General features: G+C 32.5%; 2 protein-coding genes across 2 annotated transcripts; both read left to right on the top strand.

Annotated features, from left to right (window-relative positions):
* Positions 1-28,495: 28,495 nt before the first annotated feature.
* LOC134715316 (vacuolar protein sorting-associated protein 33B-like) lies at positions 28,496-54,531 on the top strand. The gene is made up of 14 exons (XM_063577426.1): positions 28,496-28,588; positions 35,431-35,511; positions 36,259-36,323; positions 37,830-37,947; positions 38,338-38,478; positions 43,553-43,657; positions 44,098-44,194; positions 47,032-47,109; positions 48,243-48,316; positions 49,426-49,512; positions 50,563-50,656; positions 51,771-51,845; positions 53,993-54,052; positions 54,401-54,531. Exons 1-13 carry the CDS (start codon positions 28,505-28,507, stop codon positions 54,025-54,027), a joined length of 1,134 nt encoding a protein of 377 aa, XP_063433496.1. The 5' UTR covers positions 28,496-28,504; the 3' UTR covers positions 54,028-54,052; positions 54,401-54,531.
* A 2,170-nt stretch (positions 54,532-56,701) lies between these two features.
* Positions 56,702-62,277, top strand: LOC134716618 (uncharacterized). Its single transcript, XM_063579628.1, has 4 exons — positions 56,702-56,782; positions 60,747-60,904; positions 61,275-61,414; positions 62,069-62,277. The coding sequence occupies exons 1-4, from the start codon at positions 56,702-56,704 to the stop codon at positions 62,275-62,277; spliced, it is 588 nt and encodes a 195-aa protein (XP_063435698.1).
* Positions 62,278-72,089: the final 9,812 nt, after the last annotated feature.

Genomic DNA, 72,089 nt, shown 5'->3' with positions numbered 1-72,089 from the left:
AAGTATGAAGCATCCAGGTCTTCCACCTTCTAAAATATAAAGCTTTTAAGAAGTGAGCTAATACCGCCGCTGCCGCCGCCGGATCACTATCCCTATGTCTAGCTTTGAAAATGAACGAAAAACAAATATGTAACACATAAACAAACGACAACCACTGAATTACAGGCTCCTGACTTGGGTCAGGCACATACATAAATAATGTGGCGGGGTTAAACATGTTAGGGGGATCTCAACCCTCCCCCTAACCTGGGACAGTGGTATAACAGTACAACATAAAGAACGAACTATAAAAATCAGTTGAAAAAGGCTTAACTCATCAGAGAGACAAAATATACAAGTGGATGTGGCCAGGTACTATAGATCCCGACGCAAAAAGACACATATGAACAGACTAATGAGACCATTACCCCCAAAATCAATCTAAACCTTCTATCTGTGTTATCAAATATTGTGGTACAATTTCAGAGCAATTGAAATACTTATACACAAGATGATATCCTGAAAGTAGAAAAAAATGCTTTTTTGGGCCCCTTTGGGACCCCTTTCTCCAAAACACTTGGGACATTATCCTCCCCAAAATCAATCCCAACCTTCTTTTTGTGGTATTGAACCTTTTAAAAGATTTCATAGAGATTGATTCACTTAAGGGCATATCCAACAGTTTCAGGGGAGGTAATAACAAACGTAAACGTCGTCTATTGTTTCCCGTAATTTAACGTTGTTTCAACAACGTCATAAGGGAATCACCATTGGAATTGCTATGGGCCTCTGGAAAGGGAGGGTGCTTTCATCAAAGAAAAGAGCACGGCGGGAATCGGCCAAAAACTCATACAAAATATTAACAGAAATTAGGACTCAAATCTTTATAGATAAGTTTGTCCTATTGATCTATCATAAAAGAAATGCAGTTATCTTGATCATTATAGACCATACTCACTTAGTTCCCGTTTGATTGAAATTATCGTCAATACATGCAGGAAGGAACAACGAGAACAACTGCATAATGATTTATTACTGCATTAGAATGCAAATTGAAATTAAGTCTTTACCAAACTTTTCCAAGATTTTGTCATTCAGAATAGAAAACTGGTTTAACTTGAGAAAGATGAAAAAAAAGGTTTCTTGAGAAAAATTAAATACGGCGTAAAAAATACGGCGTAAACTAACATTCATCAAGCTTTGAGTTGAAGTGCTATTAATGTACAGTAGCTTATCTCAAGATTTTGATCTTATTCAACTTTATTCTAGTACGACATTCGATTACTGCTAGCAAACTCTTTATCATAATAATGTATCAATGATTTACTTTAGATCCACTTTCGCCTCGTCGTAAATATGTGTGATATATTTGCCACTGGATCACGGGAGCAATCAACTTATCAGTTTTATATAGTAATGCATAATCATTAGTTCGCAACTGATAATTGTCTCAAACAGTTTTTCAGTTTTGGTATTTTGTTTTTATTTATATTTTGTTATTAGACAAAAATTTTAGAATTTCTTTCCGCATTTTTTCTTTTAATTTCATTTGCTTGAATATAATCAATAATAAAATAGAAGCCAACATCAGTAGTAACATTGTATGCAGCCAAACTAAGTGGAGGGCAGTAGAACAGAAAACAATCTCCATTGTGTATATGCAGTAACTCATATATTGAAGCGTAAAACAACGACAGTCATGCTCGATTTTCAGCCCTTTCGTTTATTCTCAATTTATTGTTTTACTGATCTCTTTTGTTAAATAAAGTTTTTTTTCATCTATAACTGCAAAAAGCACAGCATATGTGTTAAAATCAGCATTGTGACTTATTTGAAGATTCATGTAACCTTCGTTGTTGTTAAGAGATTTTATTCGAAGTTCGTATATCCTAAAACCAACCATTCATTTAGATGTTTGTTTAACGTATAGATAAGTGAAACTCTCACTGCACTATGCATCGGATATACGGCATTTTTATTTCGCCTAAACAAGGCTGCAAATTAATACATCCGAGCAGCTTAACGGCCGCACCCAATTTTAGCAAAGATATACTGTCGGACAGGAGAAGTACAGAGATGTGAATATATACATAAAAAGATGTGGTATGATTGCCAATGAGACAACTACCCACAAAAAGACCAAAATGACACAAACATTAACAACTAAAGGTCACCGTACAGCCTTCAACAATGAGCAAAGCCCATACCGCGTAGTCAGCTATAAAAGGCCCATGCCGAAATCAATCCTTTTGATTTGAAAAAAGATTTAAAAGTATACATTAATATGACAGCAACCCAACGACCCATATAACTCAAAACACTAAGAGTCAACATACAGAATTTTGTTATAGCTAGAAGCCTATAAAGAACAAACAGCCCGAAACTGCAAAATGAATAAATAATACGGAGTCAGTGAGTTTTAAGACAAGTGTTTGGTTGCAAAATTGCACGTGCTCTGTGTTAATTTCAATATACGCAAAACGCTTCATTGTAAAGTAAGGGTAAAATAAATAATTATTATGGATGACGGATGTCAAGTGGCATACTATATGAATATTCAGAACAATAAAATCAAATGGGTATATAATATGAAAATTAACCCTCCTTAATGTACTATAGATCGAGACACAGAAACGAATTTCTAACGTGTAATACTTTTGTTTTTAAAAGAGGGATGAAAGATACCAGAGGGACTATTTAAATAGTCTGTAATTCCACGGTTTGTATGTTTCACAACCGGGTTTCACAATTTTGACAACCACAATAGTTAAACTAACTGAATTGTTATCTCGTCCAGATACTGGTTCATTATAAATAAGAAGATGCGATATGAGTGCCATATAGACATATAGACAACTAACCCAACAAAGTCACAGTGTAAATACATTTGTCTGCCACACCGTACGTCGCACTGCCTTTAGAAAATTAGCGGGGAAATATAACGTTATTTTCGGAAAACGTCTTAATTTTTGGCGCAATTTGTGAGGCTCACGGAAGGGATAGAGTAAACAATATCATATTTCTCAATTTTCCTCAAAAACAAGTATGGTGACAAATATATATACATAAAAAGATGTGGTATGATTGCCAATGAGACAACTACCCACAAAAAGACCAAAATGACACAAACATTAACAACTAAAGGTCACCGTACAGCCTTCAACAATGAGCAAAGCCCATACCGCGTAGTCAGCTATAAAAGGCCCATGCCGAAATCAATCCTTTTGTTTTGAAAAAAGATTTAAAAGTATACATTAATATGACAGCAACCCAACGACCCATATAACTCAAAACACTAAGAGTCAACATACAGAATTTTGTTATAGCTAGAAGCCTATAAAGAACAAAAAGCCCGAAACTGCAAAATGAATAAATAATACGGAGTCAGTGAGTTTTAAGACAAGTGTTTGGTTGCAAAATTGCACGTGCTCTGTGTTAATTTCAATATACGCAAAACGCTTCATTGTAAAGTAAGGGTAAAATAAATAATTATTATGGATGACGGACGTCAAGTGGCATACTATATGAATATTGAGAACAATAAAATCAAATGGATATATAATATGAAAATTAACCCTCCTTAATGTACTATAGATCGAGACACAGAAACGAATTTCTAACGTGTAGTACTTTTGTTTTTAAAAGAGGGATGAAAGATACCAGAGGGACTATTTAAATAGTCTGTAATTTCACGGTTTGTATGTTTCACAACTGGGTTTCACAATTTTGACAAACACAATATTTAAACTAACTGAATTGTTATCTCGTCCAGATACTGGTTCATTATAAATAAGAAGATGCGATATGAGTGCCATATAGACAACTAACCCAACAAAGTCACAGTGTAAATACATTTGTCTGCCACACCGTACATCGCACTGCCTTTAGAAAATTAGCGGGGAAATATAACGTTATTTTCGGAAAACCTCTTAATTTTTGGCGCAATTTGTGAGGCTCACGGAAGGGATAGAGTAAACAATATCATATATATTTCTCAATTTTCCTCAAAAACGAGTATGGTGACAAAAATTTTTCAAAACGTTATGACATTTCATTTTTTTCAAAGAATAACATATCTTACTTTGGCCAAATTGACACCGTTAGAAATATTTAAAAAAAATCAAAAATGTGCATTTCAAATGTTCACTTCTTGCAGTTGTTTTAGTTCATCATGACGTTTTTGGCTTTATTTGAGTAAGAATTAATGCTTTAAATTGTAAAGTTAGATTTTTTTTACCATCTTAAATTTTTTAGCTTCAATTTGTGCCCAATTACATAAGTTTATGTTGATAAAAAAATCATAATTAATTTTTTAAAATAAAAACGTTTTTTACTCCAAAATTGCAAAAATGTTCAATTTTCAGCAGCATTTTTTGCAAAAATGAAATCAACAACATATATTTTTTTTGGCAAAATTTGATTCTCTGTCAATTGAAGAATAAAATATCTTAAAGGGAAAAAATCTCACAGTCAGAAATAAACTATTGGATATGCCCTTAAAACTAAAGTTATCATTCGGATAACAAATGTGTCATCCAGATGACAACAACATCATATATGTACGGTACCATTTATATACAAACACAAAAAAATTTGTGGTCTTTTAAAAACATGTCATTCATATTGTATTGGTATAGTTTTGGAACTTTCTTCTGCATATGTTTAAAAAGCGACAGAAAGTTTGATCATCAAATTGAAATTGAGAATGTCTACATCTTTATTGACTTTAAATTAACAAAACCAAGTATACACCCTTTTAGAAAATTTAAATTTATGCAATGGTGGATCGAGAAGGGAGCATAGAGGGCATATATGCCCCCGCCCTCCCCCTTTTGTTTTGTTTTTTCAATTAAAACTTTAAAATGACTAATCAGACCATCTGTGTACAAGTTTCATGACATTTTGTTTAGAAATTTAATGTTAAAGAACAGAAGCCAACTTTGGGATGTACAGACAGACTTCCATACGTACAGAAAGACAGAGGTAAAACTCAAAGCCCAGAGGTGGATTAGGGGGGAGAGGGGGGCAGGGGCCCGGGCAACCCCTTTTAAGAAAATAATTTGTTTGCATATAATTATAGGGATTCATTGAAGTGTTAAGCAATCAGGCCCCCTATCAGGCAGCCAGTGGGCCCCACTTATGAATATTTCTGGACCTGCCACTGATGCCCCCAATCTTTTTTATAATAGTGTCACATATTACTCAGGTTGGGAACATGAACCCCTGTATGGCGATTATACATGTATAGAGGGCTAATCCTTCTTTAAAGGGATAAAATTGTCCCTCTGTAGTGGGGTATTTTTGTTTACAATGGGTTTAAAGCAAATTAGGGCAGAATGGCACTTTCTAGTTATATTGACTATAATCTCTAGCATTATACATGTATGTGCAACATATGCTCTTCAGGAAGCTACCATTTGATTTTTAGGGAGGGGGGGGGGGCTAGGATGAAATTTGAAACTAGAGGCTCTAAAGAGCCTGTGTCGCTCACCTTGGTCTATGTGCATATTAAACAAAGGACACAAATGGATTCATGACAAAATTGTATTTTGGTGATGGTGATGTGTTTGAAGTTCTTACTTTACTGAACGATTTTGCTTCTTACAATTATATCTATCATGAACTTTGCCCATTAGTATTAACAGAGAACTATATTTGGTAAAAATTTACCAAATTAATGAAAATTGTTAAAAATTGACTATAAAGGGCAATAACTCCTTAAGGGGTCAATTGACCATTTAGGTCATGTTGACTTATTTGTAGATCTTACTTTGCTGAACATTATTGCTGTTTACAGTTTATCGCTATCTATAATAGTATTCAAGATAACCAAAAACGGCAAAACTTCTTTAAAAATTACCAATTGGAGGGCAGCAACCCAACAACCAGTTGTCCAATTCATCTGAAAAATTCAGGGCAGATAGATATTGACTTGATTAACAATTTAACTTCTTGTCAGATTTGCTCTAGATGCTTTGGTTTCATAGTTATAAGCCAAAAACTGCATTTTACCCCTATGTTCTATTTTTAGCCGTGGCGGCCATCTTGGTTGAATGGCCAGGTCATCGGACACATTTTTCAAACTAGATACCCCAAAGATGATTGTGGCCTAGTAGTTTCAGTGGAGATTTTGTAAAAGATTACTTAGATTTATGAAAAATGGTTAAAGATTGACTATAAAGGGCAATAACTCCTAAAGGGGTCAACTGACCATTTTGGTCATGTTGACTTATTTGTAGATCTTACTTTGCTGAACATTATTGCTGTTTACAATTTATCTCTATCTATAATAATATTCAAGATAATAACCAAAAACAGCAAAATTTCCTCAAAATTACCAATTCAGGGGCAGCAACCCAACAACCGATTGACCGATTCATCTGAAAATTTCAGGGCAGATAGATCTTGACCTGATAAACATTTTTATCCCATGTCAGATTTCCTCAAAATGCTTTGGTTTTTGAGTTATAAGCCAAAAACTGCATTTTACCCCTATGTTCTATTTTTAGCGGTGGCGGCCATCTTGGTTGGTTGACCAGGTCACGCCACACATTTTTTAAACTAGATACCCCAAAGATGATTGTGGCCAAGTTTGAATTAATTTGGCCCAGTAGTTTCAGAGGAGAAGATTTTTGTAAAAGATTACTTTAATTTACGAAAAATGGTTAAAAATTGACTATAAAGGGCAATAACTCCTAAACGGGTCAACTGACCATTTTGGTCATGTTGACTTATTTGTAGATCTTACTTTGCTGAACATTATTGCTGTTTACAGTTTATCTCTATCTATAATAATATTCAAGATAATAACCAAAAACAGCAAAATTTCCTCAAAATTACCAATTCAGGGGCAGCAACCCAACAACCGATTGACTGATTCATCTGAAAATTTCAGGGCAGATAGATCTTGACCTGATAAACATTTTTACCCCATGTCAGATTTGCTCTAAATGCTTTGGTTTCTGAGTTATAAGCCAAAAACTGCATTTTACCCCTATGTTCTATTTTTAGCCGTGGCGGCCATCTTGGTTGGTTGACCGGGTCACGCCACACATTTTTTAAACTAGATACCCCAATGATGATTGTGGCCAAGTTTGGTTTGATTTGGCCCAGTAGTTTCAGAGGAGAAGATTTTTGTAAAAGTTAACGACGACGGACGACGACGACGACGACGGACGCCGGACGCAAAGTGATGGGAATAGCTCACTTGGCCCTTCGGGCCAGGTGAGCTAAAAAAAGGCAGGACAGGATTTTGAGTAAAAAAAAAGGCAGGACAACATTTGTTGTAAAAAAAAGGCAGGACCGAATAGACTGAAAAATAAAAAGGCAGGACAGAGATTACAACTAAAACAAAAGGCAGGACAAAATTTTTCATCCTAGCCCCCCCCCCCCCCCCCCTAAAAATCAAATGGTAGCTCCCTTACTAAAAATTGGAATGACCAGTTTTCTGTTGAAGTGACAAAACATGCAATCTATTGTAGACCTATCATCAACAACAAAAGGAATAGTTGATCTTTAAATTTCATGTTAAAGCTAACAATAGAAATTCTGTTCAGTGAGGCATAAGTGAGTGGAATTCACCTGATCATAACAGCTTTCAATCATGGTGAACAATAGATTGTATATTTAGTCAGATAAGCAACAAACTGGTCATGTGCATATTAAATTAAGGCCACACCAATTTAATATCTTGTTCTACGGATTTTTGGACTCCAAAAAATGGGGCGAGCGAGCGATTTGAAAATTTTAATAAAAAAATATTTAATTTGCAAATTTTTGAGGCGAAGCTTAAAAAGTAAAGGCGAGCGATTATAATTTTTTTTTGTAAACATAAAATAGTAGGTTTTGACTATATTAAAACTTGATTTATCACTTGTACCTTGACATTCTTTAATTTATGAAGTATTTTTTCCCTGTTCAACAAGAAATAATTGAATAATTAAATCTGGTCTGTGTATGTGTGACGGACTATGAGACAATTCTCCATCCAAGTCATAATCAGGTTCAGAACAACCCCTTAATGTTAAACCAAGCACTTTAACAGTTTAATATTATTCAAAATAAGTGGACTCATCCCTCTTTTAGAAAAGTTTTTAAAAATATAATGTATTTCTCCTCTTTTTGAGTAAAAAATTCTAAGTTGTCAAAGGTTTTGTATAGTAGCACTGTACAAATCCTTAGTATTTCTATTTTCTTTTCTACAACAGACTGAACAGTAAACATGGTAAAATGACCCCTTCAAGGCCCTTGTCTAAGGAAGGGTTGGTCCCAACCTGATAATAACAAACATAGGTCAAAGTACGGCCTTTTACACAGTGCTGATATCAGTGCTTTGATCAAGACCAACCAGCAAGCTATAAGGGACCACAACTTAGTATTGTACACAATTCGAACAGGAAAACCAACGATCTAAATTATATTTCCAAACGGGAAAATACCAATGAACCACATCAACAAACGATAAAAGCTGAACGACAGGTCTCTGAATCAACCAGGACAGGTGCACAAACCTGCAGCGGGTATGGCCGTCACCATACATTACAATTGCAGTTGAAGGCAAATCCTTCAGAAGTTCTTTGAACTTTATTTTAACAACGAACATTTTTTGTATAGGGAATATAAGTTAGGGGGAAAGAAACCAACGTTTTGTTCTGTACTGGTATTTCTATTTATATCAGAGCACTCCCGCTTGGAATTAATTGGTTTCATGCTGAAACAAATATTCTCGAAGATATTTACAGTGTTGTGGGGGTGCTGATAGGTTTAAAATCGTCATATAAAGGCTAGACTGTGATTTAAACAAAACAAATGTTGAGATCTTTATATAATATTTACAAAAAAACGGTGCGGGAAATGGACATGATTTCATTTCCGGATGCGGGAAGCGGGAATATAATAAAAATTAAAAACATCTGTTTTGAAAAAAATAGGTGCGGGCGGGTCCGTCGAACAAGGAATCAAATTGGTGTGGCCTAAGTACATCAATTTGTGTATCAACTGTTGCAAGTTACTGCCATCAATTAGTAAAAAATGTCATTCTGCCCTATTTTGATATGAATCCAGTCTAAACAAAAATACCACTCTATAGAGTACAGAGGGATAATGTTATCTCTCTATAGAAGGATTGTCCCTCTATACAGGTATAATCACCATATAGAGGGTTTGTTCCCAACCTGTTGCTTGGCATACATAGATTAAAACCTAATAGACATGCGGTTTACCATCCACACAATCATTAATTTTTGGTAAAGGTGCCACCATGTGGAAAGTAAGCCACACATCAGGGGCGGATCCAGACATTTTAAAAAGGGGGTGGGGGGGGGGGGGTGTTCTTACCCAGGACAAAGGGGGTTCTAACTATATGTCCCCATTCAAATGCATTGATTGTCCATAAAAAAGGGGGATCCAACCCCCGGAACTCCCCCATTAAAATGGAAATTAATTTACAAATCACTTTAGATTTATTTAATTTTTCAGAACTAATAACTGATTATAACTGTATGCAGGGCTACATTATTTTTAATATAAAATAAAATAAAATTTCAAAATAAAATAAAATAAAATAAAATAAAATAATATAAAATAAAATTAAATTAAAAAATAAAATAAAATAAAATAAAATAAAATAAAATAAAATAAAATAACATAACATAAAACTATTACATTCTCAACAGAGTGGGTGCAAATTCTGTGTTCTTCAATTGTTTTTTTACACAAATTATCGATTTACATTTTAAATAACAGCAGTCATATCGGTGTACTCGATCATAAATTTATGTTTATTTTTTGACAGGATTTTTGACTAACATAAATATCGTGGACTTGTAACAGTAAAAGACAGTAATCTAGCCATAAACAAGAGGGATATGTTTATTCTGCCGAACAAAATACATAGACGTAAATAATTTGAACAAAAGGCCCAGCAACAGGCGAACAAAATCCGTCCGTGAAAACTGAAATTTCCCTCAAATGAAAAACAAATTGTCGTACCATAAATATATTTTAAAGGGATCTTACCATACATAATCTAGTTCTTCTAGAGTTTTAAACTCGTCCTTGGCATTAAAGTTAAACATTCATAATGTGTTTATACAGTTAAAAGTTACTTACCCCGGCAGACAGTAGAACGATCGCCATTTGTGTTGTCAATAAGGGAGCTTCCATTTGATTCTTAGGGGGGTAGTTGAAATTTAAAACAAGACAAAACACGAGTTTCGGGTCATAAAAAGGCGATAACATTTTCAGGGGTATAAAAAAGTCGAGATCGAAAAAATGAACAATAAAAAGGCATGACAGAGACTACAAGTAAAAAAAAATGCAGGACATATTTATTTTCATCCTAGCCTCCCTAAGTATCAAATGGTACCGCCTTAAAAAAAGACTGACCTAATGCCACTTTGTGAACGTTATATGTCCTATATGGGGAGGAGGATCCTGATTCCGAAATCCTGGGCTTAAAAACATGAAATCCCGAGGTCCCGGCGTATTTAAATAAATTTACATCCCGAGATTCGAATAAAGAATTACCGGTGATCCCGAAATCCCGTTCCTTCAGTGATTCTCTATATCGGAGACCATATCTGAAAAAGTCTAATTTCCATGTCCCATATTTCAGTATTAACTCGAATATATAATGCACCAACTACAACCAATTAAAAACATTCTTTTTAATGTTTCGTCTAATAAGATATTTATTAAATTTAAATGGTCACCCCCTTCCCAAAAAATCAAGTTGTCCCCTGTTATTTTCTGAACTGAAACTAATCATTCAATCAGGGGCGTAGCTACCCGGGAAGCACGACAGCACGTGCATCCACGTCGTTTTCAAAAAAAAAAAAAGAGAGAGAAGAAAGTGAGATAAGTTGGTCAATCGGGGTTGGACAGTGTGATGCATGTATTATCTAAGACTATTATGATTAGGATATTTGTTTAAAGTTCGGAGACTGTTTGTGTCTTTTCATCTATCCCGGATATTAGTTTACAACCTAGTTACAAGTATTCTAGTCCTGCAGAAAAAGATCGTTGCTACTTATATGCTAACACGCAGTTGCGTGCACATTGATTCGGCATGCAAGAAAGAAATGGCAATTAAAAATTTATAAATTGAATGTTAAAGGAAACACATATGTTGTCACTTTTTTAATTGATGACATTAAATAAGGACATTTGGTTTCAATAATTTTTTTGAGATTATGGCAAAATCGGAAGGTAACTTGTATCTTTTACAAGACTTGAATTTGTAATACCCAGTCTAAGACATGTAGTTTTGGCGGAAGCACATTTTAAATTACAGTGTACAGTTCATCAGTTTGGAATGAGATGTACCAATCGGCATTAGAATTATCAGATCCATTCGATATCGTTAAAAACATGCCGACTGGCAATGTGATCGACAGACAATTGGGGCCAATCAACCTGCAACCACGGTGCTTAAACAGTATTGGAAAGTCTCTTTTTTTTTGCGTTCATAGACCATATGATAAGGGAACTGGTGAGTGGAGAGGCATCAAGTCTTATAAAAAAATCGCTTCTTTGCGCTGTATCTGCTTCATCGTGTTAACTTGTAGAAAATATCCCAAACGAACAAATCTCAATATTGTCTGAAACATACGAAACTGACCTGGCATGTAAATTTGACGAATTCAATTGGGAGGTCGCTCGATGCCGAACACGTACGCTGGTTTATAACATTTCACGAGTGCTACTTTGTCATTATTGAGATCTATCAGTCACAGTTCTACGAATTATATTGGAAACAAATTTAATGTACGATCAACAATGAACAACGACAGTTACATTGAACTGCATATTCATCGGGATTTCAGTGTGAATATTGACAAAGTAATAGAAAAGTTTGTTTCTGTCCAGACCCGAAGAGCAGATTTTGGACAATTTTGAGTAATTATGCATCACAAATATGTGTTGTTTATGTATTACTCTATTCAGATGATTTATAGTTTTACATTCCTTAATTTTTATCTACATATAGCTCCTTTTCAATCGTCCTATCACCGAAAACCGAAAAAAAAAAAATTTTTGCATATTAGGGTCCCAAAAATTTTTCGCCTCGCTCCGCTCGGCGGTATTTGCTTCCACGTCGTTTCTTTCTAGCTACGCCCCTGATTCAATATTGTTTCTTGTGTATCATTGCATGTGAAACGTATTGGATTTAGAAGAGTATCGGATCGGGAATGAAACGCGAAATATATACGAAAATTATCGCAATAAGTAATTTTATAGAAGTTTTATAAATATTTATACATAGATAAGTGACCAATTTTTCTCAGTAAATAAATATTCTTAAAACGGAAGAGAGTGATATACAAGTAGGGAAGATATTTCAATGTTATCATGAATTGGAACAATTTGTTCAAAACTATCAGTCGATATTAATTTTATACAATTGTATTAAAGAAACTTGCAGTCAATTGCAGCTGCAAAGAAAAGAAAAACTTCTAAAAAGTTCTAAACAAGTTCGACAGGAAAACAGGGCCGTAACTACATTGAGGCAAATGAGGCAAATGCCTCATGTTTGAAATTTCAAAAAAAAAATAAAAAAAATAAAAAAAAAAATTGTTCATTTATTGTCCAATACTGTATTACTATAGTCTGGGTGTTAACTTTTATTTGTAAACGTCAGATTTTGAGATGTTGCATGTCCATTGATGTCCAGATATTATGCGATAAAATATTTTAAGACTGTACGATGCTACTGCTGACTGGACACATGATAAAAATGGTCGTTCCTTCATGGGGAATTGAATTTGATTTCAAAGAATTGTTATGATATTGTAATGATTATGTTTATTTATGTTGGTCTAATTTGTGTTGAATGGCCTGATAGTTGTTTACCAAATAATTATATAACTGTGCAGTTTAGGAATCACTGGAACAATCACAGAATGATTGGAACTTTCTAGAATGATCCTTATAAAAGATGCGTAATTTAAACTTCTACGTTATTCCAGAAACTTCCGTTGTAACTTTCCAGGATTTTCCACAATGTTCCATTATAGAGTGTTCTAGAACTTTCCATGACAACACTATATATACAGACACTAAAGTTAAACTCTCATAATTAAACTTGGACATAGACATTGATAGACATTAGTATTCACAGCATTTGGATTGACACTTTTATTCTACAAACAACATCATACTGGATTGTGACATTAGTAGTGAACGTAATATTCAAATTGGATTCCGAAAGATTTCCGGATACAGATAAAGATAACAGATTGGACTCATATTTTGACAGTTAAGTTAACAGTAATATTTGTGTAATACCTTTTGTAAACTTTTGTATATTAAATATTGTTAAATTTTACTATTGATTTGTGTCTTTTGTTGGCTACAATTTAAAGGCGATTTCTGGCCGTAACAGAATACAAAACTGGGGTTTTTTTTGCAGATAAAGACTAGATAGCTGACATGGCTTAAATTAAAGTAAGGCCACCCAATTCCTAGTATCAAATAATTTGAAAAAAACAACAATGTATTGCTATATGACCTTTTACATTGAAGCCCTGTTAAACTTGCATTAAGTCGTGTTCAGACCCTTAAACAGAAAATAAAGAAATATGGAGTAAACGTGCACGGGCCTTATCCCACAGATTATCAATGCATAGAAAAAATACAAATGCTCAATAGTCAAAGTTTTTATTCCTGTTCTTTATCTTGAAAGTTGCTTGAGGGTCTTCAACAATAAGAATCATTAATACCGTAAAACACGGTCAAGATGGTCCCTAGTGTCGATTTAAGCAGTATATTTTAGTATTTAGTACTTAAATGCATGATTTTTTATTAGTTATTAGTGGCTTTGGACTAGCTGTCAGATAACTGCGAGTACTCTCAGATCTGTTCATTGTGTCTTTTTGTGTCGGGATGTATAAGTACCCGGCCACGTCTACTTGTATGTTTGTCCATCTGATGAGTTTGAGCCTTTTTCAACTGATTTTAAAGTTCGTTGTTTATTGTACTGTTATACCACTGTCCCAGGTTAGGGGAGGGTTGGGATCCCGCTAATATGCTTAACCCCGCCACATTATTTATGTATGTGCCTGTCCCAAGTCAGGAGCCTGTAATTCAGTGGTTGTCGTTTGTTTATGCGTTACATATTTGTTTTTTTTCTTTCATTTTGTTACATAAATAAGGCCGTTAGTTTTCTCGTTTGAATTGTTTTACATTGTCTTATCGGGGCCTTTTATAGCTGACTATGCGGTATGGGCTTTGTTCATTGTTGAAGGCCGTACGGTGAACTATAGTTGTTAATGTCTGTGTCATTTTGGTCTTTTGTGGGTAGTTGTCTTATTGGCAATCATACCACATCTTCTTTTTATATTAAAGTATAATACTGCACTGTCACTATATTTTTAATCTAGTCATTTAAAATCCCCAAAGTCTAAGCACAATACAAGACCAGAACAGACAGACAGATCTGGTATTGATGATTATGAGAATTACGATATTTGCTTCATCCTACATATCGGCCTTTTAATGGTGTCCCTAAAACCTAAAAGACTTGAAGTCTTAAATTACAATGAATCTTTGTTTTTGCTTTGAGACCAGAATATTGTCGGAATAAAATAGCTAAAAATTCATTATGTTTCAATGTAAGAAAGAGTCCGAGTCCTTAAGCGGCCCCCAGACCCCTCGCCCAAAATTTTTCGCCTCGCTTCGCTCGGCGTATATATATTGCCTCACAATTACAAGAGGCTAGTTACGGCCCTGGAAAAGGCCTAATACATGATCATACATATTTGTAGATCTTACTTTGCTGAACATTATTGCAGGTAACAGTTTATCTTTATCTATAATAGTTTTCAATATAATAACCAAAAACGGCAAAATTTCCCTAAAAAATACCAATGCCGGGGGGGGGGGGGTGCAGCAACACAACAACCGGTTTTCATATTCATCTGAAAGTTTCAGGGCATAGATATTGTCTTGATAAACAATTTAACACCTTGTCAGATTTGTTCTAAATACTTTGGTTTCAAAGTTATAAACCAAAATCTACATTTTACCCCGATGTTCAATTTATAGCCATGGTGGCCATCTTGGTTATTTTTTTTAAACTAGATACCCTTATAATGATTGTGGCTAAGTTTGGTTAAGTTTTGTCCAGTAGTTTCAGAGGAGAAGATTTTTGTAAAAGATTACTAACGAGAAATTGGTAAAAATACTATAAAGGTGAATAACTCCTTCAGGGGTCAACTGATCATTTGGACATGTTGACTTATTTGTAGATCTTACTTTGCTGAACATTATTGCTGTTTACAGTTTATCTCTTTCTATAATAATTTTCAAGGTAAATAACCAAAAACAGCAAAATTTCCGTAAAATTACCAATTCAGGGGCAGCAACCCAACAACTGGTTGTCCGATTCATTTGAAAATTTCAGGGCAGATAGATTATTACTTGATAAACAATTTTACCCTGTCAGATTTGCTCTAAATGTGTTGGTTTCATCGTTATAAGCCAAAATCTACATTTTACCCCTATTTTCTATTTTTAGCCATGGCGGCCATCTTGGTTGGCTGGCCGGGTCACGCCACACATTTTAAAACAAGATACCCCAATGATGATTGTGGCCAAGTTTGCCCGGTTTAATTTGGCTGAGTAGTTTCAGATGAGAAGATTTTTTTTGAAAGTTAACGACGACGGACGACGACAAGGGACTACGTCGGACGTTAAGTGATTAGAAATGCTCACTTGGCCCTTTGGACCAGGTGAGCTAAAAAGGAAAAATAGCAAAATTAGTAAAAAGAAAACAGAACTATTACAAAATAATGCCTCCGAGTTCATATATATTATAGGACTAGTTTACATGGACTGTAAAGTTTTATTTTGAATCAGTGTGTATTAAATTTGCAATGTTTATTAAGTATTAGGCCGTGTTCACACCAAACGCCGTGTAGAGTAAACGTGTTTACAATTAGTTTAGTGTAGTGTACACTGGTTTCACATTACATTTGTTCACATCTATACACCTTGTTTAGCTACCTGTACATAAGATTTGTTCCCACTTGTAAACTATATGTCATTTAAATGTTCATTACGTAGAACTGAATTCAAAATTTTTGGACAATTTTTCTAGCGGTAAGGAATCAACCATTTGACTTCAAAAGGGGGTAGGATGTGGGAATGGAAATATTTCGATCCCCAATTTGATAAAAAAAAAATTGGTCATACAGATAATAAAACAAATATTCTGAATCAAGAGTTTCCCCATACATTATAGTGTTGAATATTGAAAAAAAGGTATTTGATCACCAGCATCGAAAAAAAGGAAAAAAACGTACGCGCGAAAAAAAAATCTGACTCGGATAAAAAAAAATAACGCTCTCCCTTTTTTTTTTAAAGTTTATAAGTGGTTGCTACTTTATGAAAGCCATTTTATAATTTGCAGTAGTTTGAATATACTAGAGATGTCTCGATTACGCATTAGAAAACTTTAGCTGCAGCAGCGTGCTTACAGCCGAAAAAAAGGATTGAGATATTAGGGATCACTACATTTTTATCTTTTCTGTTTGTTTCAAATTGAATTTCTTTTCCAAGGAGTATTTGGTAAAGGAATAGGGTAACGTTTTTTTTTATTTATTTTAAGTGTTATTTAACGGATCTGATATACTAGACAAACATTTCATTTACCTCACACTTTTTTTAGTCATGCATTTATGCGTGAATCGTTGTTTGAGTAAAGACCAGTGGCGAATATTTCTGTGTACGTCAAATCGATTCGGGAAGACCTTTTCATATGAATTAGGCAGCAACTATTTACTTCATTTTTAAGGGAGGGAGAGGGGGAGCGGGTGGGGGGGGGGGGGTAATTTTTCATGACAAATTTTAGTGACAAGTCGAAATCAATTTGAGTATTACATATAGTGGCAGCTGAGGGTGAAACAAACACATTTTTTTTCAGGGCCCAAAACTGGAAACATTTTTTGTTTCCAAAACAAAATCCATAGCTCACCACTCCCACCCCTTGCCTTTATGTTTTATACTCAACTATAATAGCCCCCCCCCCCCGAAAATCAATTGGTTGCTGCCTTATGGGTTCGGCAATGATGTACGTTAATTTTTTTTAACAAAAAAAAATCTGTAAAATTTAGACAACAAATTCTTTAAAGAACTATACTTATAATTATCACAAATATCAATTTTACTCAAAAATAGTTTCCTCCTTAAATATATACACGGTAAAACTAATATCCTAAATGCCTAGTTTTGTGTACACTTAACCTACACAAGGCCTACATTGACTATCGACTGTGTGTAGATAAAACATGATTTAAACTACATGTAAACATCGAGTTTTATCAATGGGAACGCAATTGTGGTTAGTTTACGTGTGAGTTACACTAACACAACACCGAATTTAGGTCAATGTGAACACGGCCTTATTAACTTATAAATACAATTTGAAACAAATTTTTTTCGGGTGTTGCTAAATGGCGGAAACGGAAAACGGAACGGAAACGGAAACGGATTTTTTTAAATTATTTATTGATTGATTGTTGGTTGCTTTACGCCGCATTAGCACAAAAAGACTTTATCACGGCGAAGAGAAATATTTACAAGGACAAAATATATTAATGGTGAACAATAGAAAGAACTACGAAAGAAATAACGACTGAGTATAAATGTAATCAAACAACAATTAGATATATGTTGACAATAGAATATGATTTAGATAGCAAAGAAAATAGCAAACCGTTTTGGAATACATGACATTGATAGCTAAATAAAAATCAAGATGCTAGAAAGAGCACGTGCCTTTCATCTAGGTTTATGTTCATCTTAAACAATCGAAACTCTCCAACATTATAACCTTGAATAGTAAGTTCATCATAAAAATCTCTCTATCGATCTTTTTCAGTGTTTACCAAATTAAGGTCAATCATTACTTTAAAAATTCTACTTACTTTAACGGAAATATTAACTTGTTTGTCTTGCTGACCATTTTTATTTCAATAGTTATTCAGCTATCGGTTATAGTTTTCAAGATATTTGGTAACAACACTTTTTTATTCAAATATATTCGGACCTGCCCTTATCTGATCATCAGCATGGCCAAAGGTATTACTCCAAGAGGTATTGTGAGGTGGGGCGCATTACGTTCGCGCGCATTTGGGGATTAAAACGTTTTACGTTTGCGCGCAACTTTCGATTACATTTGCGCGCATTTATCTTACAGGTAAACTCATGTAACTAGAGGCTCTAAAGAGCCTGTGTCGCTCACCTTGGTCTATGTGAATATTAAACAAAGGAAGCAGATTGAAAATTGACTACAAAGGTCAATAACTCCTACAGGGGTCAATTGACCATTTCGTTCATGTTGACTTATTTGTATATCTTACTTTGCTGAACATTATTGCTGTTTACAGTTTACCTATATCTATAATAATATTCAAGATAATAACCAAAAACTGCAAAATTTCCTTAAAATTACCAATTCAGGGGCAGCAACCCAAAAACAGGTTGTCCAATTCATCTGAAAATTTCAGGGCAGATAGATCTTGACCTGATTAACAATTTTACTTCATGTCAGATTTTCTCTAAATTATTTGGTTTTTGAGTTATAAGCCAAAAACTGCATTTTACCCCTATGTTCTATTTTTAGACGTGGCGACCATCTTGGTTTGATGGCCAGGTCACTGGACACATTTTTTAAACAAGAAACCCCAAAGATGATTGTGGCCAAGTTTGGATCAATTTGGAACAGCAGTTTCAGAGAAGAAGATTTTAGTAAAAGATATATAAAATTTACGAAAAATGGTTAAAAATTGACTTTAAAGGGCAATAACTCCTAAAGAGGTCAACTGACCATTTTGATCATGTTGACTTATTTGTAAATCTGACCTTGCTGAACATTATTGCTGTTTACAGTTTACCTATATCTATAATAATATTCAATATAATAACCAAAAACAGCAAAATTTCCTTAAAATTACCAATTCAGGGGCCGCAACCCAAAAACAGGTTGTCCAATTCATCTGAAAATTTCAGGGCAGATAGATCTTCACCTGATTAACAATTTCCCATGTCAGATTTGCTCTAAATGCTTTGGTTTTTGAGTTATAAGCCAAAAACTGCATTTTACCCCTATGTTCTATTTATAGCCATGGCGGTCATTTTGGTTAGTTGGCGGGGTCACCGGACACAATTTTTAAACTAGATACCCCAATGATGATTGTGGCCAAGTTTCAAATAATTTGGCCCAGCAGTTTCAGAGGAGAAGATTTTTCTAAAAGATTACTAAGATTTACGAAAAATGGTTAAAAATTGACTATAAAGGGCAATAACTCCTAAAGTGGTCAACTGATCATTTTGGTAATGTTGACTTATTTGTAGATCTTACTTTGCTGAACATTATTGCTTTTTACAGTTTATCTCTATCTGAAATAATATTCAAGATAATAACCAAAAACAACAAAATTTCCTAAAAATTACCAATTCAGGGGCAGCAACCTAACAACGGAATGTCAGATTCATCTGAAAATTTCAGGGCAGATAGATCTTAACTTGATTAACAATATTACCCCTTGTCAGATTTGCCCTAAATGCTTTGGTTTTTGAGTTATAAGCCAAAAACTGCATTTTACCCCTATGTTCTATTTATAGCCATGGCGGCCATCTTGGTTAGTTGGCGGGGTCACCGGACACAATTTTTAAACTAGATACCCCAATGATGATTGTGGCCAAGTTTGGTTAAATTTGGCCTAGTAGTTTCAGAGGAGAAGATTTTTGTAAAAGTTAACGCAGGACGACGACGACGGACGACGACGACGGACGCCGGACGCCAAGTGATGAGAAAAGCTCACTTGGCCCTTTGGGCCAGGTGAGCTAAAAAGGGAATATAATAAAATATAAACTTATATAAAAATATATGAATCATTCTGCCCCTGCAGTTGTTTCCTGTTTTCTAAGAAGAATTTAATTTATCCATTTCCTGCAGAGGCGGATCCAGACATTTAAAAAAAGGGGGTCCTAACCAAGGACACAAAAAAGGGGGGAAGTTCCAACAACATTTCCCAATTTAATTGCATAGATCGTCCAGCCCCCCGCCCCCTCCCCCCTGGATCCGACACTGTTATGTTTGAATTTGTAAAAGAGAACTCAGTAGACCTATCTTAATCGTCTATTTTCCAGTTATTACCAACTTGTTTATGCGCATGCCCGTCATCATTTTACCAGAAACAGGGCTATTATAAGAGGGGGGCCGGGCCTTTTTTCGGAACATTGGGTTCGGGTGTTTTTAACTTACGGCTCGGGATTTTGGGATTGATCGTTTTGGGATCCAGGAATTCTTGTTTCTAATTTCGGAATGTCGCCAACGGTTTATAATGTCCTGGACCACGGAATTTCATGTTTTAAGCCCGGGATTTCCGCGGAATCAGAACCCTCTTATAATAAGACAAGCGATTGCGTCTAGGCGGGCTGCTTTTTTTTTTTTTAGCGATAACACACCATTTTCCATCTTAAATTAATGTTCTATACAGCGAAATTCATAATTGAAATGAATAATGAGAGAAACAATTTATAATGGCAATATATGAACAGTGTAATTGATGGCTCAACTTATGATATTATATATATAAGCATAATATTTAAATTGATTATTATAAAGAGGAGGCATGATGTCAAAAATAGTATTATTATATTTTGTTTTTCTTTCAATATGTCTAGTGGTGTTTAATGTATATCGTTTTGTAATTAATATATATACAAAAGAAGATGTGGTATGATTGCCAATGAGACAACTATCCACTAAAGACCAAAATGACACAAACATTAAAAACTATAGGTCACCGTACGGCCTTCAACAATGAGCAAAGCCCATACCGCATAGTCAACTCAGTATAAAAGGCCGCGATAAGATATAGATATAGGAAGATGTGGTGTGAGTGCCAATGCGACAACTCTCCATCCAAATAACAATTTAAAAAGTAAACCATTATAGGTTAAAGTACGGCCTTCAACACGGAGCCTTGGCTCACACCGAACAACAAGCTATAAAGCTAAATGCCTGCTTGTTTGTTTGTCACAGTTTTGTTTTGTATCTTAGTAACAATCCTTTTGTTTGGATTTTAGACTAATAAAATTCTCATTCTTCTTATTATTCTTTAAGCAAGAATTTTTAATCAAATTTTGATTTGGGCAGCCTCTAGTAGCAGTTGTGAAATAACCAGTATTCCAACAAAAAAAGAAGAGAAAACCATGACAACTGAAAACAAGACTTAAATCATTGAAATAATAATGTTATGCTCCGATAATACATATTGGAGTTTTTTTCTTTCGGAAACTGTAAACACTTAGCTATATTTTAAAGGCAGTGGCTATTTGACCGGCACCGGCTAAATAGCAAATTTGCTATTTGACCGGCACCGGCAAAATAGCAAATTTGCTATTTAGCCGGTGTTATATAGCCATTCTTCCCCCATGCCAGTTTTTCCCCCGGGGGAAAGGCTGGCATGAGCCAATATTTCCCCCGTAGAAATTTTGGATCATTGCCATTCTTCCCCCGCGGAAATTTGACAATACGTATACATATAGTCACTTTTCCCCCATGCCAATCTTTCCCCCTATATAATAGATATCACCGTATATATGTACACGTCTAAAAATGAAACCGAAATAGGTTTATAGATACAATTTGTTAGCTCTTTTACATTAATACAAGTTGTGTCTACAGGTTTATCAGTCTGTCTATGTTTCAACTAATCTGTCTTTCTTTGTGTCCCCTAGTCTTTCTACATTTTCAACTGCATGTTTGTCTATATGTCGAGAAGTCTGTCTATATATTCACCCGTCTGTTTACATGTTTACCAGTCTGTCTACAAATTCACCCGTCTGTTCACATGTTTACCAGTCTGTCTATGTCCACTAGTCCGTCTATATATTTTCACTAGCTTTGAAATAGATTTCAGTAACTGCGAGTACTTTTATTTCGGTGCTTTGTTTCTATTGTTCTTGTGTAAGTGATTTTTGTTCGACGTATCAACATTTTTAGTGAAACCAATTGCAACTGATACTTTTTTCCTTGCGATGTGTTGTCCTAGGTTGGGTTCATTGGGGAGGGTTGAGTTTATGGCCACCACATATTGTGTATGTACTAATGTCCATTCCAAAGCCAGGAACATGTATATATATATTACCGGGTACATTGGTTGTTGTTGGTTCATGTCATTTGAGTTTGTATTTATTGTTAGTTTTGTTTGTTTTGTTCCCTAAGTTGTATGTTCGGAGCAATTTATAGCCGACTATATAGTTTTTTTTTGTTCATTTGTGGAGGCCGTACGGTGGCCTTTTATTACTTACTAAATGTACCATGTCCGTGTAACTCCGGTGGATATTTGTATCATTAGTGCTAGATCGTGGTCGACACTATATACACTTTTAGGGCAGGTGGAATATTCCTGTACTTCCACGTTTCCACTGCACGTCTCCCATGCTGGTTGGAGAGGGGGTACATATCTCACCTAGGTTTGATGAAGTTTCATCCTTATCGAACTTCTTCTCCTGAATGAAAGCTTTAAAATGCGATGAGTATCTTTCTCTATCCATGCCTTTGATGGGTACTTTAACCTTGTGGTACAAACATGATTTATCATGTAAAGTCAAAATCTCCAAACTGACCAGAAGTGGTTTAAGTAGTTGTATTCAGTAGGTCAATGATATTAAGGGTTCACGAATGAGAATGGATTGTATCACTGCATCAGAATGTGCTTCGTGTGTATAAATATAACTTGTATGTTTACATGGTATATATAAATACATATCAATTTATAGTAGTACAATGAAGCTTTGGTACCGCTAAACTAATCAAAAAAGTTAATATTCTTTCTTTAGAATAAAAATTTCTAACTGACGTCGCCGACGTTATAAATTTATAAAGAGGAAAAACTAGCTTATCATGCCGCAAAGGGGAAAAATTGGCCTGATCCTCGTTTTCCCCCTATAACGTTGAGGGGGAAAAGTTGGATCATGCCAATTTTTCCGGGGGGAAATATTGGATCGATCCAGTTTTTCCCCCAGGAAAAATTGGCATGGGGGAAGAATGGCTATAGGACACCGGCACTGAATAAAACTGTTCATTGATGTGATTAGTCATGTTAGTCATGTAATTAGAGAATAAATAAGCTTATATAATTATAAATGATTTATCACAATATCAAGCATTAAAAATACACTGAGTACAGTCATTTTTTTTTATTGAAGGTGTTCATATATAAATAATTTATAACTTTATAATATTGATTAAAAGCATGAAAACACATTTTTAAATATATTTTTTTTCTAAAATATTTATAAAAAAGTTGATGCCAAATTCTGTGTAAAACCTATAGTTTAAATATCCTGCCATGCTATAAAAATAATGTTATGTGAAACTTCGTACATCTTAAAAAAGACAATATTAAAAGTTGTTGCTATGAATTTCAATAGGACACATGTACATGATTTAACATCTGCAATTGTTACAAAACCAATTATTTGCCTTTGAAAGTTGTTTTAATCTAGCACAAGATAAATGTTGCCACTCCAAACAGGAACTACATATTACACTGGCTTCCTTTAGATCTGCATCATATGTGCATAGGGTTTCTTTTCATTTCTCTTTATGAACGCTCTTAATAGCTTCCCATGCATCTTTTTGACAATACTTTTTGATTAAATAAATGTTTACAATTGAGTCCATACAAGAGGCAGTTAAAAGTTCAGGTCTTGCTTCAACTTGTTCCTCGGTTATTAAAATGTTGTTATTAGCAGCATTTTTTTTCTTCTAAATCGCTTCCAACAAACCAGTCTAATAAAAGAAATCCGATTTCTTTGGAACTTTTCGTATGAAATGGTCCACAATTGCTTTTTCATGTACTCTTTTTTGGAAGACTGATGACAGTTTGTTGTAGTTGTCCATATTATTTCTCTATCACCACTCTCTTTCTTCGCCAATTTTACTTCAGACCGTAGTAAAAACTGTTTCATGATATATGCCCAAGCATATGGTGTCATCAACTCTTGATATTTATATTCAGGTGAATCATTCGAGAATGCTGAAACAGTCCTCTTTTGAAATAAACCACTTGTTTTGAGGTCTCCTTCTGTTCGCAAAGAATTTAAGGCAATGATGAATCAGAAAATGTTCAGCAAAATCTGGTAATGTGGAGTAATGATGTATCACAGATTTATAAATATTTTAGAAAAACATACATTTAGTAATTTTTATACAAATGTATTTTCATGCTTTTAATTAATATTATAAAGTTATAAATTATTTATTTATGAACATCTTCAATAACATTTTTTTTATTGTACTCCGTGTATTTTTAATGCTTGATATTTTGTGATAAAATGATTTTAAATTATCATAAAGCTTATTTATTCTTTTAGTCCGGCGGCTTTGTAAAAAATTGTGCACATCCTGTTACAAGCATGAAATTTGGCATAGACCTTCCTCAACTATTACTCTTTTATTTCAGATAGGGAGGCATTTGAAAAAAATGTCTCACTTCCGGTAAAATCCAAAATGGCGGACGTTATACTTAAATCAGCCCAATATCGAAGGCTCGCGTGTAAAAATGTCCTATTATCATGCTACTATCATAATATTTGGTACAGACCTTTGTGTTTTACTACTTTTGGATAAATTAAATAGATAAGATGTCTTCAGAAACCCCACTTCCGGTTAAAAACCAATATGGCGGACATTGTACTTAAATAAGCCTATTTTTTAGAGAGGGTAATTGAAATGTGTTTTAACGTATTGCTACTATAATTACATTGTGTATGAACCTTTCTTTGGTGCTTCTGATGGAGACAGTGTATAAGACATATGTCTTAAAAACCCTTACTTCCGGAAGTATCCAAAATGGCGGACAGAGAAATATCAATTTTTTATTCAAATTTTCAACTTTTTTCAAAATGTAAAGAAAATGATTTTATTTTGTGCTGGTCATTAAACTTTTGGCTTTAAGTTATCCCCAAAACTACTTATTCTAGCATGTTGTAAATGCTAAGATATAAAGTTGACACTTCCGGTAAAAATATGACGTAAATTTTAAAGATGAGTCCTCAATCTATTTCTTCGATGTAGAGTTTTGGATAGATTGATTTAAACAAAATAAAATCACTATAGTACTAAAAAATATTTAAAACTACTTCTATTTGGCCAATAATACATGCTTATTCACAGTCACCACCACATGCACACAAGGCAGTGCACGGGAGACCCGATTTTACACATTAAAAATAACCGCGGCATCCTTTCTTACATCCATAATGTACAAGCTTCTGAAAAAATGATGAGGTCTCAGAAAGAGTTTTTTTTAAAGGGACCCTCTTTGTCCCTTCGCAATCCATTAGTGACAAGACTAGGTAGCATAAGAGTCAATCCAAAGCTCGTCTCACTAAACACCTGCATTAGTATATTACACGTTTTACATGCTTGAAAAGACTAGAACGTCGTGGGAATAGCCTCACTTAAAATGAGATTTCCCTTTTGTGCAAAAATTGACTTTCTTGCTTCGTTAATCATGTTAGATCTGATAAGTTTGTACAGTACAACCCCGGTGATTTAGGCTGATCAATCATCATTCTTTATGTTAAAGTCACATCTTCAAATACCATTAATGTCTCCCACGCAGTCTTTTTTTTCCTTTTCAAGCAAAGAGAGAACAGTATCACAACCCGTCATAAGGTATTGGTCAGAAATAAAAGTGTGTGATCACTCATTGCCTAGTGCATTTGAAAGGCCATTGATAGATATTAATCCAAAGATTTTTGCCTCCCCAAATACAATCAATAGTTCGTCTGCCCCTTTGTCACGGAATAGCGAAATACTGGTAGTTTGAAAGCTGCTAAAAGAAGCAAGGGCAACATTTAGGGGAAAGGGAATACACAGACGAACCTGAGAGATGACGACAGTAAGAAAGAACTTTTAAGTTTTCATTCACAGGAGCTTGCTCAATACAATTTTGAGTACAAGGTAGTTGAAGCAACAAATGCTCAGGATGTTTAGTGTTATCCACCACTTGATGATGTTTCAAGTTTAGCACCATGTTTACACGAAGAGACTGACACTAGAATCAAGATAGATGTGTCTGATGCAGTGAAACATAGACTTAACTGAGTCATGACTCAAACAGTCGATACTGATGTCATTGCTGTTTCGCTATTCCGTGACATAGGGCAGACAAACTTTGGTTTGCATTTAGAAGGGGAAAAGTATAAGATATATATCAATCAATGACCTTTCAAATGCAATAGGCATTAAAAGATAACACGTTCGCTGGAAAAGGAACTGCGTTGGTGACATTAATGGAGTTTGAAGATGTGACTATAGCATTTAGAATGATGATTGACCAGCCAACATCACCATATGGATTTGATCTTTAATGTCATTGAAAACGATACGTGGTTTTGTTGGAAAATAAAAAAAAAATAAACAGATTAGGTTAACAAGGCCAGAAAATATGTGTTTTTGCAGAATTTATTAAGATGTGAGAAACAATACCACAGTCTTTGTAAATGTTGGAAATCAGCTCTCCGATTGTGAATTGCAGCCTACTGAGTATGCTGATTGGGTATTATGTCCTTACCTAAATAAAATACCTTGAAACTGAAATACGAGTGGATGAAGTCTTGGATGCGTATGGTAGTTATAGCAACAAATGGTCAGGATATTCTATCTTATCCACTACGTAATGTATTTCAAGTTCAGCACCAAGTTCACATTTAGAGGCAGACACTAAAATCATGGTGCATGTGTCTGATGCAGTGAAACACGCACTTAAACGAGTCATGATTCGAACAGTCGTTAATGATGATGTTGTCACTACTGTTTCGCTATTCCGTGACATAGGGGTAGAAGTTGTGTTTGGGAGGGCAAAAGACTTTGGATTAATATCTACCAATGGCCTTCCAAATGCACTAGGCAATGAGTGATCTGAGTGATCTGAAACACTTATTGTTATCCATGTCTTTACCTGTTGTGATATGGTTCTCTCTTTGCTTGAAAGGGTGGAAAAGACTATGTGGGAGACATTGATTGCATTTGAAGATGTGACTTTAACAAAAAGAATGATGATTAATCAGACTAAATCACCGGGGTTTTACTGTAAGATCGCACACACTTAGCAGATGGGTATAACATGGTTAACGAAGCAAGAAAATAACTATTTGCGTAACAGGGACGGCTTTTCGAGGCTATTCCCTCAACTTGGTCTAGTCTTTTCCAGCATGTAAATAATGCAATATACTTAGGCAGGTGTTTAGGGAGACGAGCTTGGGATTGGCTCTTATGCTACCCACTCCATGTGGGGACAAAGAGGATAACTTTTGAAAAACTCGTTTTGAGGCCTCATCATTTTGTCAAAATCTTATACATTGTGGATGTAAGAAAGGATTCCGTGGTCATTTTTGATGTGGAAAATCGGGTATCCCGTGCACTGCGATGTGTGCATGTCATGGTGACTGTGAATAAACATGTATTCTTGGCCAAATAGTAATAATTTTAAATAATTTTTAGTACTATAGTGATTTTATTTTGTTTTAATCAATCTATCCAAAACTCTAAATCGAAGAAATAGATTGAGGACTCATCTTTGAAATTTACGTCATATTTTTAACTGGAAGTGTCAACTTTATATCTAAATATTTACAACATGCTAGAATAAGTGGTTTTGAGGATAACTTTAAGCCAAAAGTTTAATGACCAGCACAAAATAAAATCATTTCTTTACATATTGAAAAAAATGAAAATTTGAATAAAAAATTGATATTTCTCTGTCCGCCATTTTGGATATAACCGGAAGAAAGGGTTTTTAAGACATATGTCTTATGCATTGTATCCATCAGAAACACCAAAGAAAGGTTCATACACAATGTAATGATAGTAGCAATACGTTAAAACACATTTCAGTTACCCTCCCTAAAAAATAAGCTTATTTATCTAAGTACAATGTCAGCCATATTGGATTTTAACCGGAAGTGGGGTTTCTGAAGACATCTAATCTATTTAATTTATCCAAAAGTAGTAAAAAACAAAGGTCTGTACCAAATATTATGATAGTAGCATGATAATAACACATTTTTACACGCTAGCCTTCGATATTGGGCTGATTTAAGTATGACGTCCCCCATTTTGGATTTTACCGGAAGTGAGACATTTTTTTCAAATGCCTCCCTATCTGAAATAAAAGAGTAATAGTTGAGGAAGGTCTATGCCAAATTTCATGCTTGTAACAGGATGTGCACAATTCGTCTGAAATATGCTTGTAGCCGCCGGACTATTTACTTATCACATCAATAAACAGTTTTATTCAGTGCCGGCTAAATAGCAAATTTGCTATTTTGCCGGTGCCGGTCAAATAGCAAATTTGCTATTTAGCCGGTGCCGGTCAAATAGCCACTGCCTATTTTAAAACACGACCGAAACAAATACCATATTTAAAATTAAAAAGACGGAACTTCAATGGTATACGGAAGTTGGACTACAATTAGTTCTGCTTTCATTTTCAAGAAAATGGCTGGATCAACAACAAATTTTCCAAATGTTCAAAGAATACGAGATATGGTTCGAAATGACCTTGCATCCCTGCTTGATTCTGTACGAAATATCAAAAAGTGTTATTTAGATACATTGTACCACAAGTATTATGGCATTGAAAACGAAAAATCATAACAAATCTGGAGTGAATTTAGGACATTTGACTTTTTGGCCCTGATAGCGTAGAGAAGCTCTATTGATAGTCGACCTTATTATTTACAGAATTTTATTGATAGAACTTCCGATTCCTGTGCTACGAGAAGCTCTATTGATAGTCGACCTTATTATTTACAGAATTTTATTGATAGAACTTCCGATTCCTGTGGTCCAGTCAATCTAGCATAAATTTGACCATAACCTAAAAGTAATTTCAACAGAAGATTTTTAAGTTTTAATCTTTAGCATTATACTCCAAAGATACACAGAAGAAAGTCCCATAAAATCTAACTTGAGGAAGACTAAAAAAATCACCATTTAAAATTCCTATGGAGATTTGTATTGAAAAGGGAGACAACTCTTGTAAAAAAGGAAGAAATATAAATAAAAATTGATACTAAATTATAACTTTACGACTTTTATTCATCAGAATGTATTGATTCTTGATTTTTTAGCGGTCTTTACAGTATAATAAACAACTCTTTAGGTGTTTTCATATATTTTATCAAGCTATAATCTAGATTTTGTAATTCATTAGTTGACCATTTATTGAATTTTTCAACATGTCAAGGTAAAGAATCTCAAATTTAATAAAAATAGTTAAGCATGTATTCTTCTTTTTGTGGTTTAAAGTTTCTTTAGATAAGTAAGTTGCAGAAATAATATAATATACAGATATAAACATTACCAAATTTTCACATTATTTTTTTCAAAATGGTTACAAAGCTTCAAATTTGCAAATTCTTTAATGAAAAATGCATGAAAAAAAATAAAACTACCCATACCACTTCGGTTTTGTACATTTAATGAGCAGGAGATTACATATTTTAGTCAAATACAAACTTATAACCCCATCAAAGTATCATATTGTACATAAATTTCAAGAAAAACATCCAAAAACTGACCAAAAAAGACTCATTTTTGTAAGAGTTATCTCCCCTTCCAATGTTAATTTCCATAGGAAATTAAAAGTGCTGATTTTGAGTTTTCCTCAAGTTAGATTTTATGGGACTTTTTTCTGTGTATATAAAGGGCATAATGCTATAGATTAGGACTAAAACATTTTCTGTTGCAATTAGTTTGGGGTTAAATCTTAGTTTGACTGGACTATGAATGATTTTGTGGAGTTCAGAGAGCTCTGTTTTCTTATCTGATTTCCTGTCGAATGCTAATTAGAAATAACTTGAAACTCTGCATTCACACTGTTTAATTGAGACCCCTTTTAGAAAACCAAGTCTAGATAACTTGAAAATCCATGTTGGGCATGAAATCTTGTTATTTCTGTTGACAACATGTAATGTAGGTTTTGTACATCTAGTTCTACAAGGTTTTTAAATATTGGGTCAAAGTTTGGATTTTCAGAGGGTCTCTTTGTTTACGGATAAGCTGGTAAAAACCTTCACTATCATTTTATCCATAAACAAAGAGACCCTGGTAATACATGTGCATCAGCATTTATCTTTAAGGAAGAAATAGTCAACACAGACCCTGAAATAAGAGAAGCCTGGGCGGACTACTTTTACGATCTAGCCACACCATCTGAAAATCCAAACTTTGACCCAATATTTAAAAACCTTGTAGAACAAGATGTACAAAACCTACATAAATACTTTCTAGAAGAAAATCAACACAATATAGAACATGTATCAACTGACATTGTGGAAAAAACGATTTTATCTTTTAAAAATGGGAAATCACCAGATGAACTAAATATATCCGCTGAACATCTTAAATATGGTGGATCTTTATTAATATCTATTTTAGCTTTTATTATAAACTTCTTGTTTAAACATGTACATATACACCACATCTTCCTATATCTATCTACATATACCAGCACTTATCATGCTTATCAAAAGTGGAGTAGTGCAGAGCTCCAGATAAGCTGCGTATTTGCGTGATCAGGCAATACAAATAATAAAAAACCCAATGCAATTGCCCATTGCAGGGTTTAATAATCCAATTAATTCAAAGGAAAACCCAATTATATACCAAAACCATGAGTTCTCAACCCTTTTATTGGCTACCGTTTGCGTTATTTACCCTTATCTGTTTACAGTCGTCGCGTAAATCTATTTTTATAATATTTATAATTGGAAATTTCCGTTCGTTCTAAAATAGATCCCTGAATCAAGCAGCTAAAATGGGTCCCTGTTGGAGTTTTCCCTTGCTCAATAGGTACATGTGTTTTTGAAAACATTTCGATCTTCTCGGCGTTTATCCAATTTAGCGTGTGTCATGTCATATTTTTTTCGCATTGCTCGGGATTTATCATAACATACATTGAATTAAAACGAAAGTGAATGTCCCGTAAAAATATTGAATAGAAGCATGTTTTCTGCTTCTTTTGAAAAGCTGAGGGAAAGTTATGATGATAACAAGACTCAGTCAGTGTTTTTATGAAGCGTCCATCGATCACACGGGCGTGTGTGTGTATCTTAACGAGAACATTGCTAATAAACATGGGGTCTCGTCCAAAAACGAAATCAGTTGGAAAAAGTGAAATGGCCTAATCAATTATTACATGATATAGCATCAGAAACCAAAATTTCTAATAAAAGACAACTAAACCCAGATTTATGTAAATTTAAAAACATAAACCTTCAAGTATAATTAGAGTTTTTTTACTATTTTTTTTTTTTCATTTTACGGTTAATTAATGAATACACACACAGGCACTGGTCTCACAATTTATTATGTAAAGGTATAAGACGAGTGCCTGTGAATACACATATCCGTTTTTGTGAGAAAATATAAAAATGGCCGAAGGTTTGAAACAGGACACAAATTAATCCTACAATTGCTCCTCAGTGAATAAACCAAATAAAACAGCAAGCAAATAACCCTAACCCTTACCCTAAACCAAATAAAACAGCTAAACAAAGAAAGAAACATATATAAGATGGAAAAAAATCTGGGGTTGATATTGCCTAAATATTAATATTGTGTTGATGAAAAAACCCAATACATTAACATGATTAAGGAGCTTGGTGGTGAAAAACCCAATTTGGTATCAACCTGAGGGCTGAATAGGAATTGATAATGCAATTAAAAAACTTTATCACCCAATTATATAAGAAAATGGTGGGTAAAAACCCCAATTTGTGAATTCTTATCTGGAGCTCTGGTAGTGTGCCCGGTTTTTAAGAGTGGTGGAAAGCCAAAGGATGACCCAAACTCATATAGAAAAATAACAATTACAAGTTCAGTTGGCAAAGTTGTGGAAAAGATACACTTATCTAGAAATGAAGATAAAATATTAGAAAGACAAAGTTATCTCCAAAAAGGATTCACAAAGGGTGAGAGTCCATGTATTGCGGCACCAATCATTACGGAACTAATAATGGAGGCAAAGAAAAGGAAATCAAGCCTATACATTGCTCTGATGGATGCCAGAAAAGCCTTTGATATACTATGGCATTTAGGACTCCTAAGAGAAATGCACAAAACAGGACTTGAGGGAAACAACTGGCTATTTTTTGAAAATTGGTATATACAGAATTGACATCAAAAGTAAAATGGAAAGGAGAACTTTCCCACCAAATCATAGAACAACAAGGAGTACGACAAGGAGGAATATGGTCCCCGTCAGCATATAAACTATTCGTCAACTCCCTACTAACTTTTTGAAGAAAACCAAATCGGACCCACCATTGGCTCAATATACTGTGGTATTCCAACTGTTGCTGATGATGTCACATTAATAACAACAGACTTATATGAACTTCAGACCATGCTGGATATCCAATCGAGTTTTGCAAACAAGAACAGATACGAAATTAGTGAGCAAAAGTCTGTGGTACTTACCTTTAATGATTCTTCAGAATGTAATTGGCATTTAAATGGCAAACTTATGGCTACTCCAACATCATCAACACATCTAGGAATTGAGAGGGACAATACCTCAAATACAGGCACAAAACTAGTCGTAAAGAAACGGATCATTACAGCAAGGAGAACAGTATATGCACGGATGGGTGCAGGTCTTCACAGACTTAACGGAGTAAACCCAAAAGCTGCAATTCATCTGATTCAAACATACGTTCTACCTCGATTGTTATATGGTCTCGATGTCATCACACTTACTACTGAAGACATAAAAAACCTCTCCACTTATTTTCGGAAACTCTTGCGACAAATTCAACACTTGCCAGACAGAACTGCAAACGTAGCATCACATCTTCTTCTTGGACGGATTACCATTGAAGCAGAAATACATAAACGAATTCTGAAAACTTTTGGAAATATCATACCAAAATGAAAACTCAATTGAAAGAAAATTAGTCATCAGACAGCTAGCAACAAAATCTCTACAATCTGGTAGCTGGTTTACAAAAACTGTTGAAATTGCCAATATATACGACCTACCGTCGCCATATGATATTATAGATATCCCACCCAGGAAACAACTTTGGAAAAACATGGTAAATAAAACAGTCGCTGATCATTGTATAAAACAAATGATAAATGAAGCAAAGACAAAATCTACTCTGGCTCGCCTAAATTACGAAAATTTCAAAGAAGGGAAAATACATAACATATGGAAAAGTTGTTGCACAAATCCATATGCCATCACATCTGCCTCCTTAAAGGCAAAGTTAGCAACAGGGACAATATACCTGCAATATCATCGAGCTAGATTTAGCAATGGACATGTGTCGCCTATTTGCCAGTTATGTGCAGAGGAAAAAGAAGATATACTTCACTTCATATTAAAGTGCTCTAAGCTACAGTATATTAGAGATGATTTTCTACATATGATAAGCGAGGTATTGACAGAAAACCTAGAGGATCAGGATCTTATCCAAGAATTAATAACCAATATAATATAATAATGACGAACATTTGTGTCAGCTAGTTATCGATTGCTCAAAATTTAGATTTTTAAATGAGAATGCACAGAATAGAATAGAAACATTATCGAGAGGTCTGTGTCATAAGCTATTCCAGCAACGGGCAATATTAATTGAACAGTGATTAAAAGCGTGAAATACCCAGCTGAAAAGAAGGGGCATACCAAAAGATAGAACATTTTTTGTATATAGTGTATTTACATTTTACCGTTTTTAATATGTAAGAAGCAACTTTTATATTTCAATGATGGATGACTTTTAAAGCATACCAGAATAGTGTAAATATTGTTGATAGGGTCACATCCCCCAGAGGAGATAATTAATATCTCTTTTATAGTTTTAAAAGTTTTATCTTTTAAACATAATCTTGAGGATTTTAACAGTGAGTGATATTACACCTATTCTAGGATTGGTGGTTCTCCTGACATAGGAGGGAGTTGCAGTACAGGTAAACAGGTAGCAGGTTGAAACCACTCCAAATGAGGGGCATCACAAAATTATTGGACAAAGACTGATAGATAAGGGGATGTTTTGTTATAGTCTAAGAAAATGAAGGAAAAAAAATAAGCCTCTATTAAACTGAAGGATGTACATATACTAAAAATTTCTAGAATTATACTTTTTTCTTAATCGATTTTTGAGTTTATAAGACTTAAGAATATAATTTAAAAAAAAATGAACGAAAAACAAAAATATGCATGATATGTAACTTATCAACAAAGGACAACAACTGAATTACAGACTCCTGACTTGGGACAGACACATACATGCAGAATGTGGCAGGGTTTAACAAGTTAGCAGGATCCCAATCCTCCCCTAACTTGAGACAGTGGTGAAAAAGTACAACATATGAACTATAAAATCAGTTGAAAAAGGCTCCACTCATCTGATTGATCATGCAGGATACAAATAGAAATATATATTACAAAAACACAGAATGGACGTTGTCAGGTACTTGTATATCCCAACATCAAATTGACTCTAAGTACTGATCTGAGAGCACTCACAGATACTGACAGCTAGTTCAAAACCACTAAAAGTTTACATTTGCTTGCCTTGATGTCACTACCCACAAACATAGTATGTTTAAAACAACACCTTATATTCATATTAAAATTTTAAGAAAAAAAATAAGTCATTCCTTTGCCTGTTAGACATAGATTGAAGCTTTCCCAAAGGAGTAGGTTCAGTAAGACCCCTTTTTGGCCCCAAAATATAGGAGTTTTACAAAATTGTGAAAATGTAATCTTTAAGCTATGTTTTGGTCTGCTACATAAATATGAACTGTTTTGGACAATACAATGCACAAATATCACGTACATAGGCATCATTAAGTCATGCTAAATTACTGAAATCTTCAAAACTTTAGTTTCTGTCTAAAATGAAAGTGGCCGCATTCGTGTTCATTCATAATATTGAAACGTATGTTGTATTTGATGATAACACAAAACATGTACATGTAAAAAAGGTTGAGGATGAACACGGATGCGGCCACTTTCATTTTGGACAAAAAACCTCTGAAAGGGGATGTTTGTTGGCATATTTGATGGATTTTTCATATTTAAGCTTGAATCAGAGCGTTTTAAATGTCTAAATCAGTTAAAATCTTCACATATACTAATCGAATCAATTGAAATAGACACTTACGTGTTTAAAAGGTGTCCAAAAACTTTTGTTAGATGATTCTGAAATTTGTGGCCAAAATCGGCCCTTACCAGACCTACACCTTTTAAATATTCACTTTTTTAGGTATAAATGAAAACAATAATGATTACAAAAATGTATCTCTAAGATGTTAATTTACATTCAATTTCATATTTTAATTATTTCAATATGTATAGACATTTACTTGGTGAAAAGAAATTATAAATAGAATTATTATCTTTTGAACAGTTCAAAGGAAAGAAAGATTTAGTACTGGATACAGAGCTTATGAAACCATTAGACAGAGTGGCTGGAGCTACAATGCTTAAGGTATTATTAAAATGGATATATTATTCTGGAAACTACATATAAAAAGGAAAATGTGGTATGATTGACATTGAGACAACTCTCCCCAATAGACTAAATTGACACAGAAATAAACAAATATAGGTTACCGTACAGCCTTCATCAATGAGCAAAGCCCATATCACATAGTCAGCTATAAAAGGCCCTGAAATGACAATGTTACAACAATTTACACAAGAAAACTCACTGCCTTAATATTTATATAAAAAATGAAACGAAAACAAAAATGTATGACATAAACATTTGACAACTACTGAATTATAGGCTCCTGACCATATTCCCCAGTCCTCATACAAAGCTATAGCAAGTTCCTTTTTTTATAATCTTTCAAATGTGATTCATCTGTACCCATAGAATCCACAAAAATTGGTATTCAATAAACATTGATGAATGCAAAGTATGAGTAATTGGTCCACTATATGAACATACATTTTATGGAATGATATTTACAATTTTATGATTTCAGCAAAGAAATGTACTATGATCATGATTAATTGGTCCACTTTTTATGTTATATATAGTTATTAAAGGTGCATTGTACCAGGATTAATATTAAATACACCAGACACATGTTTCGTCTACAGGCTGAAGCTTGCATTACACCAGTTTCTTAACCATGTTAACCTGGTACAAATACAGCTGATATTTAAATACACTATACAGTTATTGTCTATATAAATGGCTATAAAATTCACTTATTTCTGATTTCAGCAAAGACATGTAGATAAAATTTTTAAGCTAGACCCAACACAGAAGTCAATACATGGATGTAAACAGTATGTATATCATTATTTGGCAAAACGTCAGCTCATTTCAGAAGTAATTTTAAATTGTTTATCAAGAAAATATTTCAAATAACTTTTCTTTGATAATTTACAGTGGTGACAAATATTTGCTAACTTCTACAACAATTAGTTTCTGGTGGAGAGCTGTCTCAACTCTTATCTTATTTTGTATTGCATGTAGCATACTGTGGATTCCTTTATTTTCGTGGGTAACTATTTTCGTGGATTAAGGAAAATTTACAACTTCATGGATATTTGATTTCATGGTTTTGCCAAGAATGGATACAAGCCTATAGAAAATTTGTTATATGTTGAACATTAAATTTCATTGTTTGTCTGTACCCACGAAAATTGGTATCCAACAAATAATAATGAATCCACAGTATATATATCTTGTAGAATAAAAAATGAAGGGATGTTTATCCAGCTGCTGTGAAGACAATGATGTAAACTATTTGTAAAAAGCTTGAAAATTATTAAGATGCTAAATGGAACAGTGTTTTTAATCAAGAATATCACATGAAATTGCTGTTCAATTTTTCATTTTCAAAGTGAAACAAAACATGCCATTTCACAAGATTTCCTAGTTTCTTTTTTAATTTTGCACATGCAAGATTTAAATTAGTGAAAGCAGAAATATTGTAACTTAGGAGAAGAAAGAAGTATATTTATTTTCGCTATTGTATGTTTTCAGTCTTTCTACCGGTATGTAAGAATCTGTGTTAGGACAGGTAAACATTGATGCTTCTAGGTGTCAGACCACTAATTACTCCCTCAAATTTAGATTGTATGTAAAAGTAGCCCTACTCTGACACAAAATAGTGTGTTTGATGTCCTTTTTTACTTAAACTTACCATCAAATTTGCAGAAATGAAACTTTTAATGAAAGAGAAATATATTAAGACCATTTTGAGCCAAAATTTACTTGTCTTTGGGTTTTCATTTAAAATTAAAGATTAATGCACTCCACAGTATACTTATTTAAAATTTCCATAAAACCAGGGGTTATTTTTGGAGTACTTTTTTTTGAAGGTCAGTTTTTTTCTTAGAAGGCCTTAAATGTATGTTGAAAATGAGCACGCAGAAAGCTGATACATGTACAATTCAGGATATACCTGGTTTCAATGAAGTTAATCTTAAGGTAAAATATTTAGAAAGCTGTAAAAATTGCAAAATTTGGTTAATAATAAACAGATAGAGATATTTAATTGGTGGTCTGACACCTTCTCCTTGTGATTCTTCAATTTACATTAATTGACATCAGTTTGAGACTGCTACTATTTACAGTACCTGAATGTACCTGTTCTTTGCAACACACACTTTGAGTTTAATTTATTTACTTGCAATGTACCAGTGGAAGAAATGTATTTTCACAGTTTAGTCAGAATACAAACCAAACTACATTTGTAACTTTCAGTTGATATCTAATGAACAAATAGTAGTCTTTTATCATGTTAATAACTTACTCATTTTTGATAAATATGTAATTTCTTATAGGAGGGTGTATTTAGTACGGCCACAAATGACCACCATGAAGGTCATAGCTGACCATGTCAACTCAGATAGAAGCAGCAATATCAAAAGAGAGTATAGAATTATTATGGTGCCACGGAAGGTCAGTTTTGAAGGAATCACCTCATTCTATTAAGTATCTCAAATCTATAATAAGCAGTCAAAGATTGAATTTATTGGTTCTACTTACTGAATTAATCAACACTATTTTTACATATTGTTTGTGTTCTTGGAGCAATGTTAAAAAATCACAATATTATTAATTTGAAAAGTAGTTGTCATTATAAAAATTGTGCCTCCTCATGGGTTTTTTGATTATGTGAATACTTGGCTGTTTTTTAGTGATTATTTGATGATCTAGGACTGTATTTTTGATTATTTGATTATCTTAGCAAACGACTTGTGATTATGTGAATACTTGGACACCCCATGGGGGGCCTCTTTATTGTAAAGCATAAGACTATAAATCATTTTTGATGTGTTTTTATTTCAGTTACATGTATGTGAGATGATCCTTGAACATGAGGGTGTTATGGGATATATAATGATACATGAGTTACAGATGGATCTGATACCACTAGACAGAGATATACTGTCATTAGAGTTACCTCAGTTCTTTAGGTCATTTTATCTGGTTTGTGTTTAATTTATTACTATTTAATTATTTAATTTTTCATGATAAAGATAAGATAAGATAAGATAGTTTTTATTATTCCATTATGGTGCCTAAAATTTGAGCTATACAATCAAATGAATTACAAAATAAAGCACAGAAAATGATTAGCATGATTAAAGTACATTTAAACTAAAAAAAACCAACAACATGAAAATACATTCACACTAAGTAACCTGATATAAACCAAGTTGTTGACAAAATGTAGTTGTTATGAGTGCCACTGTAATTGCATAATAATTTATAGTTCTAAGTCTACAGTACGCCCAGAGAGTATGTAATCGCGAACTCTAATCACCGATTTCCGTGTGTAGCGGATTGACACCGCGAATCACGGATTATACTCCCAATTTCCTCCAAAGATTCTCTCCCAACACCGCGTGGCTGTTAATTGGTTTATTGCCCATCGTATGTACTGAAAATTAATGACATCATCGGATTAGCCAGATTTATTACCTTTGAACGTTTAATCAATCTTGATTGCACCTGTGTGCTTTAAAATACGGTATTTAAATACCGGTTATTTAAATGTCTATTCATTGTTAGATAAAAGTGTGACATTTTTAATTAAAATATGATAACTATTTCTGTATGTATATGCCCATGACATACAACATACAACGTATAAAAATACGAATAAAACACTTATTTTGTATTTTCATTATAGTCCGATCCGGTCATATTTTTTTTTTTTTATCAAAGATGATTTTACCACAATTAGAACCTTTAATGACCTACTCAGTGAGCAATATTCGGATCATTAATAGTTCAATACTATATAATTGATATCAACTGGCTTAAAATAAAATGATGTTTTTTACGGTTATATGTTCAATCTAAATTAAACCCAAGAGTTCATTTATCGGATCAAAAAGTGAACTCTGTTACCGTACTTTCAATTTATTTTGAAATGTAAAATATTATGTTTCACTACCTCGGTAGATTACCGACTTAAAATATTAGAATTTAAAAAAGAAACTATAAAGTGACAATTAGTTTTGTATGCAATGTGGCAGCCCTATATTCATAAATACTGAGATACATTCGCCGCCCAGACACAACACAATAATCACAACCTTATTTATTTATATGGAGAAAAAAATAGTGTGTTTTTTATCTGTAATGATCTGTTAATATAGATCTTTAATTATTCAAAATAAGATTGGATTAGCACAATCCATCCGTATTTTACTGCTTGTTAAAAGTCCTATATATAAATATATAAAAAGAAGTATTTCAACAATTTATAAAATAGAATTATATCGTGTTTTACAAGAAAGAAATATGTAAAAAAAAAATGTGGATCAGATTTTTACGATCGACAAATTTTCACAGAGGATCTCTACCAACGCCCATCAAGAACTGAACGACATGCATCCTGTTTTCATCTACCATTAATATATAGTGTTGACTATGGACGTATGAATAATGTTCTGTTTTATGTCCTCTGTTGAATGAGAAACGTAAAAATAAAAGACTGATGTTGGTTTATTCAGAAAGGGAATATAATTTAGAATCCGGTTAATCAATTGTAAAAGGACCTTCTAGAGCCTCAATCTTAACGCACACACATTTATGTCAATCATTACAAAGCAAGTTTAAACCTTGAATGAACGGTGAATAGTATTTTCCTTTTTTCTTGCATACTGCATATACAAGTTTAAGACACGTTATTTCTTTCTTTCTTACATTTTATACTATCAGCGTTAATTTCCGTTTATTTTCACGCAAGTATGTCTCTTTTCGTAACTTAAGTTAAACCCGAGGTCATAATCAAGTAAAGATTTTTTTTTATAAAACTTTAATGCAATTGAAAGCATTAACAACAACCTTTTGCTTTTTAAAACTTTTATTTGTAATCGTAAAAAGGACATTGCGTAGACTTATTAGCAAAACAGATAGTGAATAATACTTTCCTTTTTACTTGTATAAACAACTTTGACACGTGTAAATTTTCTTTAAAGTGTCCTAATTTATTCAGCGTTAGTTATAATTTAACTATCGAGATTGGATAAATCCGATAATCCACGAGTAACTATGAAAGAATCTGTTTCTCTAATGATTAAAAAGACATTTTCTTTTTTTGTTAACTGAAAATCCCCTTCGAATGCCTTTCACATTGCACGAAGTTGTCAATTTCATTAACACCTGTTATCATATTTTGATTCATTCAGTTAGCTAAAAAGGTCATGACCCTCAAAATCATCCAATGATCTTTTGAGATCACCAGCAACCACACGTTGATTAAATTTTTTTATACAATGGGTTCGGAAAGGGATAAATTTCCATAGAGTTAGAGAAAAACTGATAATCAATAGACAGGAAATACAATTGTTTAATTACATAAGAAATCTCGCATACCTTGACTGTAGCCTGCCGGCATAGATCAGAAGGATTGGGGCAATTAATTACCTGGTGTGACACCGCGTCACTCCAGACTGGGAGAGATGTAGCTAATACAATAAACAAAAGGTAACGGATTTACGCGAAAGTCGGAGGGAATACTCCCAAATTTCTCTGAGAATTTAGGGAGTGATGTCGGAGTTTCCTGGTGTTACACCAGGAAAAAACTCGGTGTATGGAGTTTCGGATGGCTTTCGCGAAAAATGTACTGTATGGGAGACAACTCCTGCTCGATTTTATTACATATATATCTATATATATTTTTCTTCTATTTTTTTTTTCAAACAACAATGATATTTTCTATGATTTTCTTTTGTTCTTCAAAAAGGGTGTGCAATAAATAAGATAAGTTAGAAGTGACAAACAAATCTTCAGATGAAAGATTCCAAACAAATTTCATTCATCAGATAATTTCTAAAAATTTTGGAATTTAAATTAGACAGATGTTGAGATCTAGTATCTTTTAGAACAGGACATTTTAAAAGACACTGTAGTTCATCTTCAAATGCATTCTTACATAGCTTCACTTTCTGTCTTTGGCTTTAATTCCAATATACCTCCCTCTTTCGGTTTCAATATCATGACAGCTAGTTCTAAATCTTGTAATTCTTTTTGTGACTTCACTGTTAAATATGGTTCAAACATAAAAATATTTAAAATTTTTCTATAAGTTCTTAATTTATTGACAGATTGTATAATGGTGAATTAACAGATTTTTTAAAACTTTTTTTAGTATATGGTTTTGTTTAAAGTTTGACTGGTTAACAAATCGATACTCTAAGTCTTGAAATTTAAATATATGTTTCATGCTTCCTATTCAGGTATCCTGGTCACTATTGCTCAGGCAAAAATAATCATGATTATAATGCCTACCCATGTCAAAACTACAACAAAGTATAGCTTTATTGTAGTTTTTACATGGATAGGCATTATATTTGTGTTATTTAAGCCCTCACTATCATTTGAGCAAAAATAATCACGAATATAATGCCTACCATGTTAAAACTACAATAAAGTATAGCTTGCATCAATTATTTCTTAAATAATGTGTAGTGAGTGAACCTAGTTATCCTCTACATGCAGGGGTCGAATTTAAGCTTTTTTGTGTACTGACCAGCCGGACCAGTGGACTGAAAACTCCACTGGTCCGGCTCCAAATCTACTGGTCCTGCAAAAATGAAATTAATTTGACAAACACTAATTTAAATGACAGATGTTTAATTTTATTTTGATGCTTTCATTTACATAAGTTAGACAGTTACAAAGGAATAGTCTTTATTCTGATTTTGATAAAGGCTTTGGTAATCTCAATGATTTTCCAATCTGATTTTGACGATCCAGTTAAGAAAATACATTTCCTATCTAGGTCTGTTACTGCAAATTTTTCACATTTTGTACAGTTCATTAAATTCCGATCTACTACATAATGCAACCATTCATGATCTTTTTACCATGAATTTTGGTATTTGCGTTTCCTTTTGTCACTTTCGTATACTTTATTTCGATCTTCCTTTTGATTTTCAGTTATCTTAATTTTTTTGTATGGTGGTTTAAATAACTCCTTCCAAAATTTCCATATTTTATATTGTTGTGAAAAGACGCTCACCCGAGATATTAATTAACTTGATCAATTGTATTACCCCCCAGTACCGTGTAATTGATTTCACAGGTAAATTGTTTTGTAAACAAATGAAGATTGCGATGCAATCAGTGATTTTTACCGACAAATTTCTACTGGTCAGCCGGACCACCAGCTGACAAAATCTACTGGTCCGACGCAAATTTTACTAGCCCCGGACTACCAGACTAGCGCTAATTTCAACCCCTGTCTACATGCCAAATTTTATGTTTTTATATTAACTCCAAGTGAACATTGACAAAGCTTAGTATGAATTTTCTCTAGAACAAAATAATCAGTTTCTTTTGATATAAAGTTATCCAAATGTTTTTGTCTCGTATGTGGTATATAACCCCAAATTTCAAATCCATACAGCAAGATTGGTTGGATTGAATGGTTATAGATGTGTAATAAAGTACTAGGTTTGGGGCTTTCCACTGAAAAGGTTTTCCTTAATTTAAATTATGCCTTCATTCCTTTGTTATAAAGTTCTTTCTTTGCTATTTCGAAACTCCCAGATGATGAAAAATTTATACCTAAGTAAGTGTATTTCTGTACACATTCTAAAGTCTGGTTTCCTAATGATATTTTAATATTTTTAAGTCTTCCTGATTTGTTAAATACTAGAACCTTGGTCTTTTTGTAGTAAACTGTCATTTTATAATCTACTGTAAAGTAATTTAATCTGTTGTGGTTGGTTGCTGATGAAATTCATGTTTTACTTGAAAATTTGTTTGTTTTTTGATTGACTTTTCAATTGAGATTTTAAAACATGTAAAACATAGCTTAATATCAGTTGGTTTCACATATTATAAATACATAATTGAAAAGTCTATCAGTAGTATATGTCAGAGTGCATATGAACATTTAGCTTTTTTGTATTTAAATATGATATAAGTGGAAAAAGTGATAAATTGCATGCTAACTCTTATTTTCTAACCAATGCTAGTAAAAGGGGAGATAATTTGTATAATTTTTTATTTGCTAAAGTTATTTTTGTGGGTTTTTTTACAGGATAGTGAACATACCTGGATACAAACAATAGCCAAATCACTTATCAACATCCAGGCTCTATGTGGAATTATTCCTAATGTTTATGGTATTGGCAAGGGATCCAAGGTTAGACATGAAAATAAAAAACTTTATCCCTAAACCTATTCTTAGAGGCTTATATAATGTTTTTTTGCTGTCTGTTAACAGCATGTACAGTTGTATAGTTGTATATCTGAACTTCGCTTTAAAAAAGTAGGGGTAAACTGTTTTAACTCTGTCTGTCCATCCATCAGTCTGTATGGACTATATAGTCCAATAACTATAATCATCACATTTTTCTCAGGAACTTCACTACAAGGATTTTTGAAACTTGGTTTCAGGGTTTATATAAGTTAGTTATAGTCGTCTGTCTGTTGTAACCTTTTGATGCATTTTCAGATTTATTACTCAACCACTTTCCATTTACAAAACAGAAAAATAATTCTAATTGACCTATCCAATTGAAGTATTTATAGATATGCAAATCATATAAGAATTATATTATATTATATTATATTTTATAATAGATGGTGAATGATCTGATGAAAAATATACTTGGAGAGAAATTATCTGGACCAGACTACAGCAAGTGTGATATAGGAAATCTCATTCTTATAGACAGAGGTATTTATCACTCATTTAAGCTTTGATCACAAGATATGTGTTTTTGTGAAAGAATAATGTATCTGATATATAATTTTCATTCTCCAATATTAAAATTTTATTTTGTCTAATAGTTAACAAAATAGCTATTTGAATTAGCAACTTTCTAAGGAAACTAGCTTCTGTGAAAAAATGTACAGTTTTTCAATTTACAAAGGGTTTTACAGTATGGTAGCCCTAAACAGATCTTTTGCCAAAGGACAGAATATGTAAATTATGTAACACTGAAGTTGAGGAAATTTATTTTCTTCTTCAGTGTCCTGTTTTAGAAAATAAAAGATCTGAATATATAAATCACTTAATAAAAGGGCTCCTGGGTATAAATCTATTTTTTTTTTCTAAAATAGGATTTCGGTATATTTTGTTATAAATGAACTTTATCATATACTTAAAAGAGAAATGAAATAAAAAAATGGGGTTACCGTTCATTTAAGCTAAAATCTGTCTCTGGAAGTAGCATACATTTTTGTTAATGTCCTTTTTTTTCTGTTGAACTAATAGGAGAAATAGAGGAAATATCGAAATAAAAACCTAATTACAGAAATCGCTCAAATTTTACAATTATTTAGTTTATGTACAGCTTATTTGACAACAATAATAAAAAAAAAGGTCACCTATCAGTAAAAAAAGATATTTCAAATTAAATGCCAAAAAATGTAATTTTTACACCAAAGGGAGATAATTTGGACCTTTTTCAATTTTTAAAGTCATCTAGGGCCAAACCAAATCGAATTTTTGGGTTGTTTTTTGTACCATATCATAAAGTAACAACTAATAGTGTAATAAAAAGAAATTTGTAAGGTGCCCACAAGCCACCTTAAATAAGGTTAACAAAAACTTTAAAAGCCTCCCAAATAAATCAAAATTAATATGGTTAATGTCATCTGAAGATAATGTTTTTTTGTTTAATTAAAAACGTAAGTTTATTATTGTGTACTTTATTCAAAGAGGGAAAATCAATTCTAGATACAGTTTAGTCGCTGGCAGTTTGTCCATCTATATTATATTGTAAAACTATATATATATCTTTTGGAAAATGTTATTTGTGCTGTTTTTAGACCCTTCTACAACGAAATTTGTTTGACATGCACACGTATAAAAATTACGGTTTTTATCCAATGCAATCATAGGTTTGAACGTAGTTTTCAATTTAGACTCGTTTATATATATTTTTTGTTTGGGCATGTATCATATTTTCCCTCCGGTTTATATGATCCGTTCATCCTATATTGACTCTTAAATTCAAGAGTCAATCTTAAATTGAGAGTAAATTATATGGCCTTCCAAATACCGTTTCGATCCCTAACATCACTGAAGAGACATATATTGTCGAAATCTAGATCTGGTGTACTGAAGAAATATTGACACCGAATGTTTGTGGTGCAACATCGTGGCCACAAGTTAACAAATTTTGTTTTCTGTGACGTATTAAATTTTATTAAGATCCAGTTTGTTACATCTTGTGATCAATTTTATTTGGCAGTCGCCAATGGCAGTCAGCAGGGTTAAAGAACATCAGTTGCTCGACCTGTTAGTCAAATGCGTTTTGTTTAAATATACTATTTTTACTTTGTTGGTCTTTTGGAAAATGTTGTTAGTGCTGTTTTTAGACCCTTCTACAACGAAATTTGTTTGACATGCACACGTATAAAAATTGCGGTTTTTATCCAACGCAATCATAGGTTTGAACGTAGTTTTCAATTTAGACTCGTTTATATATATATATAACTCGTCTAAACATCAACCCAACAATGTTAGATCTGTAAATTTGCTTTCGCAATTTTTTGGTTCTTCCCTCGCTGGGATTCGATCCCATGCTACTGTGATATCATGACACCAAATCGCCTGCACTGCAGCCCTCCCGCTAGACCACACGACCACCTGGGCTCTCTAAAAAAAGAGCTTTCGCTGGCCGTGTGTTACCTTTCCACGTCAGTTTTTATCCTGTGGCGTACTACAGTACATGATATATAAGGCATGAAGATGTTATTGTTACAGATATATCTTTTCTGCACAAATTATTTGGGTGAAAAAGACTTGACTTTGTTGAATTGTTAAATAATCAATGTAATCAATATGTAATCACTTGTATGAAATTGAACTTAATTGTACTGCTCTAATTATTGGGCGTCATAATTGACAATAAAAAACTTTGTATTGTATTGTATTGTACAAGCCATATCTTGTACAATGCATTTTTTGTTTCCTTTCATGTTCATGAATGGCTAGACAGAATTTAGTGAAACTTTCACAGAATCTGACTCGCATGATTTAAATTGTGTCCCTCTTATTTTAATTTCCCGATCTTAATGTTTTGGAATATACATTGTCATATAGCACTATATAGGACCCGTTGTATCAACTTCTCCTTTAAACTTAAATCAAACTTTAACAATTTTTTCTCAGAACTCTCATCATAGAATATCGAATGCTGTTCTGCATCTCCTATTTTCTTCTTGACACAATTTAATTTTAGGGTTCCTGTAGCAAGTTATGGACTTTGAAAGATAGGGTAATGATTTTGTGAGTTTTGCCCTAAGTACAAAATGTTTATAGTTTGATAGGTCAAAGCAAATTTACCATTGTCTACAGAGTTATGGTTCTTTTTCAAAAAAGGAACTGATGCTCAGTCAAAATCTAAATGCACCATTCAGTGTTATTAAATTCCATTTTTGTTAAATCAGATTGAAATATTTCAAAGGTCTAATGAATGATATCTTAAAATTTACCAAAAGTCTGAAATGTATTTGATCTTTTGTATGATATTATGTTAAAATGAATTATACTTTTTCCTACAGATGTAGATTTTGTAACACCATTTTGCTCCCAGCTAACATATGAAGGTCTGCTAGATGATACATTTGGTATATCTTGTGGTAAGTTGTATGTTCTGATGTTCTCATCCATTCCATTATCACACATGTGTTCCTTCATGTTCCCAGCTGACTTATGAAAGTCTGCTAAATGATACATTTGGTATATATATAAATATATATCAATATTCCTCAGTCATTAGTCTCCATGACTATAAAAAAGAAGATATGGTATCATTGCCATTGAGACCACTCTCCACAAGTGACCAAAATGACATAAAAATTAAGAACTATAGGTCACCATACTGCCTTCAACAATGAACAAAGACCATACCACATAGTCAGCTATAAAAGGCCTTGAAATGACAATGATAAACAATTCAAACGAAAAAAACTAACAGCCTTATTTAAATGTATATATATATAAATAAAAATTAACAAAATGCAAATATGTAACACGTAAAAAAAATGACAACCACTGATTAACAGGCTCCTGAATTTGGATAGGCACATACATATATGTATTTGAGATAGTGTGGACAGGTTTAAAAAAAAATAATTAAAGTTTGATTTTTTGATTAATCAACTAAATTTGGATTAATGTTTTTTATTTCATTAAAACAAATATCTCTTAATTCTTCTTTAATTTTTCCAGTTACAATTACAAAGATTAATATGAATTATTTCAGCAAATCAAAACAAGTTTAGATTGCTTTGGTGTTTAGATTGCTTGTTGTCTGTTGTTCACAGTGTAAATATAAAGAAATGTGAGGTAAACATCAATTACTGTAATAGACAGCAACCCAATGTCACAAAAATATTAAACTAAAATACATTTATATCTCAACGTAAATTTTTTGACATCAGACTAGTATTTATACAATGTGTCAAGCACTAAATCAGGCAAGGTATAGAAAGTAAATAATTTTGTATGATCTGCAATATTCTACGATGGAGATTCTTGTATTACAGCTCTTCTATAAAAGCATGCAAAACAAAACTTTGATCGACTTGCTTGCTATGTTTGCTTGAATGTTGTTTTTAATAATAGGTAGGCTGAGTTTCAATACATACTGGGATTTGATTGGACAATAAAAACTGACATGAATTGAAGTTAATGTTTATTGTCAAAACAAATTCTAGTATATAGTAAACAGACTACCTACCTATTGTTTACAAACATTTTTATGTTGTAGGTTATATAGAATTTGGTAAAGATGTAACTGGAAAGGATCAGAGTACCAAACTTCTACTTAGCAGTGAAGATCAGGTATTAAGATTGTTTAAAAATTAACATCAGTGAAACTCAATATGCTTTATTTTGCTTATGTTGAATTCATTGGAAAAATATATATTTTGAAATGATTTTTATAAGAATGAATTATTCAGTAGAAGATTAAGATAATAATGAAAATATGAATATTCAGAGTTAATACACTTTTGATGCTCTTACTAACAGAAGTAAAAATGTTAAAACTGCATATGTATTAAAAAAAAAGCAAGTAGATAAAATAAGATAATTTTATTAAAAATTTGAGCTATACAATCAAATGAATTTTAAAGCACAGGAAAGGATTACAATGATTAGAATGATTAAAGTATATTTAAACTAAAAAAACAGCAACATGAATACACATTCACACTTAGTAACCTGATATTGAAACAAACATAAAGTTATTTTGGGTGTCACTCTGACTTGGAGAAATAACATATTTTTTTATAGTTCTAGGTCTATATGGGAGACAACTCCTGGTCGATTTTATTCAAATATATATATTTTTTCTTTCAAACAACAATGATATTTTCTATGATTTTCTTTCGGTTTTTCAAAACGGGAGTGTTTTGTATTAAAGCATATGATAATAAATGGGATGATAATTTAAAATATGAGTTATTTCCCTTTCAATGATCTTCTGCAGTAACAATATGACATCAGTCCTTATAAGATTGAACTTTATTTGCTCCTTTTTAAAAGAGGTCTATAGTTTTGATGCTAATATAAAAAAGAAGATGTGGTATGATTGCCAATGAGACAACTATCCACAAAAGACCAAAATGACACAAACATTAACAATTATAGGTCACCGTATTGCCTTCAACTAAGTATAGGTTTTACACTAGTAATTTTGGGGCCCTTTATAGCTTGTTGTTTGGTGTGAGCCAAGGCTCCGTGTTGAAGGCCGTACTTTAACCTATAATGGTTTACTTTTTAAATTGTTATTTGGATGGAGAGTGGTCTCATTGGCACTCACACCACATCTTCCTATATCTATAGGTGAATTGTTAGTCTATCTATATGATGACATAATTGATCTAGTAGATAATTTTCAATTTTAAGATAAAGAAGTTACTGTCAATTTTTTTGTTTATGTATTGTAGATTTTTGATGAAGTGAGAAACAGAAATTTCTCTAATGTGTTTGAATATCTGAGTTCTAAAGCCAAATCTTTACAGACTGAATTTGATGTGAGTATTTGTCAGTTTCATGACATAATGTAGAAAATGTAGATACACAAAAAATTCTTAGAGTTTGATTTTGGAGAGGTATATTATGTATAGTTTGAACAATTTGCTGCTTTTCCAAATTTTATTACACAAACCAAAAAATACAAAAAACAATTTAGGGAAAAGGCAACCAGATAATCAGCAAAGCTCATACTTAATGGTAACATTTTGATGCAGTGTGCATATGAATATTTTTTTTACTAGACATCCTGCTGAGTCAGTGTTAGAACCGGATTACAAGGTAACAGTCAACTGGATAACATGTCACCTCACTGGAGACAATATTCTGACTTGCAGGCACATTGGCACTAGATACATTATGCATGACCTTTTTGTTAAAGCATTGATAACAACATGTTTGGTAAAGACTATTTATAGCTTGATATATAAGAAAAGACTTACAGAAATTACCAAATACTTTGGAAAATTGAACAGAAAACACCCTAACAAAAAAAATCTGACATGGCCTTCAGTAACGAACAGTATTATTTATTTACTCACATGAAACAAACTGGGATGTGGTATTCAGTACGTAGGTGAAACTGGCTGATATTTATATGGCGTTCATTATCACTGAACTAGTATATATTTGTTTAGGGGCCAGCTGAAGGACGCCTCTTGGTGCGGGAATGTCTCGCTACATTGAAGACCTGTTGGTGACCTCCTGCTGTTGTTTTTTTCTATGGTCGGGTTGTTGTCTCTTTGACACATTCCCCCATTTCTATTCTCAATTTTATTCAATTATCTTTTTTTTCAAAATTAGAAAAAGGTTGCGTATTGAACAAGGTATTGTACTCTTCAGAACTCTAAAATTTCCAACATTATAATTTAAGCAAATTTTATTAAATTTGTAGAAGTTTTAACATATGGTTTTCCTTTATTTATTAAAACTTGCTCTATTTTCTTTGGTGGCACATGTTTCTATAGTACCAGAATGACTCATTATTTTCCATTCATAAAAAGTTTCAATTGATGATAATACAGATTGAACTATGCTGTTATCTTTTCCAGCAAAGACATGGCCTAGAATCTGTTGGGGACATGAAAGATTTTGTTGCAACTAAATTACGTGGTCTGAAGGCACAGAAAGCAGCTTTATCACACCGTATGTGTTTAATGTATGAACCTACCTTGTTTAATAAGTACACTAAAGTACACACACCATAAAAACAAAACAAATTTTAAGTTTGTTTGCCAAAACTAATGTATTTACTGTAAATATATTCTGATACAAGGGAAACCATTTTACATCATAGATCAGGAGGACTTTTCTTACTGTGGATTCATTAATTATCGTTGGATACCAATTTTCGTGGATTTTGTTAGTACAGGAGAACCACGAATTCAAATGTTCAACGAATAACAAATTTTCGAAAGGAAGGAGTGTAGACTTTGCCAAAACCACGAAATTAAATATCCACGAATATGTAAATTTTCCTCAAACCACGAAAATTGATACCCGAGAAAATAAATGAATCCACAGTATGCTATGAAAAAGAAGATGTGGTATGATTGCCAATGAGACAACTCTCCACAAGAGACCAAAGTGACACAGAAATTAACAACTATAGGTCACCATACTGGCTTTAACAATGAGCAAATCCCATTCTGCATAGGCAGCTTTAAAAGGCCATAAATTGACAATGTAAAACAATTCAAACGAGAAAACAAACAGCCTTAAAAATGAATGAATAACAAATATGTAACACATAAACATATGACAACCACTGAATTACAGGCTAGTTCTGTTTGGAATAAAGTTATATTATATAAACGGAATAAATTTTTACTATATTAGATACAAAAAAAAGCATGTGTAGTTACTTTCAAAATGATTTACCTAATACAGCAAATAAAGAAATGTATGATTGCCAATGAGACTAGAATCCACCAAAATCAAACTTATTGATAAGATGTAGAAATTGTCTTCCAAAAAACATTATCTTTTGATTGTTGAAGAAACTTGGATGTAAATTCACATTGTTTATTGGGTTTTAAACTATTTTACTGTTAGAAATATTGTCAAAAAATCTTTTGGGTAGGGACTGACAATACAGGACTATAACATACCACCTCATCTAGCAATTACAGGATAGTATGGTATACAGTTATCCAATGTCCACAACTTGATGAAATTGTTTCTATGACAGTCTGATGAACTTTTTCCATAACATACACCAAACAAAATCAATATTATTCATGTTTTCTATATAACATAGATATTGGTGCATGTGAGGTTATCCTTGGAAAGAAAACTAAAGGAGAGGTTGAGGAATACTTACAAACAGAACATAGTGAGTTTACTTACCTTAATTAGAAATTCTTACCAGAACTATTGATCTGTATCAGTTATTGCTATATTTTGGTGCATCATTACGTTATGCTCCATTCATGCCATTAAAGGAGTATACTATTTTACATCTTTCATTGCAGTCATCTTCTTGTACATTTTTTAGCAAAAAAAATCACTACAATTTATGTAGATACCATGTTGTTGCATTTACAGCTTTCTTTTTTGTTAAATACTTTTGATTATTTTTGGTATACTCATTTTCTTGAGCATAGGTAAATCACAAATTTAAATATTTAACTAAGTACAATTTTTCTATTGGTTTGTATGGATACTTTAACAAAACCAGAAATCAAACATCAATGAAAGCTGTATTTGTCCTGCTATATTTAGATTTGGGTATTTATAAAATATTCTACACTGAATGTTTACTTTTTTGCTATAAACTTTAAATAGTAACGGAATACAGACTAGTTTTACTGAGTGGACAATAAGGACATCAAGGTGCATGAACATTTTATTGTTGGGTTGCAAAAACACCTTATAGTTGAGATATTGTATGAGCCGACTGGGAAAAGTGGGCTCCTAAATATTCAGCAAAATGTACAAACAGTAATACCCATCGCTCCAGTCATGCTTCAATGATTCCCTATATAATCAACAAAATTTTTCCCACTAAAGGGGGGGGGGGGGGGGCAAGGGCCCCCCTCCCTGGATCCACCTATGCCCATCTTATATAATCAAGTCCTTTAATTTTCAACTCAGATCCATAAAACTGCACAGAAAGGTCACATGGAATACTGTGGATTCATTTATTTTCATGGGTATCAATATTCATAGATTGCCGAAAACTTGCATATTTTTGGATATTTGATTTCTTGGTTTTGCCAATCTCTGTTTACAAAACCTATTGAACATTGTTGTGCATTTTCAGTTTTCTTTTTTGTTAAATACTTAAGGAATGACTGTAATATTTTTTCGGTCTATGAAGACGTAACATAGAAAATGTGGTGCACACTGAATTACACGCGTAGGGGGTTATTTCACAGTGTGCACCACATTTTTTATGTTATTTCAAATAGACAGAAAAAATATCACAGTCATTTCTTATAATTTAATTCTAAATTCCATCTTAAACCGTAGAAAACAATAAAAAAAACGTTAATGACGTCACGGTTATATGACTAAATTATGTCTATGGGCTCATAACAAAATAACTTCAGCCAATCAGAAGACATGTTACATCCAAAATTATATTATTAGCTCACCTTTCCTAAAAGGAAATGTGAGCTTTTCTCATCACATGGCGTCTGTTGTCATCGTCTGTCGTCGTTAACAATTTTTCAAACATCTTCTCCTCTGAAACTACTGAATGGATTTGGATGAAACTTAGCATGATTGTTCCTTAGATTATCCAATCTCCGGCACAGAGCTCACATATCCAGTTTGTTCAATACTTTGTAACACTACACTCAATATGACCTCTGCCATACCTTTTTTTGCGTACTTTTCTCTTCCCAATCTCTAAACGAAATTAACAGTAATGTTTATTTATTTAAGATACTGTTCTTGAGAAAAGTATGGAAATTATCGTTTTAAAGAAGGTAACTATATTTACATTGATGCAAAATTGACAAGACAGTATGAGGTGCCAATGATTACCATTTTTATTACATGTACCTGTATAACATCTGTAATTGGTCACCATTAAAACAAACACTACTACTACCTGTCTTCAACAATTCCCACAGCTTCAACTGGCCTCTATATGTACATGTATTAAAATAACATTTCTATGTTGTACATTGTACAGTCATATATGTTGACACTTACTGAGTGTATAATTTTTATACTTTATACTTTGCATTAAGTCATCTAGAGACTATATTTGTGGGTAGTTTAATACCAACATACCATAAGGTACATGAACTCCAGTGGCATAACATCCTGGAATTGTACAGGGGATTGACTAATGTTAAGTTATCCGTGACATTTATACTGTATTAGTAATCATCTATAAACACATTTTCAGTAAATACACTTTAATAAGTAAGTAAAAACTACATGTACATGGACCACTAAACATGAAAAATATATTTGAATATGGTTTTAATGAAATGAAACATGTTATATACGTTACATTACTTGCAGATGTTCCCAAGATCAACATCCAGCTGATTTGTTAATGAATGGAAAATTTGGAATCATATAGTAAGTGATTATCAAATGTTTAAGTTGTTCACACAGCTGAATGTTAACCAGATTTTTTTAAAAACAAAATCACTGTGAAACTAATTGCCTCATCTACTTCTCATTTAATTTAAAATTAGAATAATTTTTTTTTATACTAGTTTTAGTTTTCAATTTTTAACATGGAATGTGTAAATCCTACATTGAAAACATTTTACAAATATACTATTATTATTTTGGATTTCTATCCCTAATTTGGACTGTTATATTTTTAAGGCATAACAACTACTGTTTCTTCATACTATGGTTTTGTTGATGTATTGATAAAAAGTTATTTAGAATTTATGAGTGATATATTTGTTTTTAAAGACTACCACCAGTTTTGTCCAATACAGTATGTCTAGAAAGTCCACCACAAGTATTTTCCCATACAGTTGGTCCAGCAGGGGATGCTAGTACAACTGACAAAACAGAGTAAGTAATGTACTTGTATCAACATACATGTATTAATATGTTTTCTAGCAAAGATTAGAAAGTGAAAGGAACATTTAAGATATGATCACGACACATTTACATGTGCATGTTTATGAAGGGACAAATTTGAGTAATAAATATGATAGTCATGATAGTAGATGAATAAATAAAATTAATAATAATGTTAGATTTACCATAATTTGTTTTAAAATAAAACTCTTTACACAAGTTTCAAATTAGTTTTTACACTAAAAAGTGCTTAGTTTTGCCTATTTAATTTGTGTCTGGTTTTGTGAATTCATTTATAAAGGTAGAAAGCATAGTTTATAGGTGGTTCATGTGCATTAGACATCACCTGACAAACAAAATATTCTATGAATTCTTACAGAAGGCCAAGTTATACAATTAATTGCTTGACTGTATGCTGTCAATAAAATGATAACCTTGAAATTAGAGCACTATTTATTTTAGACAAACAAACAACTTTAGCTTTGATTAAGTTTATAATGAATAGGAAAATGTTTATGTTTTATAACTCTTTAATATTGAATGTTTTAAACTTAACAGAATGTGGTTATATTTTTCATTAACTGCTGCTTGTACCAATTCATTTTATTTTAGCAGTTACAACACAACTATGCCAATAGATGATTTAAAGGGGGCATCTGGAGTAAAAAGACAGATTACTGAGTATAACATTAAAATAGCTATATCATATAATGACAATGACATTAATCAATTTATAAATTATTTTAACATTTTCATTTTTCAACTTCACTTTAACATTTTTAAAGTAAAGACTAAGTAATTTCTCCAAAATAGTACTTGAATTACAAATATTACATAACTTAAAAGATATGTTGACTATAACGAGTAACAAAGATTATGACTATGCCAGTTTATTACGAATAAGTACCCAAAGAGACCTGAGTGAACAAGATATTTTTATGGCCATTATTCAGGAAATGAAAGAGCGGTATTATTAACACTCATTTAGTCATTTCATAATTAATACAATATAAATGATTACGGATTAGTGGCATGATTGTCAATGAAACTCCAAATGTTGATATACATGTATAATATGTGAACAGTGACAGTTAACTGTAAAGCTTTTTACAACGATCAGACTGATTATTATTCATACTGCATGTGGAACATACTGTGAAAGTACTTTTATTCGTGGGGTACCAATTTTCGTGGTTTTCGTGGATGACTTTATCCACGAATTTAAGTGTCCAACGAAATAAAACAACCATTGTCTAAATCCGAGAATATTTTAATAGCAGTCACAGAACTCCAACCGCATGCAGGATTGACAATTGAAGATACGTTTAAAGCATTTGTATATGTTGCTGATTTCTATGAGTGACATGTTTATGGCCTAATTAACACCTTTGATAGTCTCTAATCTGTTGATCACTTTATCATGGGTTAATTAGTGTTATCATTACGATTGACACGTGTCAATGTTTACTTTGCAATTTTCTTAAATCCAGACTTTTTGTTACCTTCGTTTCTAAAGGCTTTAATTTTTCAATTATTTTTTTTTTAATAAGAAAACTAAAATCCACGAATTTAAAAACCCACGAACATGTAAATATTGCTCAAACCACGAAAATTGATACCCACGAATTAAAGTACTTTCACAGTAATAAGCGAAAATTCAAGAGATACATTTGATACTGATTTATACTGTACATTTGAAATAAATTTATTGATGATACCAACTGAAAACCCCTTATTAAAGTCTCCTGACCTGAAAAAAAAAGTAAAAACACAAAAATAATGAACTCCGAGGAAAATTCTAAAAGGAAAATCAAAAATCAAAAGGCAAAATCAAGAGTCCAAACACATCAAACGAATGGATAACAACTGTCATATTCCTGACTTGGTACAGGCTTCTTTAAATAATATTTCAGGTATAGACAGTAATAACTGGTTAATGAGTGGCTTTTCTATGCTTTACACCAAAAAAAAATTTTAGTGGAAAAAAGAAATTTTAAAATAGCACAGATCTTCCTCTATTGCTTAAAATATACCGGTATGTACTTAGTGTTTCTTAATTATTTACTTTTAAAATATCTTCAGCTGTCCCAGTTTGCTTGATACACTTATATCAGTATGTGTAAAAGATAAGGAAAAAGTTACAGTTAGACAAATATAACAAGTGTAGCAGTGGCGTACTCATGCCTGATGTTCTCCAGGAATAATAAAAATTCTGCTATGCAGAGAGTTTTGACTCTATTGTCTGTGAAAGGAGATGCTAATGATGAGGTATGAACAATTCATCACAAAAACTGGTTAGTATAATCAAACTAAAGATAAAGAGAAGCACTGGAGTGAAATACACCATCAAAAATACTAATTTGCTTTATTCTTTTGCAAACAACCAATATTATAGTGTTCACATACTTGGGATTGCAGGCTATAGATGCAAACCGCTAATCAAGTACAGGCTATAGATACAAACCGCTAATCAAGTACAGGCTATAGATACAAACCGCTAATCAAGTACAGGCTATAGATACAAACCGCTAATCAAGTACAGGCTATAGATACAAACCGCTAATCAAGTACAGGCTATAGATACAAACCGCTAATCAAGTACAGGCTATAGATACAAACCGCTAATCAAGTACAGGCCACCATACTTAAGAATTAAGACCATTTGATACATTGCAACTCACATATTGCTATATTTTTTTATTTTTTTTTATTCATTTGGTCTGTTTTCCTAATTGCTTTTTTGCTTGAATTACAATGTATGCTCTTTATGCTCTATACTACTAACAAAGTACATTATATATAAGTCTGTACCTAAGGGAAATACACTTGCTGTAGGTTGGTTCGAATCCAGCTGCAGACAAATAAATGTATGCCATTTATGCTATTAACACTTACTTGTGAAAGCATTCTTTAACATTTTACAAAAAAGCCATGGTTTTTAGGACAATAGCCCATTTTTAAACTGATATGAATTGAAAGAAAAAAATACTCACACTTTTCATTTAAGTGCCACAATGCAAAAAAATGGAATATGAAATATAATAGATTGATCAGGAATAGATATTAAAGAATGAGTTCACAGTTAGCTTAACATGAATTAACATGCTTTTCTTTTATATGGTGTTGGTGTTTAAACTAACAGAAATACAACAGCTATTGCTTTGCTTTTTATGCTTATTTCTTGCATGCCTATAGAACTGTCTTTGATCAATAACTCATTTTTTTCAGACTAACAAAACATTTATTTTATATTCATTTTTAAGTAAAAAATACAATATTGCTAACTTTACTTAAACAGTGTATATAAAGTGCGAATCCAGCTAGTTCATTTTTACTGTTATATGCGGGTATGTCTATTGTAGAATAAAGGATCATGGGAAAACTGTATTTGTTTATGTTTTGAAAATATCAAGTTAAGTGATTTGAAGATAAGTTTTAACATATTTTCATTGTGATATGTCTTTATAATATACAAATATAGCATTAAAGTTCAAATAAGTGTTATAAAAGCATCATAATATAGCATATCGATTATTGAAAGCGATCCATTTTAACTATAGATGCGATGAATTATCACTGTTAGTGCAGTCATTATTAATGTAGAATTTTCAAAGATGCGAGGAATTTTTATTGTAGAATTATGTGATAAATGCACTTGCAACTAACGAAAAAACTTAGTTGATGACTTTAGGATTTATGATACATGTATTTTCAAATTGAAACTCCTCATTCATTCATTCTTCATCAAATATATAGCTTTTCAAACTTGCGATTCTCAAAATGAAAAATTCTAGATCCGCGAATGGATACTACCGCAGAGGTAAAACCATACACATTTGAGTTATTGTACACGAAATGATTGCTACAATTCATTTTTGTTGATTTAAGACGCTTTAGAACTCTATGTGGGCTATTTCAGCAACTAGGCAAAAAATCCCCAAACTAGATACACGGTTAGATTTAGCATGTCAACGAATCCCATATATCTATATTAAAGGAATTTTGTCTATAAATTTGGACCGCACAATATTGAAAAAGGGACCAAAAATATAAAAAAAAATGCATGCATCGGATACATTTGTTATTGAAGGCATGACTGTAACAATAGGATGAATATACAAAAATATCTTATTCTGGGGGTCTCATTGGGAGGGGGGGTGCTGATCCCGGATCCCGCTTACTGTTTTGGCAGATTCCCGTATTCCGCTTATTGTTTTGTCAGATTCCCATATCCCGCTTATACTATGCAGTTCTCATTTTTTTGTAATTATCCGTGTCCCGCTAGACTTCATATCTCGTTTTTCACGACACAATCATTTGACTTTCACCTGTCACGCTTGCAAAAAATCGGCAATCCGGCGTCACGCTTATACCCAAATGCGACCCACTATTTACTCTATTCTGACTCATATTAAGCCCATTATGAATATATTAAAAAAGTAACGTGGATTTTTTTATCCCTTTTTATCCCGTCTCGTTTCGTTTTTTAGCCATATATAGATGTCGTATGTGACAATGAGACAACTCTCCATCCGAGTCACAATTTATAAAAGAGACCATTATACGTCAAAATACGGTCTTCAACATGGAGTCTTGGCTCACACCGAACAGCAAGTTATAAAGGGCTTCAGTGTAAAACCTTTTAAACGGGAAAACAAAGGTACAATCTATATTATGATGTACGTAATTAGTGGTGAAGTGTCATGGAAATGGATAAAAAAATAAGGATAAAGATCCCTATACGCTTTATACGAAACTAAATGGAATACATTTGAAATAAATGTTATTTCTATTTAATTTATTAGAGTGTTTTAAAACCAAACTTTCCTCCGTAAGTTAAATTTTATCAAATCTTTCTCTTACTTTATCTATTGTTTGAGCAAGTCGGCTAAATTAAGGCTTTACAGCTAATTTCATAATGCATGCAAAGCAAAACTTTGGTTGGCTTGCTTGCTTTGTTTGTTTAATTGTTTTTAAAACTTTGTAAATAAGATTGACATTTTTAAACAATATGAATAGGCATATGATAGTTTAACCTGTATTTTTAATATTTGAATTAAATTGGGTGTTATCACAATGATTATCCAATAAAAGAAAAGCAAGCAAGTCAACTAAAGCTTGCTCTACATGCTTAAAGAAATGAGCTGTAATAGATAAAAAAAAATTCTACAGTGAAAATGCACCGCATATACAATACTAATGATTCGCTCCACAGTAAAAATGAAAGAATAGTATCATTATTCGACAGTAAACATGACTAGCATTACGAAATCATCATAGTGGAATTTAGTTAAATATGAAGAAACTGAATGACAAAACATGTTCTACTTTATACAACTTTATTAATTGTATTAAAATGAATATTTTTTTACTGCAACAACATCTTACCTGTTAGTTATAAAGCACCTGCATGATCTGTTCGTGAAATGTCATAAATATTCACCTATTTTGGTATATCTTTCACAGCTGGATGGCTTAAGGCGCGATAAAACCCCGCTCGCATCGCTTACTTTGTTTAATTAGTATTATGTATTTCTGAACATATACATTTTAACTAATTTTCTTCATTTTCTTCAAAAATTAAAAAAAGTTCGTCTGTTTATTTATCATTCTACATAAGACATTTATGGCATATACAGTAAAAATTATATTTTAGGATCCGCACTTTACATACACTGTTAAAGCTTGGATTGTAATGTATTGTGTTGATTATCAAACCATATTTTCATACCTTTCTTTTTTTTTGGTATTCTATTTCACAGTTCATTAGAAGATTAAACAGGATTTCATTGAACCTTTCATGTTCTGGGAAAATAAGGATATTAGACAAGGCTGTCAGTGCTTCTAAAATTCAGTTAGTTGAAGCAATTCGATCAAACCCTCTAATGAAAATTACTGGCGATAATCTAGACTTCTACATAAGAACTAACCACCAGAGCACTGAAAATAGCAACCAGGATATTATACACTGTCATTTTTTTATCCAATTTTACATACTTATTTTCAAATTCAACATATATAAAGTGTCTCCAAAATCTGTCTCATTATGTTAGAGTGCATTTGAATATAAATTCCCCCCATGACAAACTTTAAATGGCAAAATTTAATATTGAAATGAGAAAATTTAGGGGAGACAATTATTAAAAAATGATTATAGAAGGGATTACTTCCCTTAGTTCAGTATTTAATAAATTAATGGATAAAAAATAATTTAAAAAATGATTTTTTTTAGGTAAGATTACAAGACATAGATGCAGAAATGTTTGTGTTGAATCAATGTGAAACTGTTAAAATGATTGATGTGAAGAAAGTACTGATTGGTCGTCTTCTGTGCGACAGTGAGGAATTTGAGTGGCTGAACAGAAAATTACCACAACACATACCACATCGGTACCAATATTAACTCTTTACTTGGCAAAAAATATCCTTATGATTTCTTTACACATTTTAGAATTTACCAAACACAAATTGATGTCAATAGTTACACTAGAAATAGTAAATATTTAATATACTGTACAGATTGTCTGTTTCAAATTGTGAATACAGTTTTTTCTAAAATTTCATATGATATCAAATATTAGATAACTGGAATATAATAATAGTAATACCTGAATCTCTTTGGTGTACTTACTGTTATATGATAAATCATCAATCTCATTTCAATTTAAATGTATTAGAACCAATGTCTTGTCCTTCATTCAAGAAATCCTGTTTTCCTGCATTTAATATAAAGTGTATATGCTTTCTTTTTTTTTTTAAGTTACAGTGACAGTATGTCAAAAAAACAACAGGTTTTTACATTAAAAATCATGTTCAAGGATGAGTCAAAAAATGAGTATTGTTTAAATATCATGAGTGACTATGAGGACCAAATAATAGAGTGGTACACAAAGGCATATGGTAATTACCTGATCATAGTTTTACAATAGAGTCAGGAAACCTTTTCTTTTAATTGTGCTTAATTGATTTTTCTTTAATATATGATCAGTTTATCTTCTAATTTTAACATCCATTAAAATAAAATTAGTATACGATAAAATTGAGAATGGAAATGGGGAATATGTCAAAGAAAGAACAACCAATATGTCTTCAGCACACCAATGAAATCAAGCATGTCATCAGCTGGCATCTATGCAATTGTGTTTCTTATTCAGAGAAAATGGACGTCACAATCCCAAACCCAAATGATCTGAAATTATATCACATACAAGACAATATATTAATCAGAATTGATATGGTATGATTTCAAATGACACAACCCTCCATAAAAAAACAAAATAACACAGAGATTAACAACTGTAGGTCACTGTACGCCCCCCCCCCCCCCCCCCCCAACAATGAGCAAAGCCTGTACAGCATAGTCAGCTTAAAAGGGCCCAAAATAAAATGTTTCAAAATTCGAAAGAGAATACTATGTCTTATTTATATAAAAAAAATGAAGGAAAAACAAATATATAACACATTAACAAACGGCAACCTGAAAATGTGCAGAAAAATAAGTTTTAATAAATGTATCAATATTGAGAAATAGAAAATATCAGATTTTTTTAACAGGTAATACAGATATGTTAGATAGGCATGGGGTTGTTTTGGGTGGAGATACGCTGACCAGGGAGAGGCTGCAAAATGCCAAAAATATAAGACTGTTAGCATTGATACCAAGGGGTTGTTTTTTAAATTTGGCTCCAGTGACATGTGAACTTGATTATGTCATCTTTAATATCTTTTACATTAGTCGCAACATCCCTATTACAGTAATGTAAAAGTGGTGTTGAATCTTTTCCAGTTCTACCAGCACGACCTATCTCCTGTATATAGTCTGATAGTGACCTTGGAGGACGAGCATGTCTGACTCTCTTAATGGAAGGTGAATTAAAGTCCATCTCTACAACTGAAGTGCAAAACACCAGCTTTATTTTGGGCTTCTCACATGATAATTCTTTAATAACATGATTTTTAACCTCATCATCTTGCCCACTACATAAAATACCTTATAGACAAGTATCTAAGGTTGGTCTTTCAAATATGAAATTACAGTAACTAGCTGCATTACCAATATACTGTAGAGGCATGAAAAAAAGGGTTACTGGGAAAATATCAGGGTTTTTTAACAAATCATTGCAAATTGGTTTGTATAAATTCTCGTAACAATCATAAATGTCAAGTGATGGCTCTTTAACTTTAATCTGTAGATAAATGTTCTTCCTGTCTGGACTTGCTCTTACTACTGCTGGATTAGTCATCCCAAGTGATGCAATGACATCTGTCTCGTCCTTGGTAGTGATGGTTGCACTTAACCCTAATCTAGGTACTCCTGGAAAAAATCCAGGAAGCTCCCTCATGTGTTGGGTAGCCTTCCGAAAGGACTTCCCCCTGTTGAATGAAATAATGTAAAAAATCATTACATGTACTGCCATTTCAATATTAATGTCAAAAACATCACCACCAAAATATTTGACCGCCACCAAAATAAATGGTTATTCTATTTAAACATACATCACACCAAAAGAAGACACTTTAAATCATTATTTCTGTAGGGTGTTACATGTATTTACCCAGTTTTGATGAGGGAATTCAATAAAAGTTTGTAAAAACTGCTTCACTCCTTGTTTGCCCTATTGTCAGAGTAAATTTCTGGGGTGTTATGTATATTTTGATGGAAAAGCCATATAAGCATGGGAATAAAGCACTGTGAAATCATTTGTTTTTTCTCCATTAAAAATGAAAGGTTTAATTTTTTTAAATGAACGAAATTATTGTGTATTACCATTTTTCAAACTTGTCAGTGCTTTTTCTACATTTATTTAATTGTAATATAGAAGAGAAACACTGAAATAAATTATGTTTAAAAAAGTCAATTGTCAACCACCTTTCTTTCCAAAAATACTCATATAAATATGATAATTTAATGATAACTTCCACATAGTAGATAAAAATAGTGAGAAAAATATGATTTCACACATTATAAATGTTATTAGCTGAGGTCTTTAATACATTTGTTTGTCTGCAGTTGGATTTGAACCAACATACAGTAAGTGTATTTCCCTTAGATACAGACTTTTTTATAATGTATTTTGTTAATAATCTGCATAATACTGTGGATTCATTATTATTCGTGGGATACCAATTTTGTGCCTTTCGTGGGTACTGGTGAACCACGAAATTAAATGTTCAACGAATAACAAATTTCATATAGGCTTGTATGTAGACTTCGGCAAAACCACGAAATTAAAAATCCATGAACTTGCAAGTTTTCCATAATCCACGAAAATTGGTACCCACGAAAATAAATAAATCCAAAGTATTTAATATGCTGAAAACAAAAGCAAAATTCTTCAAACATAAACTTTGAATGCAAACAATGGGATAATCCATCACCAAAAATACCTGGGCATTCAATGGTTTGGATCCATTTAATGCCTTGTATACAGCCGCATACAATACTACTCAAAATGAAGTATACAAGTGAAAGTACCAAGTCAGGAGTCTTTATTTCAATGTTGACTGTGTGTTGCAGTAATTCATATCTGGTTTTGACCCTTGAATTCAATGTATGTTAATCAGGTCATTTGGTTTCTGTTTTTGTATTTCATTTTTTTTGTGGTATGAGAGTTTTTAACAGCTTAAAATGTGGTGCATGAGAATCCATTATCCAGCACTAAGTTACAAGTGTTTTTTATGATAAAGCAATCTATTAATGTGTATGAAATCCTACAACGTAATAAAGTTGGAACTCACCATTTTTCTTTCTTATACTCACATTTTCTTGTTTTTTAATATGTAAAATTGTATCTGAAGACTCTAATGAATTATAATGATTAACTCCAACATACAAGCTCTAAAAATAATAACTGTAAAACTGCATTGAAAATGTACAACAGCAAAATATCAATGATATATAGTTTAGTGTTTACAAATTGTCTGCATTTGATTTTTTATTCATTCCAATTTGGTCAGTGTGGAGAATAGTACATATTTTAAATCAAAAAAGAAAATTTACAATCACAGGGGTACATGTTGAAGTCAAAGTGATTTGATTTTTTGGAATGCCATAAACATATTCAATGATGAGCTCAATTGTATAGTAAAACAAGATGTGGATGTGATACATTAACAGTAGCACAAGGGTTTATAAGTCGTAAGAATGGTTAGGATGTTAATAGTAACAAGGTTATAATATCAGAGAGGTCAACTTTCATTTGAAGTGTCAGTCACTTAATTTATGCATTTGACAAACAGCCTACAGTGATGCATCCATATAATGTTACAACTTTGAACAACTGAAGATATGCAGTGACTCATGCACATTTAAAAAGTAATTAGAAACAAATGAAAGATGTCAATGAGAACTTATTTATATAAATACATTAAATGGACATTTTCCTATTGTCGAACAGTAACAAAAATTATCAACATAAACCTGAGAAAAAAAGACATTCATCAATTACAATTGCCTGTACTGAAGAAGTAAAACTACAACAAATAAATATAAAACAATATATAAGAAATAATTTCTGTTCATCTATTTGGAAGTACATGTATGTTGTATAAAAAAATGAACTTTAATTATTGGAAAAAAAATATGAAAAAATATAATAATTCTTATCTCTGTTTACAGGGGATTAATACCATACTCTAACGTGTGAAAAGTAGCAAGCAGAAATAACCAGCACAAATAAGTTAAATATCATGAATACTGAAAATAATTAATAGCATATTCAATAAAATTATTTTAGCAGTAATGGAAAATTTGATGAAATTACTTAATATACCTAAAAGAATCCAAAAGATCTTTGCCTTCTGATGTGCAGAAGAATGCTTCTGGATGAGCAAAAATCAAATTGCAGTTGGATACTTCTGCAGTATCAATGTCACATTTCAGATCTTTGACATCTTTATCGGTATCTGCAGTTAATAGCCTTCCCTGTTGATTATAGGATGGCAACATTAGTCTACTCTGGCATAAAAAATTATGCGTTCATACAACATTTGGGATCAAAAAACAAAAAGCTCAAATTGTAACATAAATGCAAGAAAAAAGATATTATTTTATGCAAGTGTAAATCAGATATAATTGATGTTTAGCTAATATTATAAAAATAAAACAAATATATGAATTCAACACCTACTGATTATATCAATATATAATCATGTAATATCATTTCGTTAACTTAAGATGCAAGTTTACTGTTTCATCCCAGCCAAAGGGACTCATCAGGTGGCTTTATGGCTACCACTACAGTAATAGTGTATTTAATGAAAATAAAGGTCTATAAAAAACAGTCTTTTTCGAAAATTTGTTAACAGAACTTGTAAACTTTTGTCAAGAAGTTTAGAAGAAAAACTCTGCATATTATTTAATATGGCCTTTGCTGTTTTAATGCATGCTACATGTTTATATATACTACACGTATTTTCTTTTCATATGTACTTTGTTGAAACAGTTTCAAACTTTTATACACACAAGTCTGTAGTACTAAATTATGTAGATCTGTAAAAAGGAAAATGACAAAAATACAACCCCACCAAACTACAGGCCCTTGGGTATCTAAACAACAGATAAAAATAATTTTGTTTCTTTAAAAAAAGAAAAGCAATACATGAACCTAAGACTGCCGACTACCGGGTCACCAAAAGATTGTTGCTGAATTTGTGTTTGCTGTTGAATTGAAATAGTTGACTCTGAATAGAAGAAGCCAGTTGAAAGTATATATTTACAGCTTCTATTTGAATAGTTATTTCAAAGCTCGACTATTTTATTTATTACTTGGGAATGTACATAATTTTACCAATCCTTTGGCAAATCCTAATTTCTACTAACCGAATGACTTATGCAAATTATACAAACCTATCGCAATGTAAATTTATGCACTCAGTTTGCTTTATAATCTTGAATTCTGGATGCATTTATATTATCTTTCATAATTTTTATCAGTATCTTTATATTTTGTTTCCTACATGAATGCCTTTATATTCTCAACTCATATTTGAAGCTGTCTTTACTCATGGTAGATGTTGTATGCAGTGAAACCTGTGGCAAGCAATTGATTTGGGACCTGTTATGAAGAGACTTATTTTGGTCTCATAAAAAATCTCAAATTTTAAGGATTTCCAGATTTTATTTAGATCATTTCAAGCATTCTACAGGGAAACTTAGTTTTGCCAAAGAATTTCTAAATTCAGAAGTTTATGAATACCTGTACACATTTTGAAAATAGCCAATTGATATTAAAAGGTATGTAGATATAAAAAACGCCAGACACAGTTAAGTCTACAAAAAAAAACATCAGTGACGCTCGATTGAAAAAAGTTAAAAGGCTAAATACATTACAAAGTTGAGAAATCTATTCCTTGGGTAGACAATTCTTAGCTTTTTGAAAAGGTCAAAGTTTATAATAGGACAGTGACTCCAAAAAGAAACAAAAGAGAAACAACTCGAGGTCAGAATACCGTTAGTAATGATAAACGTGCTTGAAAGTCACATGTTAAGCTCTTTTGCCGTGCCCTGAATTTAGATAACAAAAACGAAAATAAGCTTTCACGAGTGAATTTAATAGTATTGCATGCAAGTGGTATTTTAGCGCACGAAATAGTAAAAAGAAAACATCTCACTGATACTCAGGAATAAAAAATACGTGTTTGCGTAATCACATATCTTAATCTTATAGTTGAATTCCATCCTCAAACGGCCTCCAGATTCTTTGACATTGACTATAATGTGAATGAATCAAGACGTGTAGGATAGATACATGTAGTTGGTCAACACAATGAATACAATTTTCAAAGCCGTACTGTAGTACAAATATTTAGATGCTATAAGGTTAAACTATTTAAACAAACAAACAAACAATTTAATAAAAATTTATTATAAACTAAGTTACGTTCCTTTTAGTATTTTTTTCAAATTCTTTTGAATATATGATATCAGTAAACACGAACGTCAAGTATTTACGGATGGACACTTTATTTATCGAATGAATCTATTTTCAAATTATAACATTCGTCAAGGGTTATCAAGGGACAATATCAAAACGTAGATAACAACCTGTATTTAGACCTGTATAAATGACCGAAAGCTTTAGACGCGTTCCGAGAATTTTATTCTGACTTCCGTCCGAGAGATATTGAGTGGCCCATAGACACATCCAAAACTCGCCAATATATAAGCATGAACCCCTCAGGGGGTTCATGCAATAATTTTGTACATGTAGTATGGATAGTAAAAATGGGTAATTTCTCTGAGTCATTTAAATCACTCTAAACTAGATAAGACTACACAGAAGCTGAGACTACTATAACACATGTGTTATAGTAGTCTCAGACAGAAGGGATAGATAATATATGCATTATAAATAATAAAATATAGAAAATTTAATATTTTAATCAATAAAAAAATTTCCTGCTGATTTTTAAGGGATTCTTAATGGCAAATGGAAACAAACACCGGTAGTTAATCAATCGTAATTCATAATATCATGATAATATTTGACACAGACTGCCACTGGCAACTGAGTTTGGTGGGTAGGGAAAAATTGGAAATAGAGAGCTAATTGCATTTGAATTTTTTTCATGCAGATAACATTTTTAAAAATTTACCCTGGTATTAAAGAATGCAACACTTTAATCCTGATGTTCTTAATTTCTGGATTTGTTCTTCCTGGATGACACTGAGTGGATAGAACACAACCACAGTGCCATCAAGGATCAACGGTGCTAATTGATAAATTAGACTCTTGCCATAGCCTGTTGGCAAAATAGCAAGAATCTCTAGGTTTTTCGCTTCAAGTAATTTCAAAACCTTAACTTGTCTTGTTTTTTACTTTAAATTTGGTGATAATCCTAGTCGAAGGAGATGATTTTCATATTCCGCCATCATTGTCAAATTACTCAAACCTTTCGCTAATCAAATTTCGACAGCCCTCGGTATGAATAAAATAAAATCAAATTAAATAATTTTATTGGTGTAAATTCTTATACAGAAATGATACCAGCCGACATTTACAAACTACAAATACAAATACAAAAATAAACAAACAAACAGACAAAAACAAAAAAAACAAACCAAACATATTTTCTCAATGATAAGAGATACATATTTTATATTCACATTGCGTGGAGGTGTTATTCATACAAAATTATTAATTCAAGCCATTAACAATTAAATACTATAAAAGTTCTTAACAACATTATGTTTGCTTTAAATGAATGTTTAAATCATACATATCGCTTATTCCAGCTACACTTACAGTACTAATGTCTGTATCATTACTTTTCAAAATGAAACTAAACTTATCTTGTTCACACATATTAGCAAAAGATGGAACTATATCACTTAAATTACAAAAGAGTACATTTCTATTAATTTCTAGCGCTTTACATTGAATGAGGAAATGGAACTCATCTTCAATTCCATCCTTACAAATAGGACAAATTCTCTGTTCTAAAGTTGTTCTAGTATATCTACCAACTTCTATTAGTAATTTACTATTACTAATTCTGATTTTTACCATTTTAGAAATAACACTTTTGTTAAGGTCCAGTAGAAGATATTTTTCTAATTCAAAATTATTTTTAACTTTGTGATATGTTCTTAGTTTATTACCATGACTATCTTTATTAGAGTCACAAAACAGGGCTTGTTTCCAGGATTTTATGAATTCCTCTTCTAATTTCTTTTGAAATAAAAAAAAGTAGTTTTGTCTTTGACACAGTATTTTGATTTTCCCAGACATGCTGAAAACCAAATTTACATAATAACATTTTTTATTTATTACCAAAACCATTAGGAAAGTTGAAGTTTTCATTGTATGCTTTCTTTACCATACTCACTGAAATAGATGCACTTCGTCTATTCAAATAACCGGCGTTTTGCACTTGCGCCGATCTGCACTTCATTTGCGCCGATTTTTCTTTCATTTGCGCCGATAATTTCTTTCATTTGCGCCGATTTTTTACAGGTAAATTACAGGTAAATAGATATAAGTAGATGTGATATGAGTGCCAATGGAGAACTCTCCATCCAAGTCATGTTATTTTTCATTTAACATTATAGACCTCTTCCATTAGCCACTTGTACAAATTTATGAATTGTCAATCATAACATGCATATAACTGTTGTCCCCTGCTCACCATGGGGAGGTGGAAGAAGGCCTACAAGATACATCTCCAGACATTTTCCCTGACCGTAACCGTAGTTCTTTAGCCACTGTCTTTCGGACATCTGCCACATATTTATGCTCGATCTGTGTTTTGACAATAAAATCCGTGGTGACTCTGGCTTTACACAGTTTTATAGTACATATATCTTCGGATATGTATGCATGGCCCTTGATGATTAAAGAATTGTCTCCTCGGCTCGTTTCCGTGTGCAATATGTCTATCATGTTACAATGAAGTTGCAGAAAAATATGAATCAAAATTATCTTTTTTAAAAACATAAATGAAAAACATTTAGAACCAAATTTTACCAATGGTATAGTACATGTTCAAGTATAAATTTACCTGTAAATCTAATTAGGAGCAAATAAAAAATCGGCGCAAATGAAAAAATGAAATCGGCGCAAATGAAAGAATGAAAATTTTCAAAATCGGCGCAAATGTCATACGCCCCAAATAACACCTTATTGGAAATTCAAAACAACAACAAAGTTTTGTTTGTCTAGACAGTTACTTCAATTTGATTGGTTGTTAGAACAAAAGATACATTCCAATGTAAAATTATCGATCGCACCTAGGTGTGTTTGACTTTTGAAAATATTTAGGAGTTGTCTCGCTTTCAATATAAACTTGTTTCAAGTGTTCATAAAAAAATCCATGAATTTTGGAATTTAATCAGAGCTAGGACGATTTCCACTATATTATGATATGAGTAAATCCATGTTAAATAACTGGTATCGCTTGGAAAAATCTGGATTTCAAATTTTCTCTTCTTAAAGATGCTTATGTAACATCACAGAATATTTCTCATTAAAAAAAAAACATCTTGGTATGGCTCTATGAAGTCAATTCTTGAAATGATCCCAGACATCAATCATCTATCTTCACCATTACCAAAAATTAATAGCTAATATGAAAAAAAAGTAAAATCATATTTTATAGACTTGTGGAACACTGAATTGGTAAAGCATTCAGATGGTAAACTTAGAACTTATGTTACATTTAAATCAGTTTTTAGAAGAGAAAAATATCTTTCCATTATAGGGAATTTTGAACAGAGACAAAGCTTAACAAAGCTCAGAATTTCATCACACCACTTAAGAATTGAGTCCGGAAGGTATCAGGGTATTCTCCTAAATGACAGAACTTGTACTCGTTGTAACTCCGGAGATGTGGAGTATAAATATCATTTTTTATTCCAATGTGTTAAATTTAATGATAACCGCAATCATCTATTTCAAGATATAACTAAAAGTTGCCCCAACTTTTTAACTCGTAACGCAAGAGATAAACTGATATGGCTTATGAACACAGAAGATAAGTCTGTTCTCACTGCTGCATGTACATTTATTTCGAAAAATTGTTAACTATGTGGCTTTCTTGTCTACATCAGACACGAGGAGGACTGTGTAAATACCACAGCTCCTTGAGTACATCTCCTTGGTGTATGTTGCAGTAAGGAAACCTACACTATTCTCAATACATGTTTACTGCAGAATATGTTATGTGCTGTGAATATATATGAACGTTTTCCATTTGTGTTTGTTTTTCTGCATCAGATACGAGGAGGATTGTTAGAGCTTTTAAGATCACAATCCTAGAGCATCGTCCCTTTTTGGTGTCTGTTGCAGCTAAACAATCAGTTATTTTATATTTTTTACAATTTCAGCAAAATATTATAAAATCAAGTGAGAAAAAGCAAAAAAAAAAAGTAAATATATAAATAAAGTTTGCCACATCTCTAGAGTAGCAACTCTGAAATACTTTTTTATTTAACAAATAATACCTGTATGACTATTTCAATAGTTTATTTTACAATGTTATGTAAAATACTGTATGATATATCAATTGTATATATGTTCTGTGTATATGCCCCCTGGGGACCTAATTTGGAAAACAAAATTTATCTTATCTTATAAGGTGTATTGAATTTGTTACCTTCAATTCATATACACTATTATGAAAAATGAATCGACATAAAATAAATAGGGACATGTATGCTATATATTTTATGCCCCACCTACGATAGTTGAGGGGCATTATTTTTTTCTGGTCCGGGTCTCCGTTCGTCCGTCCGTTCGTTCGTTCGTCCGTGCGTCCGTTCGTCCCACTTCAGGTTTAAGTTTTTGGTGAAGGTAGTTGTTGATGAAGCTGAATTCCACTCATCTTGAAACTTAGTACACTTGTTGCTTATGATATGATCTTTCTAATTTTAAAGCCAAATTATACTTTTTGAACCCAATTTCACGGTCCATTGAACATAGAAAATGAAAATGGGAGTTTCAGGTTAAAGTGTTTGGTCAAGGTAGTTTTTGATGAAGTTGAAGATCAAACAACTTGAAACTTAGTACTTGTTTGGCTTTATAAATATTTTGATATGAGCGTCACTGATGAGTCTTATGAAGACGAAACACGCGTC

This window comes from Mytilus trossulus, chromosome 4 (genome assembly GCF_036588685.1).
Source record: "Mytilus trossulus isolate FHL-02 chromosome 4, PNRI_Mtr1.1.1.hap1, whole genome shotgun sequence".
Classification (NCBI taxonomy): domain Eukaryota; kingdom Metazoa; phylum Mollusca; class Bivalvia; order Mytilida; family Mytilidae; genus Mytilus; species Mytilus trossulus.
Note: the sequence above shows the minus strand (reverse complement) of the source record. Positions and strands in the feature narration are given on the sequence as shown.

Excerpts from the sequence above, each read along its gene's own strand:
- LOC134715316 (XM_063577426.1), top strand. The coding sequence starts at position 28,505 with ATGGCTGGATCAACAACAAATTTTCCAAATGTTCAAAGAATACGAGAT. Across the intron at positions 36,324-37,829 it reads TCAATACATGGATGTAAACA|GAGGGTGTATTTAGTACGGC; the intron begins GTATGTATATCA and ends AATTTCTTATAG. Across the intron at positions 37,948-38,337 it reads TTATTATGGTGCCACGGAAG|TTACATGTATGTGAGATGAT; the intron begins GTCAGTTTTGAA and ends TTTTTATTTCAG.
- LOC134716618 (XM_063579628.1), top strand. The coding sequence starts at position 56,702 with ATGTTCTCCAGGAATAATAAAAATTCTGCTATGCAGAGAGTTTTGACT. Across the intron at positions 56,783-60,746 it reads AAGGAGATGCTAATGATGAG|GTAAGATTACAAGACATAGA; the intron begins GTATGAACAATT and ends GATTTTTTTTAG. Across the intron at positions 60,905-61,274 it reads CCACAACACATACCACATCG|TTACAGTGACAGTATGTCAA; the intron begins GTACCAATATTA and ends TTTTTTTTTAAG.